The 70790-nt window shown below is 36.2% G+C and overlaps 6 protein-coding genes across 11 annotated transcripts; 4 read left to right on the plus strand and 2 right to left on the minus strand.

Annotated features, from left to right (window-relative positions):
* The first annotated feature begins 5434 nt into the window (after positions 1–5434).
* LOC111990545 (uncharacterized) lies at positions 5435–14601 on the plus strand. 3 transcript variants are annotated; one of them, XM_065763700.1, is made up of 12 exons: positions 5435–5809; positions 6349–6579; positions 6720–6847; positions 7190–7298; positions 7439–7478; positions 8464–8553; positions 8667–8766; positions 8901–9040; positions 9425–9527; positions 10106–10833; positions 11618–11947; positions 14505–14601. In XM_065763700.1, the coding sequence occupies exons 2-11, from the start codon at positions 6441–6443 to the stop codon at positions 11904–11906; spliced, it is 1866 nt and encodes a 621-aa protein (XP_065619772.1). In that variant the 5' UTR covers positions 5435–5809; positions 6349–6440; the 3' UTR covers positions 11907–11947; positions 14505–14601. The 3 variants fall into 3 exon arrangements, with proteins under 3 accessions (XP_065619772.1, XP_023878101.1, XP_065619773.1); XM_024022333.2 differs by lacking the exon at positions 14505–14601 and having other exon boundaries at positions 5436–5809; positions 11618–12231; XM_065763701.1 differs by lacking the exon at positions 14505–14601 and having other exon boundaries at positions 5436–5703; positions 11618–12231.
* Positions 13673–19803, plus strand: LOC111990555 (iron-sulfur cluster co-chaperone protein HscB homolog). 4 transcript variants are annotated; one of them, XR_002880663.2, is made up of 8 exons: positions 13674–14120; positions 14505–14601; positions 14715–14804; positions 15822–15887; positions 17784–17852; positions 18201–18343; positions 18763–18849; positions 19118–19803. XR_002880663.2 is itself a non-coding variant. In XM_065763703.1 (7 exons), exons 1-6 carry the CDS (start codon positions 13783–13785, stop codon positions 18336–18338), a joined length of 798 nt encoding a protein of 265 aa, XP_065619775.1. In that variant the 5' UTR covers positions 13673–13782; the 3' UTR covers positions 18339–18343; positions 19118–19803. The 4 variants fall into 4 exon arrangements, 3 of the variants coding, with proteins under 3 accessions (XP_065619775.1, XP_065619774.1, XP_023878110.1); XM_065763703.1 differs by lacking the exon at positions 18763–18849 and having other exon boundaries at positions 13673–14120; XM_024022342.2 differs by lacking the exon at positions 19118–19803 and having other exon boundaries at positions 18763–19089.
* Positions 19804–22679: 2876 nt separating this feature from the next.
* Positions 22680–25304, minus strand: LOC111990552 (putative pentatricopeptide repeat-containing protein At5g06400, mitochondrial). Its single transcript, XM_024022339.2, has one exon. It carries the CDS (start codon positions 25273–25275, stop codon positions 22753–22755), a length of 2523 nt encoding a protein of 840 aa, XP_023878107.2. The 5' UTR covers positions 25276–25304; the 3' UTR covers positions 22680–22752.
* A 10630-nt stretch (positions 25305–35934) lies between these two features.
* On the minus strand, positions 35935–39308 carry LOC112012541 (putative pentatricopeptide repeat-containing protein At5g06400, mitochondrial). Its single transcript, XM_065763706.1, has one exon. The coding sequence runs from the start codon at positions 39161–39163 to the stop codon at positions 36008–36010; it is 3156 nt and encodes a 1051-aa protein (XP_065619778.1). The 5' UTR covers positions 39164–39308; the 3' UTR covers positions 35935–36007.
* Positions 39309–39335: 27 nt separating this feature from the next.
* On the plus strand, positions 39336–46434 carry LOC112012539 (fra a 1-associated protein). Its single transcript, XM_024044914.2, has 2 exons — positions 39336–39608; positions 45706–46434. Exons 1-2 carry the CDS (start codon positions 39403–39405, stop codon positions 46094–46096), a joined length of 597 nt encoding a protein of 198 aa, XP_023900682.2. The 5' UTR covers positions 39336–39402; the 3' UTR covers positions 46097–46434.
* A 2679-nt stretch (positions 46435–49113) lies between these two features.
* LOC111990544 (calcium-dependent protein kinase 26) lies at positions 49114–55602 on the plus strand. Its single transcript, XM_024022332.2, is given in 8 exon segments — positions 49114–50664; positions 51390–51428; positions 51431–51532; positions 51666–51818; positions 52490–52605; positions 52723–52890; positions 54111–54335; positions 55223–55602. Coding segments are annotated over 8 exon segments (1920 nt in total). The 5' UTR covers positions 49114–49670; the 3' UTR covers positions 55346–55602.
* Positions 55603–70790: the final 15188 nt, after the last annotated feature.

Genomic DNA, 70790 nt, shown 5'->3' on the forward strand with positions numbered 1-70790 from the left:
GTTGCTCTTCTTTGTTGATTAATGAAGATATTATATATATATATATATATATATATATAAAAGATTAAGCAATGAATTGAATGAGACAATAGTAATTATTTTAAAAATTAACAAATGCAATTAAGTCAATTTTAGGTTATTAGTTAAAGCCTAAATTTTAATCCAATCTTCAATCCTATTGGATCTAAAATTATCCCTTATTATTATTATTATTATTATTATTATTATTATTATTATTATCTCAAATCCATCATATTCAAAAGAAATGGTTAATAAATTGGCTAAGCCTCCGTTGGCCAAAAAAAAACTTATATCTTTTTTTCTTTTCTTTTCTTTTTTTAATTTTATAAAAATACAAAAGAGAGAATAAAGTTCTAACTTCTAACTCAAAAACTCTACGTTTTGTCTTATATATTCAATAAAAAGCAAAAATCTTTTTGATTTGTTGACAAAGGACCTTAAATGTGTTTCGTTGCTTTTCGATGAGATCAGTATTGAAGTAAATGCAACATTGGCTGGTGCTATGTGGTCCAATTCCCTTCTATTTGTATTGGACGTCGGCTGCATTATTTAATATCGTAGATGACTCATACTCTACACGCCAACCGTCGTATTCATGGCACGGAAAATGTCGATCGAATGTAATAAATGTCTCTGGCGCAAAAGGGACTGCTGAATAGAGAGATCCGAAAAAACAAAATAAAAAAATAAAGAAAACTGGACTGTTAGGATCCGTTTAGTATATATGTTTAAAAATTAAAAATTATTGTTTGAAAATTTTTGTAAAAATATATGTGGATGAAAAAATGTATAAAAATTCGTGTAATATTGTTTAAAAACTAAAAATTATTGTTTGAAAACACAAACTAAATATCTCCTTAACTCCTAATATCTAATTGGGAGCTGGGAAATTCAAGGTGAATATATAAAGATATATCTTGTTGGGAGTTAGGAAGTTCAAGGTGAATATATAAAGATAAAGGTGTGGTACTTTCCCAAGACACGAGCCCTTCCTTAAAAGATAATATCTCGTTGAAATTTTGAAAATAAATTTATTTTTAGTTAAAGTAGGATTTAAATTTTTAAAATTTAGATAAATGTGGCATGTTTTGTTAAAATATTTATTATTACTTTATCTAAAAAAATTGATAAAAATAAATAAGTTGTTGTCTCTATTAACCAAAACTTATTTGCATATTACATGTTTTGTTAAAGTTATTATTATTACTTTATCTAAAGAAATTAATAAGAAAAAATAAGTTGTTATTTCTATCAACTGAAACATAGATGTATATTGCATGTTTTTATCTAAAAGATTATTGTAATTTGGTGAAGTCATTCGGCACCACCACAACTTAGAAAAAAATGCTGCAATTTAGTGAAGTCACCTAGTGCAACCACGGCTTCTAATCCCAATATATATATATATATATATATTGCTATATGTAGGGTTGGTATTTGTAGCCCAAGCCCAAGAACAATTAATTTGTAGAGTATGGGTGAAAGAGTTAGGTTAAGTATGAGATTGATAACAATGGATCACAGCTTTCAAACACAAGCCAATATTAATTTTCACGTAGAATTTGATAATCCGAAGAGCTACAATATTTGTTTTTCTGATGAACAAAAATCTTAGGGTTACAATCAAGTTCCCTTCTCCCCTATTGTTAGGAGCTTCCTTCCTTTATATAGTCACTCTTCTCCTCATCTCCATCATCCACGTGTTCCTCATCCATGAGTTTGTTGAAGTACATGTCACGTCAGACATCTTCTTTTAGCTCTGTGTGAGTGGCGGTAGGTTAGGATGCACTGTTTAGGGGTCTTCTCCACATAAATACGACCCTAAAAGTTGCTGCAGTGCATTAAATACGGTGGCAGCAGCTTTCCCCTTAGATATTTCTCCATTCTTATCGTTCCATAGCATACTCAGAGCTTATCTTGATCAGGTGGAGTCCTCGGAAGGTCATTCTGGCCTTTCACACATTCAATTGATCTTTTCCTCATCCATGAGTTTGTTGAAGTACATGTCACGTCAGACATCTTCTTTTAGCTCTGTGTGAGTGGCGGTAGGTTAGGATGCACTGTTTAGGGGTCTTCTCCACATAAATACGACCCTAAAAGTTGCTGCAGTGCATTAAATACGGTGGCAGCAGCTTTCCCCTTAGATATTTCTCCATTCTTATCGTTCCATAGCATACTCAGAGCTTATCTTGATCAGGTGGAGTCCTCGGAAGGTCATTCTGGCCTTTCACACATTCAATTGATCTGTGATATCACGTCCGAGGATTACAACCTCCTCGGACAGGAGATATCCTCTTCGGATTGTGATAACTCTTCCTTTTGAGGGTTCCATTTCCAGCCGGGCCTTGCCTTTTTCATCTTCTTCTTCTTGGTCGCAAAATAACTCTCCTATGAGCCTTCGACCCATAATGTTGGGCTAGGCCCTTTTCCCCCCACACTATATGTTTTGAAAATCTAATCGTTGAACTGTATGTTTTTTACATTCTCAAAATATATGTCAAATTTCGTGCTAATCGGATTTTATTTAATATTCGATCAATAAATTTATTTTTATGCATAATTTTAGGCTACAAATACTTAGAATTTATACATTTTTTATAGGAAAATTTAAAAATTTGATTGATTATAACTATTGATTTATGATCTTCTGAAAATTTTGCAAGTATGGGAGATACAACCAAAAAATATAATCCAATTATAGATTTGTCAAAATTCACATTCAATAAAAATATATTAACAAAATTTAGTTACAAAATTAGTTGTAACCAGTCTAAGATTACAATCTTACTCAATATCTTTTTATTGGAGATGAATTTTGACAAATCCACTATTGGATTACATTTTCTTCTTATATCATCCATGTTAACAAAATTTCTAACAAATTAAAGATCAATAATTATGTCATCAATAAATTGTTTAAATTACAAGTTATTATAGTTAAAAATTATGCATAAAATATAAGATTATAGATTATATAGTAAATAATATCCAATTGAGATAAAATTTGACATGTGTATTAAGAACATAAAGAACTGTAAATCAACGGGTTGATTTTCAAAATATGTAATAATGTTAATTTTCTAAAGGAATTTGTAGCCTTAGGCTACCACTAATTTTGTAGTTAAATTTTGTCCAAAAGAAACTAACAAAATCAATAGTTATAAAAATGTTATAAAATAATTTGTGACTATAACATTACTCCTAATTTATTTTTAAAAAATAAATATAGATTCTACAGTTGTGTTGTGACAAGTAGGATAAAGATCAAATAATATGAATATATATATACATAAAATCTTTTTTCCCGTAAAAATAGTATCGTTCTATTTATGTTGCCCAAGAACCCATTGGTTAAAGGCCTTTTTGGTTTTGGCTAAGATCGGGCGTAGTTTATGTTCTTATCCGTTTGATATATGTTATGTGGATCATCGGCCACATTTTTTTTTTTTTTTTTCTTTAGGCTTTAGCCATTCTTGCCACTGCAGTGAGGAATCCTGAGGATATATATATATATATATATATATATATATATAAAGAACTAGAAGCAGAGCACTGAGAGATTATATATCCAAGCAACAAGAGAGACCTCTTGTATGTTGTTTTTGTACTTTGATAAATAAGATAGAATTTTAATTACGGTGATCATTCTATAATGATAGCTCCTTATTATTAGAACAAAACACCAATTGATTAATGGTGTAAAAGAGTTTGAATATCAAATTTCTTATTCAACAATTGGAACATTTACCAGTTAAAGTTAATTCGAATCTATATATATTGGTATATGTGAATTACTTTTGAGTTTTGACCATTAGATTTCACGTGCATTCTTAAGCTTGTGCTAGTAAAAGGTTCGAAGGATAAATGTAATTAAAGATGAATATCAACACATACGGAGAGAATTACCTTAGAAATTTTTTTTCTTCAAACCAATCTAAATGAATCTCTTTTGATTTATTACTTGGTAATTTATAAGACTATCCATCCATGTGTATTATTTAAACAATTTCATAACTCATTAAAAAGGATATATGATGAAAAGTTGGGCTCAGTTAATATATGCTTTTAGGCATACATTAATTACCTAGTTTAGGACATTTTTATATTGGAAATTGAAAAAGTTGTAAAAAATTTTGACAATTTTTTTATAAAAAATTTCATAAAATGAATTACTATTAAAACATCTCTAAAGTTTACTAGTCCCTAACCATGCACACTTATGTGGCGTTTGGTACAGGGTAATATTTTAGGATTCTTGGGAATGTTTAAAAATTTCAAAGTTTGGTTGCAAATCATGCTAAGGAATCAGATGTTAGGGGAATCTGGATTCTCCCCTTAAACCCCTCTCAGTAGGAATGTGGATTCCCTTTAAAACAGGTGGGAATCTTGATTCCCAAGCTTAAAGGAAATTGTATTTTTTATAAATTGACAATTTTAACATTTTTTTTTTAAATGACTTGGTAGTTCATATTTAAATCTAAGGATAGAATGAGAAAAATAAATAATTCATTTAAGATTCCTAGAAATAAACCAAATATAGGAATAGCTACATTCTTAGGAATGTGATTTCTAGGAATCTAGATGCCAGGAGTAATGTGGATTCCCCTTTACCAAACGCCAAATTACTTCTTTTTTAAAAAGATATAAGTATATTGGTTATTACTAATTAACTTGCTTCCGTGTATATATATTTTTTCTTCTCCAAAAAAAAAAAACTTGCTTCCTTTTACATGGAATGAATGCCACCTCTTTCTCCCCTCATGCTACTAATGTATCTTAAAACAGAAAACAAAAAAAAAAAACGTGTCCATTTCAAATTTTTTGTTAATAATTTACACAGACCTCATCGCTTATCTCTTTCATCCCTCATTTTCTTTTTCTTTTTTTCAATTATTTAGCAAAAACTACTCAAATCGTGCTCTTCATAAACATAGCATAAAAGATAAACCCGTGCCAAATCCTTCACATTTTATTTTTGGTAACAAAGGAAATATTTTTAATTTTAATTAAAGAAAAACTAGATCCTTTTATTTTAAGGAAAATCCAGAAGCTTTTATATATATATATATATATATTAAGACATAAGTTAATAAATTATTTTAGACAAATATTTATTAGAAATTAATAAAATTGGGAAACTTTTTGACAGATTTATTAATTTTCGATAAAAATTTTCTTAAAATAATTTGTTATTAACATTATATATATATATATATATATAGAAAAAAACGATGAGAGAGAGAGAGTTTACGAGGCGCGTTCCCTAAAATCTAGTGGCTGGGATTATTAGCTACAGTGACAAAGCTGCGTCACCGACGACTTACCCTGACAAACGAGTGAAACGACCATAACAACCACACGTCTTATGGAAAGAAACTTCATGAGCTTTTTACAAGGTGGTCCCCACCATACACACTGTCCCAAACCCCAGTACAATCCCAATACCTATGTTCCTCACAAATCTGAACTTTCCTTTTTTATATTTTTTGAGAAGATTAATACTATTTTTTAATACTAAATAATTTTTGGGAAAAAAAAAGAAAGAAAAAAAGAAAGAAAAGAAAGTGATTCTGCGTTGTGTCTGGAATTCGTTAATACCCAAGAGGGAATAATAACTTGCATAGGAATTAGGATTTTTGGAATAGCCCCTGTTGTATGTCCGTCTAGGCGGTCGAACATCAGGTGAAGCTGTCTCCTTTCTTTCTCACTGAAATCAAAGTTTGGGATCTCCATTTGGGTGTTCAGGATTTCAGTTTTTAGCTCATAAAGCCCACTTGGGTGTTCCTATGTGAGTTCAATTTCCACAAGAATTTTCATCTGGGTGCATTCATTTTTTTTCATGTTCTGGTTTTGTTTTTGATGAATTCAAATTGTTTGTGTATGTGCGGGGGGGGCTTTGTATGTTTTGGTTTTGCATTCATTTGGTCTGAGGTGAAAATGGATTTTGGGAATTTTATTGGTATGGTATGCTAAGAAAGGTAAAAGTCTAGTCTTTGAGAGCTCTAAATAGTTGTTTTCTAATGGCTTTTTAATGAAACTTAAGGATTTTCTACTTTCATGTGCTTTATAAGATGAAAATATTAGTAAAGAACTTTTGCAGTCACCATTCAAGGCTCTTATGTTAATGCATAGATGCTTTTCTTTCATTACACGCATATAATATAAGTAATTTTGGTTAATCGTGCTTATTGAGATGTAAATTTCAGCTGTGTACACATGTTGCAAGGATGGTATCAGTTTTTTGAGGTCCTGTTAATTATTATCGCCTCTTATTCTTATTCATAAAACAACATTTAACACTTCCTAGTATAATCTTAAATTCATCAGATGGTGCTGAAATCCATTAATAGTACGTGGCATAGATTCTCCACTTGACTGTTTGAGAGAGATAGTTTTATGATTTGCTTGGAGATGCAAAGATGGAGGAAAAAATGAAGATTACTCAATACAGGGAGAGGATGGACAAGACACTTGCGTCTCCTGATCTGAAAAATGGGGAGAGACTTAAAACTCTAGTCAAGGATCAACTCCTACATTCTACGAAAGATGAAGCCAAAGGTTATATATTCCCTAGACTTTTCCTTTTGACTTCCTTAAAAAAGCTATGTTGTATGTTACCTTATCTTAATATGAATTACAAACACGAAAATTTCATAAGGTTGTAAAACACTTTTTAAATTAGATTTTTGGTTTTGCAGGATTAAATGAGAAAGTCATTGAAAAAAGGACTGCAGAAGTGTCAAATTTTCTTGACATGTTGAGGAGTGCTTCTGTAAATGATAATGAGGGACTGAAAGCCAGTGAGAAATCACATGCTGAATGGAAGGTAGAGCATATAATTTACATGATCCCTTCCCCTTTCCTTTTTTCCGTAGTTAACCCTTTTGTAATTTGAATTATCTTCTTCGTTTCCACACTCTCTCCACCCTGGAACCTTTATTGTTTCTTCTATCAAGACACTTCCTTTCTATGGAAAATTGAAGGAATTAAGTCTGATGAGTGACTTCATCTGCTGATTAGTAGAGAATTTAACAAAAGCTAATGTGGCTTGAAAAAAAAAAAAAAAGCTTGTCCAGCTGCTTATGATGTTTATATTTGGATGGGCCTGCAGATTACATTTCATTACAGGTGTTAGGATACTTTATTGACAATCTGCTACTTTTGACAGTTAAAACAGGATAATGAAGAGTACCGTGTAATGTATCGTGAAGGTCCCCATGGCACTCCCTTTCATTCATTACTGGTTGAAGGCTATGTAGATGGGCCTGTTGATGTTTGTAAGTTATAGCAGAATATCCTGACATCTTTAGCCTCATCCTATAATGATGAAAAATAAAGCATTCTAATTATTTAGGCTGTTGGTTATCATTGAATATCAAAATGAAAACTTTAAGATAAATTTCTTCCTTCATTGCAGGTTTATGCATCTCATGGGAGTCATCCCTCTACAGGAAATGGTGAGAATTTTTCCTTCATTCTACGTGCTTGTTTTCTACATTTTATGGCCTGATGTATGCTTCATGATTCTGCTGAATATGAGTAATATAGTAGAAACATAAATCACCTTGTCTAAGATATGGTTTTCTTTTCCTTTATTTTTTATTTTTGGGGGGCGGGGGGAGGGGGGATTATTTTAGAAATGCAGAAAGCATAAATTTCCAGCATTAAGTAGCTGCTACAGTAATATAACTTTTATCAGTTGACACTATTTCGTTTGGTTTTCGAGTTGTTGGCATTATATGAGGCCCTATAAGTTCATGTATTGGTTTAAATGTTCTTTAAATTTGAGGATGTGCAACTGTCAAAATTTTCAGATTTTTTTTTTCTCTTTTACATCCCTTCCTATGTTCATGGTACTGATTATTAAAATTTGAGTTTGTGCAACTGTCAAAATTTTAGGATTTTTTTTGTTTCTTTTACATCCCTTCCTATGTTCCTACCCTACTGACAGCATGGTACATTCACATTGAAAAAAAAGGAAAAAAAGGATGGATTCCTGAGATGTCTGATGTAGCACCTATTGTTAATGAGAAGATGAGAGAATATTAGTTGGGATATTTTTCCTGTCTATCCTGCAATTTATTTCTTATTAACATTTACTCTTGTCTCTTATCTGAAAAAAAAAAAGTTGGCTGAAGGGGATTGGTGAGGGCTTGTGCAATAGTTACCACTGAGTGCATCAACAGGAAGTGTTGAGATTGAGAAATTAACAATGTGCGTAGGCAACCCTCCCAGTTTAAGTGTGTGTATGTTTGCACATGTTGTGCTTATGCTTGCCTTGGGGTGGTAAGCACACAAAAGGTGTTGGTTGAGAGAGAGATAGAGAGAGAATGCAATATGAGTTTATGACATTTGGCAACCCATCTTTCAATCTAGACTTTAGTGATACTGTAATTTTGACAATAATTCCATTCTCTCTTTATATATTTTATATTTTGTCAGGTGGCCTCAGTTCACTATTCCAACTTTCAAAATTATCACTTGCAAATGTTTACAAAGGGTCCGGATTGGTGAACAGATATCTTTAGTGAGGTTTGTCTAGCATAAACCAATGCATTTCTTAGAATTTTTTGTTTTTTACTTTTACTTCCTCAAATATATTGCAGTTTGAAAATCTGATTTTTCTTTAAATTCTTGGAAGAAAGGATGAAGCTTTCTTGGCCACTGTCATCAAGAGAGGCTGTTGTGCACTATTTTTTGTTTGAGTACTTTCAAGATGATCTCATTGTTGTTCTTCTAAACACGGTAGCACTTGCAATCTTTCACGGATTTGATTTTTGACTCAGATGCAATGTGTTTTTTGTGCATATGCCTGAAATTCAAGCTATTTCTAGATTCAAATCTGAAGTAAAAGTATTTTGTTACAATTTTGCTTCCAGATCTCTGATTCAGAAGGCATTGACACGGCCACTCATGGTTTTACCAATGAGGCAATCCCTGAAGTAGAGGATGTTATTAGGATTGATTTGGTAGGAGGCTATGCTTTGCAAAAGGTGACCCCAGAAAGAAGTTACTTTCGGTGAGTGTTGATTGGCTAATGTATATATAAGCAGTCCTGTAACTAAATCCAATTTATTTGGGATGCAGATTATACTCGACTAGGCTTATGGACATTTAAATCTGTAAACAACCCGTTATATTTTGGTCTAAAAATGATGAGAGCCTTGATGATTTAGGCTTTTCTATATGTATTCATTTTTGTTCACATAATTTTAAATGGGTCTAATGGCTTTCCCATTGATAGAAAAGCTTACAGTACCAACTTATTAAAAAAAAAAAATCCTGACATTACCATTGGCAATAATATATGCATTAAACTGCTAATTAAGTAATGGAACATGATTGATTGCCTTGGTTAGTGCTCCATCAATTATAAAAATTTACGAACTTTTAATTTTTGTAGGACAATAGCAAATTTTGATATCAAGCTGGATTTTGTCCCTCCATCCCTAATAAACTTTATCTCAAGGCAGCTCATTGGCAATGGTTTCAGACTGTATAAAAAGGTTATACATTATATTCTCTTAAAGACTTTTGTTTTGCCTTACATATCTGGTTCAATATATCACTTTTATTGTCCACTAGGTCAGCAATAATGCCAATTCATTGAGGAATATTACTATTTTAGTTAGTTGTGAATGAAATTGAGTCTAACCAAATCATCCAACTCATTCTAGAATGAACTGGATATAGAAGACTTTTGCTTTTGGATTTTTTTTTTCTCAGAGAACTGGATATAGCCTACTTATTCATTGGATTTCAGGTTTTAATGAACAGACATTTTTTTGGGTAATTGATAAACAGAGACACTTAACATGACATATAAACTCAAAATGTATTTGCCAATGAGCTCTAGCTCAAATGGCACTTCCTCCTCCTTTAATAATGGGATAAAGGTTAAAGTTGTGGGTTCAGCACCCATGAGGTATGTGTCTCTGAATTGGGGGGGACCTCAAAATGTACTTGGTTGGACTCATAAATGGATGGCATTAGTTAACATCATATATGTTATAGTTCTCTCATCCTCATCTACATCAATCCTGTTCTATCATTTTCTCATATTTTTCAATCCTCAACATCACAGGCAGTGTCATCTATGTTTAAGTGTGATGAAGATTTTAGCAAGGCATTGGGGGACCCACTGTATACTAAAGTGCGTGAAGCTCTTTGTTCAACTTATGTATCAAATAGGGCTGTGGAAGGGAAAGAGCAGAAGACTGACGCATGCGTTCTTCCCGAAGAACATCTTATTGGAAGTAGTAGGGATGATATGAGTGATACGATTCTGGAGGTTAATGGCACTTACCATGTAGATGAATCTGAGCCAAAGAATGCGAGAGTTACAGATAGGAAAGCCTTTGGGGAGATTGAAGAGGAAGAGAGTGAAGAAAGCAAACATTTTGAGGAGGATAGCAAGGATATAGAAAAAGTTTCAACCAAGGAATTCATAGAAAGTTGTAATGAGGACATGGAAAAAGTTTTATCCAAGGAATTCATAGAAAGTTGTAGTAATGTAAATGACAATAGAAATATTTTAATCAGGCCTGAGGTGGAACAAGCTCTGGGAACATTAGAGAAGGTCATCTCAATGGTTCGGGTTTATGGTTTTAATGCCCAACCTAGGTTCTCTTCCGGGGTCATCAGTGAAGAACCTCCAATTATGGACAAGAGTCTGCTAAAGGACACAAATTCTTTGGAAGATGACAGAGTATCTTCAAATGGTGAGGCTAGTCTTGAAGTATCCAAAAAGGAAACCATAGAGAGGACATCACAAGAACAACCTAGGAATAGCTCTAGCAATCACAGCTTCAGGTAATTATGTTAATAAACCAAGTCATAATAATTATTTTTTCACAATATACCTCTGCATGTCCTTAGGCAATTGGAGTCTAGTTTTGAATTTGTATCCTCCATTTTTGCTCATGTATTCTGAATCTTTCATTCATTTTGGTTTTTTTTTTTTGGGTGAAAATGTGATTTCTTTTTTAACTTAAAAAAATGTCATTTCACCCAACTTAAATTGAAAGAGGAAAAGTATTTCTTCTCTTAGTTTTTGCTTTATTGCTACTTTCCGTTACTTCTTTTTTGATACAATATAAGCCTCTTCACATGTGCTCTCAAGTGAGTTCAAAGGCTCTTACTTCTTTTATTTCTTAAAAATGTTTATTTTGCCTAGTTATTATAACCCTTAAATGGAGGACAAGAATCAGATTGCCTAGTTTTTCTTAAATCTTTTTGTTTTAACAATTTTATCATCATCGTATTCTGTATAATAAATTCTTTCATTTTGCTTTTAACTATATAATGACCTTTTTGACGAATCAAACATTTTATTTTGTTACAATAAGTGGTGGAGGGGGGATTTGAACTCCAGCTCAGTTCACTTCTATGGAAGAATCGGGCAATGTCCCCAAGCTACAAAATCCTATTCTTTTTATAATAGTATGGATGACAAACCAGAGTCCACAGTTATGGCTATCCTGACACTCTCTTTTTTTTCCCCCCCTTCTTGAATAACTTATTACTCACCTAAGCAGAATTTGTCTCACTTGTAAATACAAGAAGTAAATGGTACCGTCTTGATCATGTTTTGCAGGCGTGCTGGATCAAATTCTCACTCAAGGGAAGTAAACCATAACAAAATAGCACCAGCATCACCAGAGCAGTATGTTTCAGCTCCTAGTGAGGCTAACCAAGTTGCTTTGTGTTCCGCTGGGAATGGGACAACTGAATTACTGAATTTGGACCAAAGTGTGAATGATATTAATCAAATTAGCACCGATGCAAATGGCATCCATGAAAGTAGTCTAGATGGAGACAAGTCAAGCAAAGAGAAAAGGCATAGGATGTGTTGTTTCAGCATTGGCACATCACTAAGACGTTGAATTAGTTGAAATGGCAACAGAGGGAAATTCAAGAAACACAGGTTTGATACAGTCATACCTACAATTCAATCCTTAACAGATCACCTAAGAGATTTTTTAACATCTTGTTCGAAAACTTGTATCATGATGATATCTATTACAAGTTTTATTTTAGATCTTTCACTTTGGGCATATATGTTTTCAATAATTTTTGTTTTTACCATTTCCTTTTTGTCCTTTTCGGTTAAAGATGTACCAGCAGATGAAAAAATTGAGCTGTTTGGATGCCAATGCAATGATAATGGAAAAATATTCGGTCAATGCAAAATAGACTTTGTTATTGTTACTTGGTGTAATAGTTTCTTACATGATATTCTTGGATAATCAAACTGTCTTTAAATGTTACCTTGAATTTGATTTAGCAATTTGTGAAAGTTGTTTATGTTTATAAATGAACTACGCTATTTATAAATAGTTCAAGTTCGGCTCGGGAAAAACTTTGTTCATGTTCTTTTGTTTAGCAAGTAAACTAAGCTCAAGTACAAGTTTAGACTCGACCATTAAATAAGTCAAGTTCAAAGATAATAATGTGTTTATGAACAAGCTTGTGAATATGCAAGTTCGGTTTAACAATATATAATTTTATATTTTTATATGTATATTTATTCAAAAATATATTTATATAGATTTGAAAATGGATTGTGCACGATTGTTAGTAGGTTCATTTAATATCAAATTTGTATTTGTATCTAATTGATAATATAAATAGGTTATTCATCGTATAATTCATCAATTTGTAATTATTGTGAAGGATAAAAATTTTTAGTCATGACTTTACTATATATAGGAAAAGAGGAAGAAAATGGTAACATTGAATTTTTTTAAAAAAAACTAGTGGGATTAAATTGACATTTTTTTTAAAAAAAAATTATTTTTATGATCAACATGAAATTAAGCCTAAAACTTCATTGAGCTATGCCTACAAGCTAAGAGCCCTGTAGCTCGCTCATTTGGTTAATATATTCTGTATGTTCATGACATCTATGATATAAATCTTAGTCTCCCTTTGTAAATATCGAATTATCGAAAAAAAAAATTAGGATAAAGAGATTTTTTTAGAGAGAGAAAAAAATAGTTAAAATTCAATTTAGTTCCTTGATTTTTTACTTTAGTTGTCAAATTAGTTTTTAAGTTTAATTTTTGTCAATTTAGTCCATCCCTAAAAATAGCCAATTTGGTCATTTTATCCAAATTTGATAGCAAATCATTCATGATATATATATATATATATCTATCTATATATATCTTTTAAAAAACGTATTTGGTCATTTTATCCAAATTTGATAGCAAATCATTCATGATATATATATATATATATATATCTATATATATCTTTTAAAAAACGGCTTCATTTGTCAATAGATTCGAAGAGAAATATCAAATTGATTCATCACGATATAGTGTGGATAAGATTAGCAAAAATCAAACTAATTTTTTTTTTTTAATTTTCTTAGGTAATACGAAAAATCAAACATTAAAATGAACTAAAATTGAAATTTGACAACTTTTTTGTTGTTGTTAAATTTAAACCCTCAATCTCTCTTTCTTTTTCTTTTTTTTTTTTCTTTTTTTCTTTTAAAAAAATTTAAGAATAAACCCTCAAACTCAAAAAGTAAAGTCTTATGTAGTAGAATAAAAGACATTAGGTTGGATCGGTACCGAAAATTCAATTAATGATTTTGAGAAAATAATTATCAAGACCGCAGAAATCAAAGTATTAAAAAACCACTTAAACCCTCCTAACCAGAAGCAACCGCAACACAAAAACAAAACAGAAATACTAAAACCTCCAAAGGCCAAGGTCGGTCGAAGTGTTTCCATAGAAAAGTACAGAAAAATGTGGAAAAGTAAGGTTTGGAATTTGACACTTGTCTCCACCATTCTCAGACGAAGAACAACCCTCCTTTCCATATCTCATTTCCAAAGCAATTCCACTTCACACTTTCTATCTCCATCCTTTTCAACAATTTCCAGAACTTCTAATTTTGATTTTCTCGGGAATCCCAACTTTCCCGGAAAAACCTTCTGCTCGGAATCGGCAGAGAAATCCCATGTCCATGTCAGATGCTGGAGTTGTGGTAACGTGGCCAATGGGTCGCTGTTTCTCTTCTGTGACTCGTGTCGGAGCATTCAGCCCCTTGATCAATCCGTGGACTACTTCCAAATATTCGGCTTGTAAGTAATTTTTTTTTTTCCTTTTCATCTTGAAAAAAAATAAAAAATAAAAACCCATTTTACTCTGTTTCTTTGTCGAGAAAATTTGCTCATCAATAATTTTGGATTTTTAGAATTCATTATTTACTTTCTAGTACTCTGTATTTGTGGTTCATGTGTATTCATATTATAATAGATTTTGTATTTATTTGTTTAGAATTCAAAATTTACTTTTTGCTACATAAATTATAATACCCAATTCAAAATTTCAAGTTTAAAAGCTGATTGGAGATTCTAGAATAGATAAATGAGGAAAATAATGTTTTTTTTTCCTTCCAAGTTCTAGTATTATAGGCCAAGATTTATTTGTTTGAGTATTATATTATATGGTTTTAACTTTGGCAGGGAGAGGAAGTATGATATTGGGGTTGAGAATTTGGAGGGAAAGTACAAAGACTGGCAAAAAAAATTGCACCCTGATCTAGTTCACTCTAAATCTGAGGTCAGTCTATCAAGTTCTTCATTTTTGGAATTGGAAATACAAAATTTTGATTCGCTTCTTTTTTGGTTGGATAATCTTGTCTTGTGTTAAGTTTTTTTGAGGTCTTTTTGTAGAAAGAAAGAGGGTTTGCTGCTGAACAGTCTGCTCGGGTAATTGATGCGTACCGCACACTTAGCAAGCCATTGTTGAGGGCAATATACATTGTAAGTTTACTTTGAATAGATGCACTTTATGTTTATAGAGGTATTATTTCAGAAATGTATCCTGGACTGGGTTATCAGATTTTACATGGTTTCATTTTTCCGAACTTTACTCGTTGATAACATTTTCTTTAATCATGATTATTTTTTTATTGTCAGGTTTTAATCATGGTTATATTTTGTATAGAAATATATATTCTTACTCAAGTTGGGTTGAAAGGCCAGGAATGACTTATGTGGCTACCCATTGTTTTAAATTTCAGTTGCTAGAATAATTAGTTTAGGCCTGCTTCTGCAATTTATTGAGAACATGGGGCATTTTGAGCTTAATAAATCTAAACATCTTGATTTCTTTCAGTGCCCTTAATATATATATATATATATATAAGTTATAGTACAATTGTTTCTTGGGATGGGTGAAAATTCTAGACAAAAACAACATGATTTTAAAAAATATAGTAGTAGTAAAGCCAAGAGCCTTGTACCTCAACCGGCACTGCCTGGTGTCTCTAAATGAGACATCTAGGGTTCAAATCCCTCCTCCCCCATTGTAATAATAAAAAAGAAAAAAGAAAGAAAGAAAGAAAGAGTATTGTAGCAGTAAATCTGGATCATCTTAGTTGAAGATATTGATCCTATGGCATACTTATTTTGTTATAATAGATTGATATGGGTGTACTTAGTATGACCTAAAAGGCTGGCAGGAATAGTTGCAACAGAGGCATGTGATGAACCTGCTCATTTATTCACTAGACTTTCTATTAAATTTATGTATTTGTAACATTCTGTTGGTGGTTATGTATAAATGCATTTGGTATGTGGGACTGCATCTCAGAAGATAAATACGATACCACTGAGAAAAGGATCCTATCTTGATGACATTTGTAGATTATGAAGTCTGTCTACACCTGATTTCATTATAAATATCCTTGTATTAATTTTGTATTTCTTGAAGTTTGTGAAATTAAGAATTATCCAAGAAAAAGTTTGTGAAATTAAGATTTGTCAGTTCTTTTACAGATGAGGCTTGAAGGTGTAGATGTTGATGAAGAAGAAACACTTTCAGATCCAGAGTTGCTATCTGAGGTAATTTATGTCTAATTGGTCTACTTCAAGATATTTGATCATTTATAGTTTGTGTATACATGACAGTTCTATCTGCATTTTAATGTCATTTCTCCCTTTTCAACGTATACTTTGCCTTGCATAATTAGAAGGCCTATCAAAAGAGTGATAAACAGAATGGAAGATGGTCTGAGTATCCTGCTCATTGCTTTTGTTACAAAAATTATGAACAATTTTGAAGTTCCTGAGCCAGAAGTAACATAATATTTGCAAGGATCCATGTAAAACATGTTTGATTGAGGGATGAAAACTAACACAGGCAATGAGATGCCAACTGCATTTTAGTTTAGTTTAGTTTAGTGTCAGGGGCAATTCTCTAGTTCTGGTTTCTAAACATGGGTAATATTATTCTATTGGGTCTTATTTTGGGGTTTGATTTTTTGATTGGTTTTATTTGCTAGTTTAGTTACTTAATTTGTTCTTAGTTATCAAAGGCCAAGTATTCCAAATCCTATTAGGGTTAGGGTATTAGTCATCTAGTTATATGGATGCAATGCTTTCTCTTTGAAGGGAAGATGTTTTGTAAATTTTCAGATGCTATGAAACTTTTTGTGATACAACATTCTCCGAGGTGTGACGCTGAGGAAATTTTAGGTGTGATGCCTAGAAGCCCATCTTTTGTTCTCCTTCGTCCTTGAATTTCCAGAAATTTGAAACCAAACAACCACACATTGATTTGTCATAGTTAAAACCGTAAAATACAAAAGTTCAACCCTAAATCAAATAGCCACAAATAACCCACAAACAGCCAAACTACCGTATTTGGGTTACTAGTTACTGCTGTTCCCAGCCCTGGAACAGTAACCCAAACCTTAGATTTTCCCTATGTTTCATCCCTAAATCCTACTATTCCTTTACACCATTAGAAACACTATGTTTCTCACTATTTTCAGCCTTTTTTTCCTGCCAAACCCTAACCCTAATTCTTCAAAATCTTAGCTGTCCAGCACTTTGAAGTCTAATTTGATTTCATTCCCCTTCACCCTTCATAAAAAAACATTGCATGTAATTATTATCTAGATTCTAGGGAGGTCGTGTGCTTTTTTGTAATCCTCTGTATTTCTAGATGTGAAACCTTTGATTACAAATTATGGTTTATCATTATTATAGGCCTTTTTGACTTGTATTGTTGTGAGTGTATATATATATTTTCCAATGATAGTTAACTTGTTATAGTAGTCTCATTAATTTATTTAACAAATATAAAGAACTTACTGCAATCTTAAATTACAACCTTTGAAGTACTACAAGTACAATTGCATTTGTATTTTGTTTTTTAGTTCCTCCTTAATTATATATGGGAATGAGCAACTGACTTGGTAAATGTTCGTGATACGACTCAATCCAAGGGGTAGCACAATTGGTTGAGGACCATGCCTTGTGAAATAGAGGTCACTAGTTTGAATCTTCTCTTCTCCCTCCCCCTAGGGCCAAACCCACTTGTAAATAATATATATAGTCAAATTTAACTAGGCAAACTTTGTTTCATGAAATTATTGGCACTGCTGTAGCGGATGGTTAAGGCCTGCTATGACAGATGGAGATAATTTTATGGACTTTAAATAGCCAAAATATATTTCATGAAGCTGTTCACAGTAGTGTCAGAAGCAGTGGTTTGTTAGCGGACGTGGATAATTTTGTAGAAAAAAAAGCTTCTTTTTTTATTTCAAGAAGTGACTGTTTTTCCATAATCAAAAACAGAATTCACCTCCAAAATTTGGTTTTGAGTGAGTTTTCATTTATTTTGGTCTAATTGCTAATAGGAAAGCTTTTTGACTCTGTGAACCTTTATGTTTTTTAATTATAATATTTCAGTTCTTAAATCAAAGAGTAAGAATTTAAAAATCTAAATTGCAGATTTTGGAAATCAGGGAAGCTGTTGAAGAGGCAGCTGACTCTCAGGAGTTGCATCAAATTCAGTCTCAGGTATGACGGAGCACTCCATCACTGGACATATTTTGTGAGAATGTGGTAGTCAGTCAGAATGCCAGGGTTGCCTGTACCTTAGTTTGAATCTTTTAAAATCATCATATGTTTTCAGTTTGCAAGAAGATTTGAAAAATGATGGCTGATTCAGGGACCTGAATGGATAATTTAAGTCATCTAGCTACATGATTATAGGGCTATGTAGGTCTCTTACACAAATGTCGAGATTGGTGGGAGCGAACCCTGTCACAACTCAGCTGCGCTTACTCTATTTTCTAGTAGGAAAGTTTTCATGATTGCTGTCCTGGTTCAAGTTTTAATCAGAAATATGCATATTTGTTTGTCCAGATGCAAGAGAAGCTGGATCATTGGTCAAAATCTTTTTCAAATGCATTTCAATGCCGGAAGTTTGAAGAAGCTCTAAATTCTATCCGACGAATGACTTACTACCAGCGTGTAAATGAAGAAATTGTGAAGAAGCTTTAATATAGGTATGCAATGCAAGTTTTTTTTTTTTGTCCCGCTCTTTTTTATTGGAAATGTGAGTTTCGGAATCATCTTTTGGGGAAAAGATTTCTTTTTAGGAGTGATTTCTTCACCTCAAGGTCACAAACTCTGACTTGTTTAATGATTTTGGGTGGTGAATTAATTAGCTTTCTTGCTAATAGCCTAATGATCTGTTAACGACAAAACATGTTCTCATTGTAAGTCAGTTCCAATATTTTTTGTATTTGAGGAATAATTTGGAAAAAATCGAATATAATTTAAGATGATTTGTATGTCTGCAAATTATTTAATATGAATTTCAAGTTGGGATCCATTACCTCTTTGTTTGTAAATTGTTTTAGACTAAGTTCTACATGCTCGTAATTATAAATAAGTTTCTGAGCCATTGCCCACCCATTGTCAGGATCTTGGTGGTCTAGCGCCCACTTTTGCAGTTGTAGAGTCAACAATTTAATGCCAAAATTCACAAGCCAATGTCTTCTGGATATTTGTGAGTATTGAATGATATGGCTGCGTAAGCATTCACTTTAAGGTTGAGAAATTCAATACTATGAATACAGTTGTAGCCATTTGTCTGCTCTCCCATGTAGGGCAGGGTGGAGGGCAAGGCTGCGTTCAAGATACACAGGGTGCTTGTGTAACTTGTCAATAAAAATAAATCTGTATTATTTTTCCCTTTTATCTTGTTAGCTTCATAGAAGCAAAATCTTGAATTCTTGAATTCTTGATCCTTGTTTGCTTGTTCCTTTTTATGGTAGGATCTGTTCAAAATTCAAATGCCTGGTCAAGACTGCATACTATCACGTAAGACAAACATGAATAGAACCTCAAAAATACAAAGGTCGTGGTTGAGGATTTATGGACAAAGCCATAGATGTTTGCCATGCCATGAGACTATTTATTTTTTCTTATTCTAATCTGTGGTTTCCAGTTATTCATCTGTTTTTTGCTTAAATCGACACTGTTTTCTTTCCAGTGTTGCCAGTTGGTTTTTTAATGATTTGGACAGGCATATGGCAGAATGCATGTATTTCTAATCTTACTAAAGAATGTTTGATGTTTTTCTCAAAAAGAAGAAAAAAAATAGGAAAAAATGTTTGATGTTAGAATAACAGATGACATCATGGATCGAAACTGCTTGCACTTGGAAGAGCTAGAGATAGTCCGTTAGTACTTGAATAACAGCTTCATCCTTTACCTGTCATCTTTCAATAATATCAGAAATAATGAAAATTTGTCTATTATCTTGGTTAATGCGAAGTGGCAGTTGCTAACTTTGAATGCATTTTCTTTAAAGGTTTTTATACCTATAATTTGTAATGAGGTCAGATGTAATTTTGTTTCATTTTGGGCTCTCCATTAGAAGGGGCAATAACAAGAAATAGCCAAGTGTAAGAGCTGGTAGAATCAGTTATAATCGTCGGAGAATCACGATTCTATTTGATCCCACTCTGATTCTTCTTTACAATTGTTCTTTGTATGATCCAGATTGATTCCATGGTCTAGGATTGATAGGGACGAGGGTAGGGAGCCATCTGACTTTGAGTTTTATTTTGTGCTTGTTGTGAAAGATAAATTACCTAATAAGACTGTCTTATGAAAAGTCACTCTCACAACATATAGGTACCACAGGTTAGCATCTATACGCAATTGTTACCTAAATTTTTACCTATGGATACCCAAACCCAACCCAAGCCTGATTTTTGGGTTTTTTTTTTTTGGTAGAGTTTTTATTTTATTTTTTTTTTTAATTTAAGCAAATCATCTATATAGGTAAAGTTAGCCTGAAAACTAGAGAACTCTTAAAAAACTAGTCTGACCTCCATTAAACTACACCTTCGTCTTTGTTTTCCATAACTCAGCTTTTCACTTTACATCATTGTTAGAAATCAAAAGCACAAATAAATACATTGAAAAGGCGAAGTATAATTGTTACATTTATATTACCATAAAAACAATAAACACAAAGCATAATTGAATTCAATCCCTCAAAATTCAATTTCTCACATAATGTTTTTCCCCTTTTATGGTTTCACTTTCACCCTTAATTCATACAGGACTAATTCTAAAACATAGGTGGTGCTAATAGGATGATTAGCATCATATAAAATAAACGCCACAGCTGGTTCAACTAATTCCACAGGACATGCTTATGTTATGTGTACAATGGATAGATAGCACATAAGTTTATTAAAAGTTAAAACTCTATTTCGAGGCAAACCTAGTTCAAGAAATAGTTGTAATCTATTCTACATTTAAGTACAAAAGAGGTTATGTAAGGATTTACACTTTTACATAGAAAATTTTGAAGGAAAGATATATGACAGTTATTGCAGAGAAACCAAATCCTAAAGTGAATGTGCAGTACAAAAAATTGAACCCATCCAGCAACAATTTCAAAGCAATCAAATGCACAAGTGGGTTTGCAAAAACTCTAACGTTTGGATTAAACTAAAGCACCAGATAGTTCTTTCACACAATCAATTCCAAAAGGTATGCATAGCCAGTTGTTCCAGACAATTAGGGGCCGTTTGGTACGTGATTTTAAGCAACACTTTTCAGTTTTTAAACAACATTATACATATTTTTACATACTTTTTCATCCAAACGTATTTCTAAAAAATATAAACAACGTTACCAAACAGTCTCTCAATTTCAAAAGGGTAGGTAATCTATGTATCTATATATATATATATATATAATAGGCGAAGTTGAGAAAAACTCAAATTAGAATTTCAAATTAGAGTTCCAATTTTGTGTCATTTGTCCTAAATTATTTATTTTTAAGAGTTTTATTTTTTAATTTTAGAATCAAATGTGGGATCACATCATAAATATTCATTTAAGTGAGTTATTAAGTACAAAAACCAAAGAGTCTAGAATAAATGAATCGTAAAAAAAAAAAAAAAAGTGCTTCACAATAATTAAAAATAAAAAAATGGATAATTTACATTTTATGCCTAATAAGAGCATCACCATCAGGTGTGTAAAATGCCAAATATTTGGCATTTGGCACACCAAACACCAAAAATCCTCCCTCATGAGGCGTGTCAAATGCCAAAACATTTGGCACATATGAACAGTGACGTTTCAAAGATGGCATGGTATAGACAGAAATGGTATATGAAAATATTAATTTTTTAAATAATTTTCTCTCTCCTCTCTGTCATTTTATCTCCTTTTTTTTTTGGTATGCCTCACTTTCTCTCAGCCCTTCTCTCTCCCCTCTCTCTCTGTATCTCAGCCTCTCTCACAATCCACCACAGTGATCTCTCCACTCGCCGCCTTGCCTCTGCCGCTCACCAGCAGCTCACCTCCTCCACTCGCCAAGCAACTTGCCTCTCCTCCAACGCCAACGCCACTCACCTCCACCGATGCCGCTCGCCAAGCAACTTGCTTTGCCTACGCCGATGCTGCTCCAAGCAACCTACCTTCACCAAAATCTACCCGATCTCACTAAAATCTGCCGAAATCCTTACAATTTTTTTAAAAAAGTTAATAAAATAGAAAAATGATTATTAATAGTACTTAAATTATATATGTAAGAATTATATTATATATTTTATTGTATATTTTTAAGTGTATTCATGCATATTCATGAGATTACAAGTTAGTTATGCATAAAAAGACAACAGAACCCGCCAAGCAAAATGCCAAAAGAATCAAAGCCATGGAGAAACTGACTCACTGGCCGTGAAGTTGCTGAAGGGGGCTGAAAGTCAAAAAGTGAAACACTTTTTTTTTTTTTTAAATAAATTGAAAAAAAAAAAATTTATGGGCCTAGCTTGGGTAATATCCAAACCCAACCCGATTATCATTTATAAACTAGGTATTACCCTAAACTTTTGGATTGGGTACCCATTACTTAATGGATTTGGCCATCCCTAACTGCATGAGTGTGAAGCCCACCAAACGTGAGAGAGGCATAACATAAAAGTGTAAAACCCTCTCATGGTTGAAGTAAGAGAAGGTATATAGTGTTTTCGCTCCATATAGCATCACACTCACAATGTATGGAGGCCCCCACACACCGTGAGTGTGATGCTGTATGTATCAAAAACATAATATACTTTCACGCTTACACACTGTGAATGCGATGCTGTATTTTTGTAATTTGTTTGGTAAAGTCATACACGCCAGCCCAACCCCCAACATGAAATCAGGTTCATGAGGAAGGTGTTTCATAATAACCGTGTCACATGCTGTGAGTCTGTGACCTTACAGACAATCTTAACTAGCGCACAAAGCTTTAGTAAATTTAGAGTTGTATCCTGAAGGACCCGAATAAAAGTTGAATTAAATTAAAGCCCCAAAAAAAAGAAAAAATAAAAAGAAAAGAATAGTTGTTAAAACAAAATTAAAACAAATACTTACAAAAAATACTTAAAATAGATTATGTTAAGAACTTGCGTTTTGATCTTAGAGCTAATTTTTGTTGTAACACTGAACGAGCTAAATCTTGCTTCCCTTCCCTGTTTAGCCCGTAAAAAACTTCTCGAAAATTAACAGTACTAGGAGTGATCCCATTACTTGCCATTTCAGATATAAGCTGCATGGCCTCTTCAGAACTATTTGCCTTACAGAGAGAGGTAATAAACATTGAATAAGTTTTAAAATCAGGCAAAGGCCCTTTTAATTTCATACGATGGAAGATATTCCAAGCATCAGAAACCTTCCCCATGTTCATGTAACCACGTATCAATTCTGAATAAGTAACAATAGTTGGTTGGCAACCTTCTTGTTGCATTTTCTGAAAAACTTCCAGAGCTCTTTCTATCTGCTTCGCCTTCAGGAAATGAGCCATTAAAGATGTATAAACGTGGACAGTCGGATTAATCCCCGCCTGCCTCATAGAATCCACCTTAGTCATTGCCTCTTCCATGCGTCCCTTTTGTAGTAGTCCATGAACAAGACTTCCATAAGTGTACTGATCCAATGTAGATCCTTCTGCCCCAACCTCATCCACCAATGCTTGAGCTTCTTCCAGCTTCCCAGCTCGACAAAGAGCCCTAATGTACATGGAATGACTAAGTGGAATTGTAAAACCAACCCTAAGGAGAGAATCTGTGCATTTTTTAGCATCCAACAGCCTACCCACTTTACATAAGCAACCAACATAAGCTTCAACCAGTTCTTTGTCAGGGATATGTCCCGCATGAATCATCTCATCAAATATTTTAACGGCTTCATCCACCTTCCTACCTTTCCTACTACAAAGATTTATAATCAAATACTTGTATGTACTGCCAGTTGGGTTACAACCATTAGCTTTCATCTCCCCAAATATATTCAAAGCAATCTCGGTCAGACCAGCACGACCATATTGCATAATCATGATTGTCCATGTATCTGATGTTATTGAGTAACCTCTTCTTCGCATTTCATAGAAGAGGTTTCTCATGTGCTTGAAATCTTTTCCACGTCCAGCAATTTTAATGGCCATATTGTAGGTCTCTGTAGTGTGGCTAAAACCAGCTTGTTTTCCTACCCATGAGAAAAAGTGTAATGCTGCAGAACCATGCATATTGCAGTTATGCAAAATCTCCACAACAAGATCTGGTGTGAACTGAATATTGCATTTCTCCAAAGCTTCTTGAATTAAGCACCAATCTGTCGAGGATGACAAAATCCTACAAATTTCTTGCAAATCATGCTCATCATAATTCCTTGGAAGTGGCTCTACCAAGTGACAATCCATTCTTACTGCCTCTGATTGGTTAGAGTTTAACTCCATATTGAGCTCTTGCTCTTTGGATGCATCAGTACGAGGTGACTCACCTTCTTGAGGGTAAAGCTCATGGATTCTCTGCATTTGCTTTATTTTTTCAATACTACCTACATCTCCCTTTTTCTCCATGTAAGATATAACCCAATCAAATATTTCATCTTGAACATCTATCTTGGATGCCCGCATTTCATTCAAAACATTGAAAATCTCATCTGTCTTAGAAATCTTACAGAGCTCCTTAATGAATACTGAAAAAGATTTCCAAGTGGGCCTGATGCCCATGTCTTCCATGCTCTTAAAAACTTTCCATGCTTCAGATATACGGTTTTGGCTGATGTGACCAGCAACCATGGCTGTGATTGCCACAGTATCTGGCTCCACTCCTCTTTCCAGCATCTCATCATATAGCATGCAGCCTTTTTCATACTCACCCAGCCTGAAGAGACGCTGCATCAGCTCTGTATAGGTAGAGGTCATAGGCAAATGCTCTGACTCTTTCATGCTTTGAAACATCTCAAGTGCCTTAGAAACATCATTTCTCCTTAAATACCCATTGATGATAATCCCATAAACCTTCCCATCAATAAGTTGTTTTTTCTTCATAATATCAATAATTTCCAAAGCATCCGCAATCCTACCAGCCCTACACAGTCCTTTCACCAAGGTCTCAAAGTATTCAGCATCAATTGTTACATCTTTATTTTTGAGGTCACGAATCCATTCTAAAGCTTCTCTTATTCTCCCAGAAATGCACAAACTTTTCAGCACATATCCATAAACAATGTGTTCTGGAGTCTGACAAACTCTCATCATGTCTTCTGCAACTGAGTGAATAGCACCCATATCTCCTAATCTTGCTAAGCAATTCATTATCATCTTATACAAATTCATATCAATCACCATCTCCTTCTTTACCATCTCCTTGTAGAATTCTATCACAATGTCATCTTTTCCAGCTGCACAAAGAGCACGCATCATCTTTTTGTAAACCTGCACGTCTGGTTCACAACCACACTTCCTCATATTATTAAAGACCAGCAAGGCTTTGCTAATTAACTTTGCATTCCCATATATGGAGATAAGAATGGTCCAAGTCTTAATATCCTTCTCACAAAAGTGCTTCTCCATTTCCTCCACTAACTTCTCCACCAACTGAAATTCTCCAGCTTCCCCAGCTATGAACAACATGGTATTGTAAATCCTAGTTGTATGACGAAATCCATCTCCAACTACCATTTTGGGAAATCGAAGAGTTATCACTGTTCACGGAACAGAGAGAAAAAAAAATATATAATATATATATATGATATATATCTCTGCAGGAAGGAGTTTGTGGTTTCAAAAAGCCCCGAAGGAAAGAAAAAGTGGAAAAGCAAAAGGGTCCTTCATTCACATATGAACCACAAGAACGCTCCATATGTTCAGGGGGCTAAATGTTGAGGGTCATTTCTGTAAAGCAAGCCCAACCCACAAAACAGGCAATAAAGGTGGCAAGCATGAAATAAGACTGTTAGGCCCAAGCAGCAGGAAAGGTAGGACACAGGCCCATAATCATGAATAAATGGGTCTTGAGGAAGCAAGTGGGCCCAATGGGCCCGGAAAGTAAGAAAGGACACCCATGGGCAACGTATGTTATGAAAAAGTAAGAATGGGCCGCAGCAGGCCCAAAGCAATGTAAACAAAGAAAGTCAGGGGATAATGGCAAGCCCATGAACCCCAAGGATGAGAAGAGGAAATTGGGCCGAGGAAGTCCCAATTGAGTTAGTAAATGCCCATGGGATACAAAATTAGTAAATGGACCAAGGGAGTCCTAAAAGAAGTAAAAGGGCCAGATAAGCCCAAGTGAAAAGAGAGGGACGCTGAGAGCCCACGAGCAATGGACACCAGTGGCCATATTAAGCCACTGAGGGAAAGAAAGGAACGGCAGGCCTGAAAAGAGGCCTAGAGGAACAAATTGCCACGCAGAAAGGCCAAACAACACGATGGGAAAAGAATTGGTTGAAAAGGAACACAAGGCCCAGTACACGGCAAAGCCCAGGCCTTATGGGGATAGGAAATCAGAGCAGCAACTCGCGGGAAGCCAGAAGCGGACAGCAGGCAAATGCAAGCAATGTCTTCAGCCCATCGGCAGATGCATGAAGAGCAGGCAGCCTTCAGACGTTAAACCACGCGCAAGGCCCAGACACCACCAGCCTGTACCCAGCCAATAAAGGCATGGTAGGGTCATGGGTCAGAGGTAAGAGGGCATGGTTTGGAGGTGGGGAGAGGGGAAGACCTGTTTTGAGGTCCCTACTCAGACTCTTTTGGGAGTACGTCCTGCTGGATGGCATATCACCCAAAAGAGGCAAGGCTGAGTGGGGACCAATAGGTGCATGCCATGAGAGATAGGAGAGAGAAACATCACCGCAGCAGGACAAGGTGCCGCGGCGACACTAACAGACAAATCGTTGTCTGTGTCTGTGGCAGAGGGGCTCGCAGACAGCAGTAAGGGTCTGCGAGTGCGCCCAGACCAGATACGAAAACGGTTAGAGGGTAGAATAGTAAAGAATCGACCTCGGCAGGCTCTATAAAAGGCGCCTCTCCATGTAAGAAAAAAAAAAAGGTCAGGAGTCACGAGAGCAATACTATGCAACTTAAAAAAAGGAATACTCTGTAACTTGTTTAGAAAAACAGGAGGAAGATAACTAAAAACGATAAAAGTGGAAAATCACTAAGAAAGGACTAGAAAGAAAGAGCGAAAGAGAGAAAAACGGAAGTGAGAGTGGCATGCACCGATAGGCCCCTTCCCTTCTCTCCATCTCGAATCACTACTCTCTTCTACAGTTATTTTGAGAAGTCCCCATTCAGGCCCGCCTCTCTCAAACCTATTAACTTCCACGGCAGGAATCCCGTTTTCCTTTCCTCGGAGGTTAATCGCGTTGAGAAGGGCGTTCTTTCTCTTTGGCCTACTCCTGCGGGCCAAAACTGAATTTATTACATAAACTGTGGATTAAATCTTCATTACTATTTGCCCTTACTGTTCATTTGTCAAAGTTGTTGAATGTTATTGTAGTTTGGTCATTTCTTGTTAAAAGAACTATCTGGTCATTCCAGACATATGATTTTGTTTTGTCAATTGTATCTGCCTGCTCCGCAAGCTCTTCTCTGGAACAGCTCAGTCTGCGGTAAGTACTCTCCTGGCAGACGAGGCATAGTTCGCGCACAAACCAGCCAAGTTGAGTTCTAGTTGGCCCGGTCTCGACTCCTGCAACCCAGAACACTTGGGCCTACATTCACAAAGGACCAGCCCGGCCCAACATAGCAAAAAAGGCCCCTACATAAGTACAAAAACCAAAGAGTCTAGAATAAATTAATCGTAAAAAAAAAAAAAAAGTGCTTCACAATAATTAAAAATAAAAAAATGGATAATTTACATTTTATGCCTAATAAGAGCATCACCATTAGGTGTGTAAAATGCCAAATATTTGGCATTTGGCACACCAAACACCAAAAATCCTCCCTCATGAGGCGTGTCAAATGCCAAAACATTTGGCACATATGAACAGTGACGTTTCAAAGATGGCATGGTATAGACAGAAATGGTATATGAAAATATTAATTTTTTAAATAATTTTCTCTCTCCTCTCTTCATTTTATCTCCTTTTTTTTTTGGTATGCCTCACTTTCTCTCAGCCCTTCTCTCTCCCCTCTCTCTCTGTATCTCAGCCTCTCTCACAATCCACCAAGTGATCTCTCCACTCGCCGCCTTGCCTCTGCGCTCACCAGCAGCTCACCTACTCCACTCGCCAAGCTCACCTCCCCACTCGCCAAGCAACTGCCTCTCCTCCACGCCAACGCCACTCACCTCCACCGATGCCGCCGCCAAGCAACTTGCTTTGCCTACGCCGATGCTGCTCCAAGCAACCTACCTTCACCAAAATCTACCCGATCTCACTAAAATCCGCCGAAATCCTTACAATTTTTTTAAAAAGTTAATAAAATAGAAAAATGATTATTAATAGTACTTAAATTATATATGTAAGAATTATATTATATATTTATTGTATATTTTTAAGTGTATTCATGCATATTCATGAGATTACAAGTTAGTTATGCATAAAAAGACAACGAACCCGCCAAGCAAATGCCAAAAGAATCAAAGCCATGGAGAAACTGACTCACTGGCCGTGAAGTTGCTGAAGGGGGCTGAAAGTCAAAAAGTGAAACACTTTTTTTTTTTTTTAAATAAATTGAAAAAAAAAAATTTATGGGCCAGCTTGGGTAATATCCAAACCCAACCCGATTATCATTTATAAACTAGGTATTACCCTAAACTTTTGGATTGGTACCCATTACTTAATGGATTTGGCCATCCCTAACTGCATGAGTGTGAAGCCCACCAAACGTGAGAGAGGCATAACATAAAAGTGTAAAACCCTCTCATGTTGAAGTAAGAGAAGGTATATAGTGTTTTCGCTCCATATAGCATCACACTCACAATGTATAGGCCCCCACACACCGTGAGTGTGATGCTGTATGTAACAAAAACATAATATACTTTCACGCTTACACACTGTGAATGCGATGCTGTAATTTGTTTGGTAAAGTCATACACGCCAGCCCAACCCCCAACATGAAATCAGGTTCATGAGGAAGGTGTTTCATAATAACCGTGTCACATGCTGTGAGTCTGTGACCTTACAGACAATCTTAACTAGCGCACAAAGCTTTAGTAAATTTAGAGTTGTATCCTGAAGGACCCGAATAAAAGTTGAATTAAATTAAAGCCCCAAAAAAAAGAAAAAATAAAAAGAAAAGAATAGTTGTTAAAACAAAATTAAAACAAATACTTACAAAAATACTTAAAATAGATTATGTTAAGAACTTGCGTTTTGATCTTAGAGCTAATTTTTGTTGTAACACTGAACGAGCTAAAAAAAAAACTGTGGCAGACTGGACACATGCAGGAGCAAAAAGAGATGTACCTCCAATTCGGGTTCCTCAAGCATAAGGGGATGGGCGGCTGACGTGTCCTCCTTCTGCTTAGACTGCAAAAGCGAAAGGGATGAGAAAAGGAGTCAAGGAAAAGTCAGGCAGATTCAGAGTAGGTCAGAAAAGAAGAAGAAAGTGTATATCTATACATGTACTTAGAAGACAAAGCAAGAAAAGGTGTTTAGGAACTTACTCTTCGCTGAGCAGCAGATATAGGACGGGGAGTTGTCTTCCTTTTGCTGCCTCGTGTTCTGCTGGCAGGAGTAGCACTCACAGGAGGCTGAAGAGCGGCAGACTTGGACTTGCTGACAGATTTAAGCTTGGCAGGAGTTTTCTTGGCCGGCGCAGGAATGTTGACCACTTTAACCTTCTTTTTCCAACCTGAAGGGTAATCACCGGTGTGCCAATACCATCCACTCTTCTCTTCGTCCCACTCGAAGATAGCAGATCGGTTCTGTTTCCTAGCATAGGCCAACACGGACTTAGAAGGAAGGAGTAACCTAGGATTGGGGGAGATAACCATACTGAGTCCCTCAGGAGGTATAAGAGAGAAACCACGACTACCAGCCAACTCTGCATCTAACGAGTTCATAACAAGCTGCCAATAGAGGTGCATAGCAGCGGTGCAAAGACCTTCTCTCGAAGAACCAGCAACTGTGACCGCACTAAAACGCTCTCTCCAAAAATCGAAAGCAGTGTGTCGCAGAAAGGGCCTAGTCGAAGTAGGAGACTCTGCGAGGAAGGAGAGGTCATCAGGGATATCTTGGTCCAGGCCAAACTGTCTCCTCACTCGGTTGGCAGGGTAATGAACGAACCTGACACCCTCATCTGCCAGATAGGGCAGCCATCCAGGATTAGTGGCAGCCAAATATGTGATGCCTGTCTCATCGAAGCCAGTCAGCGGGGTAGTAGTACCAATGGTATCAACAAACAGACCCATTACCGAATCAGCACAAGTATAACCAGGACGCAACTGTCTATAAGCTCTCCAGGAAAAACCAACACCCTCATCAAAGGACTCAACGACAGGATAATCGATGGGCTTCAAACCAGACCAACGAAAAGCTAAAGGAAAATCGAGCTCAACCTGCCACAAAAGTCAGTAATGGCCCGCGGACAAGATTGGTACTTCTCTTTAGCAAATCTGACAGGCCTACACTTCGCCAAATATTGTGCACAACGCTCAAACAACAACTGCTGCAGAATAGTGCTGTGTACAGAGGAAGCAACTATGTGGCAGGAACCGGCCTGACTCTCATCACTCCGCAGGATATCTAGTTGCACATATAAATGCCCCAGGAACATGGGGGCTAGCGGCAGACTCACCCCAGCAGATATTTTAATGGCCAAACGAAAATACAACGGCTTTATGGCGTAATGGGGATGGGACCCAAAGACAAACTTACAAAGCCAAAAAGCAATAAAGGCAGCACGACGAGCAACAGCAGAAAACTTGGAAGAAGAACTAACCCAATAAGACAGCTTAGCGTTTCCGGTCATCCTCTTCTTCAACTCCGCTTCAATATCATCTTCTTCTGGGGAAAGCTCAATAGCGGTAGGATTAGCATCCCCGAGAATAGGCAAAAGAAGCTGATTGGCCACGTCCTCGAGAGTGACTATAACTTCGCCGTAAGAGAAGAAAAATGCATGAGTGGTGGAACACCATCGGCGAACTAAATGGCGAAGATTGTAGAGGTCTCAGAAGTTGGAAAGGCTTCTGGAAAGAACGACGGCCTTTAGAACACCGGCCCGCTGAAGCAAACCCATGAACTGCATATCCGATAACTCACTGTCAACCCACTATTTCCAACCCAAGGCGGTGCCAGACCCAAACTCAAAATGAATAGGCACAGGAAGGGCGACGCCTTGACGGATGACCAAATCAGAGATGGAGGAAGACACCGGAGCCCAAGAAACGTCAGGGTTTTGCCGGCAAAGAACGAGCCACACACGGCCTGGTGGCGGTAGTACATAATCACCAGGAGCCCGAGGAAAGTGAGGGCTAGGATGGTACCAAGGGTCAATAAGAGGGGCACACTCGCTGTTTGGGTCGCGCCGCTCTTCCTCCTCTTCGGAATGGTCCGAATCGGAGCGCACATCCTCCTCTTCTACTTCTGATTCCACCGGAGGATCTGCGGCTACACTTTTCCCTTTACGGCGGGAAGAAGCTGGAGTTTTCACCGGCGCCATGGTGTAAGGATTTGAACGGAGCAAGGGAGAGAGGGGTGTTCGAGAAGAAGATGATGATGAGGAAAGGAAAGTATTTTGAAATAAAAGGAGTTTGTGTCTGCGTTGGGAAGGGATTCTTCTCTTAAATACCTAAGTTATTAAGGCTGGCGCGAAGAGAGGTGACGGGTTGGCCATTGAGAAAAGAACGAAATTAATGAGGCAGCAGTTATGTTTTAAAGCAACTACCATTTTGGGAAATCCGAAGAGTTATCACTGTTCACGGTAAGAGAGAAAAAAAAAAAAAATATATATATATATATATGTATATATATATCTCTGCAGGAAGGAGTTTGTGGTTTCAAAAAGCCCGCGAAGGAAAAGAAAAAGTGGGAAAAGACAAAAGGGTCCTTCATTCACATATGAACCACAAGAACGCTCCATATGTTCAGGGGGCTAAATGTTGAGGGTCATTTCTGTAAAGCCAAGCCCAACCCAACAAAACAGGCAATAAAGGTGGCAAGCATGAAATAAAACTGTTAGGCCCAAGCGGCAGGAAAGGTAGGACACAGGCCCATAATATGAATAAATGGGTCTTGAGGAAGCAAGTGGGCCCAATGGGCCCGGAAAGTAAGAAAAGGCACCCATGGGCAACGTATGTTATGAAAAAGTAAGAATGGGCCGCAGCAGGCCCAAAGCAATGTAAACAAAGAAAGTAGGGGATAATGGCAAGCCCATGAACCCCAAGGATGAGAAGGAGGAAATTGGGCCGAGGAAGTCCAATTGAGTTAGTAAATGCCCATGGGATACAAAATTAGTAAATGGACCAAGGGAGTCCAAAAGAAGTAAAAGGGCCAGATAAGCCCAAGTGAAAAGAGAGGGACGCTGAAGCCCACGAGCAATGACACCAGTGGCCATATTAAGCCACTGAGGGAAAGAAAGGAACGGCAGGCCTGAAAAGAGGCCTAGTAGGAACAAATTACCACAGCAAGAAAGGCCAAACAACACGATGGGAAAAGAATTAGGTTGAAAAGGAACACAAGGCCCAGTACACGGCAAAGCCCAGGCCTTATGGGGATAGGAAATCAGAGCAGCAACTCGTGGGAAGCCAGAAGCGGACATCAGGCAAATGCAAGCAATGTCTTCAGCCCATGGCAGATGCATGAAGAGCAAGCAGCCTTCAGACGTAAACCACGCGCAAGGCCCAGACACCACCAGCCTGTACCCAGCCAATATAAGGCATGGTAGGGTCATGGGTCAGAGGTAAGAGGGCATGGTTTGGAGGTGGGGAGAGGGGAAGACCTGTTTTGAGGTCCCTACTCAGACTCTTTTGGGGAGTACGTCCTGCTGGGATGGCATATCACCCAAAAGAGGCAAGGCTGAGTGGGGACCAATAGGTGTATGCCATGAGAGATAGGAGAGAGAAACATCACCGCAGCAGGACAAGGTGCCGCGGCGCACTAACAGACAAATCGTTGTCTGTGTCTGTGGCAGAGGGGCTCGCAGACAGCAGTAAGGGTCTGCGAGTGCGCCCAGACCAGATAAAAAACGGTTAGAGGGTAGAATAGTAAAGAATCGACCTCGGCAGGCTCTATAAAAGGGCGCCTCTACCATGTGTAAAAAAAAAAAAAAGGTCAGGAGGTACGGGAGCAATACTATGCAACTTAAAAAAAGGAATACTCTATAACTTGCTTAGAAAAACAGAGAAAGATAATACTAAAAACGATAAAAGTGGAAAATCACTAAGAAAGGACTAGGAAAGAAAGAGCAAAAGAGAGAAAAAACGGAGCAAGTGAGAGTGGCATGCACCGATAGGCCCCTTCCCTTCTCTCCATCTCGAATCACTACTCTCTTCTACAGTTATTTTGAGAAGTCCCCATTCAAGCCCGCCTCTCTCAAACCTATTAACTTCCACGGCAGGAATCCCGTTTTCCTTTCCTCGGAGGTTAATCGCGTTAAGAAGGGGCGTTCTTTCTCTTTGGCCTTACTCCTGCGGGCCAAAACTGAATTTATTTACATAAACTGTGGATTAAATTTTCATTACTATTTGCCCTTACTGTTCATTTGTCAAAGATTGTTGAATGTTATTGTAGTTTGGTCATTTCTTGTTAAAAGAACTATCTGGTCATTCCAGAACATATGATTTTGTTTTGTCAATTGTATCTGCCTGCCGCAAGCTCTTCTCTGGAACAGCTCAGTCTGCGGTAAGTACTCTCCTGGCAGACGAGGCATAGTTCGCGCACAAACCAGCCAAGTTGAGTTCTAGTTGGCCCGGTCTCGACTCCTGCAACCCAGAACACTTGGGCCTACATTCACAAAGGGCCAGCCCGGCCCAACATAGCAAAAAAGGCCCCTACATTAAGTACAAAAACCAAAGAGTCTAGAATAAATTAATCGTAAAAAAAAAAAAAAAAAAGTGCTTCACAATAATTAAAAATAAAAAAATGGATAATTTACATTTTATGCCTAATAAGAGCATCACCATTAGGTGTGTAAAATGCCAAATATTTGGCATTTGGCACACCAAACACCAAAAATCCTCCCTCATGAGGCGTGTCAAATGCCAAAACATTTGGCACATATGAACAGTGACGTTTCAAAGATGGCATGGTATAGACAGAAATGGTATATGAAAATATTAATTTTTTAAATAATTTTCTCTCTCCTCTCTATCATTTTATCTCCTTTTTTTTTTTGGTATGCCTCACTTTCTCTCAGCCCTTCTCTCTCCCCTCTCTCTTTGTATCTCAGCCTCTCTCACAATCCACCATAGTGATCTCTCCACTCGCCGCCTTGCCTCTGCCGCTCACCAGCAGCTCACCTACTCCACTCGCCAAGCAACTCACCTCCTCCACTCGCCAAGCAACTCGCCTCTCCTCCGACGCCAACGCCACTCACCTCCACCGATGCCGCGCGCCAAGCAACTTGCTTTGCCTACGCCGATGCTGCTCCAAGCAACCTACCTTCACCAAAATCTACCCGATCTCACTAAAATCCGCCGAAATCCTTACAATTTTTTTTAAAAAGTTAATAAAATATAAAAATGATTATTAATAGTACTTAAATTATATATGTAAGAATTATATTATATATTTTATTGTATATTTTTAAGTGTATTCATGCATATTCATGAGATTACAAGTTAGTTATGCATAAAAAGACAACGGAACCCGCCAAGCAAATTGCCAAAAGAATCAAAGCCATGGAAAAGCTGACTCACTGGCCGTGAAGTTGCTGAAGGGGGCTGAAAGTCAAAAAGTGAAACACTTTTTTTTTTTTTTTTTAAATAAATTGAAAAAAAAAAATTTATGGGCCAAGCTTGGGTAATATCCAAACCCAACCCGATTATCATTTATAAACTAGGTATTACCCTAAACTTTTGGATTGGTTATCCATTACTTAATGGATTTGGCCATCCCTAACTGCATGAGTGTGAAGCCCACCAAACGTGAGAGAGGCATAACATAAAACTGATAAAAGTGTAAAACCCTCTCATGATTGAAGTAAGAGAAGGTATATAGTGTTTTCGCTCCATATAGCATCACACTCACAATGTATAAAGGCCCCCACACACCGTGAGTGTGATGCTGTATGTAACAAAAACATAATATACTTTCACGCTTACACGCCAGCCCAACCCCCAACATGAAATCAGGTTCATGAGGAAGGTGTTTCATAATAACCGTCACATGCTGTGAGTCTGTGACCTTACAGACAATCTTAACTAGCGCACAAAGCTTTAGTAAATTTAGAGTTGTATCCTGAAGGACCCGAATAAAAGTTGAATTAAATTAAAGCCCCAAAAAAAAGAAAAAATAAAAAGGAAAGAATAGTTGTTAAAACAAAATTAAAACAAATACTTACAAAAAGTACTTAAAATAGATTATGTTAAGAACTTGCGTTTTGATCTTAGAGCTAATTTTTGTTGTAACACTGAACGAGCTAAATCTTGCTTCCCTTCCCTGTTTAGCCCGTAAAAAACTTCTCGAAAATTAACAGTACTAGGAGTGATCCCATTACTTGCCATTTCAGATATAAGCTGCATGGCCTCTTCAGAACTATTTGCCTTACAGAGAGAGGTAATAAACATTGAATAAGTTTTAAAATCAGGCAAAGGCCCTTTTAATTTCATACGATGGAAGATATTCCAAGCATCAGAAACCTTCCCCATGTTTTTTTTTTTTAAATAAATTGAAAAAAAAAAATTTATGGGCCAAGCTTGGGTAATATCCAAACCCAACCCGATTATCATTTATAAACTAGGTATTACCCTAAACTTTTGGATTGGTTATCCATTACTTAATGGATTTGGCCATCCCTAACTGCATGAGTGTGAAGCCCACCAAACGTGAGAGAGGCATAACATAAAACTGATAAAAGTGTAAAACCCTCTCATGATTGAAGTAAGAGAAGGTATATAGTGTTTTCGCTCCATATAGCATCACACTCACAATGTATAAAGGCCCCCACACACCGTGAGTGTGATGCTGTATGTAACAAAAACATAATATACTTTCACGCTTACACGCCAGCCCAACCCCCAACATGAAATCAGGTTCATGAGGAAGGTGTTTCATAATAACCGTCACATGCTGTGAGTCTGTGACCTTACAGACAATCTTAACTAGCGCACAAAGCTTTAGTAAATTTAGAGTTGTATCCTGAAGGACCCGAATAAAAGTTGAATTAAATTAAAGCCCCAAAAAAAAGAAAAAATAAAAAGAAAAGAATAGTTGTTAAAACAAAATTAAAACAAATACTTACAAAAAATACTTAAAATAGATTATGTTAAGAACTTGCGTTTTGATCTTAGAGCTAATTTTTGTTGTAACACTGAACGAGCTAAATCTTGCTTCCCTTCCCTGTTTAGCCCGTAAAAAACTTCTCGAAAATTAACAGTACTAGGAGTGATCCCATTACTTGCCATTTCAGATATAAGCTGCATGGCCTCTTCAGAACTATTTGCCTTACAGAGAGAGGTAATAAACATTGAATAAGTTTTAAAATCAGGCAAAGGCCCTTTTAATTTCATACGATGGAAGATATTCCAAGCATCAGAAACCTTCCCCATGTTCATGTAACCACGTATCAATTCTGAATAAGTAACAATAGTTGGTTGGCAACCTTCTTGTTGCATTTTCTGAAAAACTTCCAGAGCTCTTTCTATCTGCTTCGCCTTCAGGAAATGAGCCATTAAAGATGTATAAACGTGGACAGTCGGATTAATCCCCGCCTGCCTCATAGAATCCACCTTAGTCATTGCCTCTTCCATGCGTCCCTTTTGTAGTAGTCCATGAACAAGACTTCCATAAGTGTACTGATCCAATGTAGATCCTTCTGCCCCAACCTCATCCACCAATGCTTGAGCTTCTTCCAGCTTCCCAGCTCGACAAAGAGCCCTAATGTACATGGAATGACTAAGTGGAATTGTAAAACCAACCTTAAGGAGAGAATCTGTGCATTTTTTAGCATCCAACAGCCTACCCACTTTACATAAGCAACCAACATAAGCTTCAACCAGTTCTTTGTCAGGGATATGTCCTGCACGAATCATCTCATCAAATATTTTAACGGCTTCATCCACCTTCCTACCTTTCCTACTACAAAGATTTATAATCAAATACTTGTATGTACTGCCAGTTGGGTTACAACCATTAGCTTTCATCTCCCCAAATATATTCAAAGCAATCTCGGTCAGACCAGCACGACCATATTGCATAATCATGATTGTCCATGTATCTGATGTTATTGAGTAACCTCTTCTTCGCATTTCATAGAAGAGGTTTCTCATGTGCTTGAAATCTTTTCCACGTCCAGCAATTTTAATGGCCATGTTGTAGGTCTCTGTAGTGTGGCTAAAACCAGCTTGTTTTCCTACCCATGAGAAAAAGTGTAATGCTGCAGAACCATGCATATTGCAGTTATGCAAAATCTCCACAACAAGATCTGGTGTGAACTGAATATTGCATTTCTCCAAAGCTTCTTGAATTAAGCACCAATCTGTCGAGGATGACAAAATCCTACAAATTTCTTGCAAATCATGCTCATCATAATTCCTTGGAAGTGGCTCTACCAAGTGACAATCCATTCTTACTGCCTCTGATTGGTTAGAGTTTAACTCCATATTGAGCTCTTGCTCTTTGGATGCATCAGTACGAGGTGACTCACCTTCTTGAGGGTAAAGCTCATGGATTCTCTGCATTTGCTTTATTTTTTCAATACTACCTACATCTCCCTTTTTCTCCATGTAAGATATAACCCAATCAAATATTTCATCTTGAACATCTATCTTGGATGCCCGCATTTCATTCAAAACATTGAAAATCTCATCTGTCTTAGAAATCTTACAGAGCTCCTTAATGAATACTGAAAAAGATTTCCAAGTGGGCCTGATGCCCATGTCTTCCATGCTCTTAAAAACTTTCCATGCTTCAGATATACGGTTTTGGCTGATGTGACCAGCAACCATGGCTGTGATTGCCACAGTATCTGGCTCCACTCCTCTTTCCAGCATCTCATCATATAGCATGCAGCCTTTTTCATACTCACCCAGCCTGAAGAGACGCTGCATCAGCTCTGTATAGGTAGAGGTCATAGGCAAATGCTCTGACTCTTTCATGCTTTGAAACATCTCAAGTGCCTTAGAAACATCATTTCTCCTTAAATACCCATTGATGATAATCCCATAAACCTTCCCATCAATAAGTTGTTTTTTCTTCATAATATCAATAATTTCCAAAGCATCCGCAATCCTACCAGCCCTACACAGTCCTTTCACCAAGGTCTCAAAGTATTCAGCATCAATTGTTACATCTTTATTTTTGAGGTCACGAATCCATTCTAAAGCTTCTCTTATTCTCCCAGAAATGCACAAACTTTTCAGCACATATCCATAAACAATGTGTTCTGGAGTCTGACAAACTCTCATCATGTCTTCTGCAACTGAGTGAATAGCACCCATATCTCCTAATCTTGCTAAGCAATTCATTATCATCTTATACAAATTCATATCAATCACCATCTCCTTCTTTACCATCTCCTTGTAGAATTCTATCACAATGTCATCTTTTCCAGCTGCACAAAGAGCACGCATCATCTTTTTGTAAACCTGCACGTCTGGTTCACAACCACACTTCCTCATATTATTAAAGACCAGCAAGGCTTTGCTAATTAACTTTGCATTCCCATATATGGAGATAAGAATGGTCCAAGTCTTAATATCCTTCTCACAAAAGTGCTTCTCCATTTCCTCCACTAACTTCTCCACCAACTGAAATTCTCCAGCTTCCCCAGCTATGAACAACATGGTATTGTAAATCCTAGTTGTATGACGAAATCCATCTCGGAGCTTCACCCAATTGAAGAACCTTAATGCCAAACCTGGCACTTTAAAGCACCTTTTCAACACTTTCTCAACAACCTCTGAATCAAACCCAACACCCAGATTTTCTAACCGCTCCTCCATCGAAACCACACCATTTTCTGCCCGAACAATCTCGGTAATCTTATGAACGTCGATGCTAACATCATTACCACCCAAAATTCCCATCTGGGTATCCTCCAAACTCAATACATTGTCCTTCTCTTGCAATACACTCTCCTCGGCATTTCTACAAACACCTTGTGTGCAATCTGGGAATTCTTCCTTTACCCCCTTAACTTCTCCGGATATCAAGTTCCCAGATTGGTTTTTCCCAGTGGTGAAATTATCACCACCTAAAATCTCAGTAATCTCATTGAAAAGTAAGCCATATGTACTACTAGTACTAGTTTCTGCTTGATTCTTCAAGTGGGTGTCTTGGGTTTTCTTCAACCGTTTAGAAGACCTGGAAAAGCTTGAATAAGAACAAAACTGAAATTCTGAAAGCTGAGAATGAGAAAGCTTGTTGCTTGATCTTAAACACAAGGAGTGGAGCTTCATCAAATTCCTCAAACTCATGGCGTGCTTTGTAGAAAAAAGTCAACTTTTTGCTGTTCAAGCTGAAGCTTACGCTAAAAGCTTGTTTAATTGTCATGGGTCTTAAAATTGGGCCATGTTTCTCTTCTGGGCCATGAACTTGGGCCCAAAGAAAATATTCCCACCTACTATCTCTATATATGTAGAAACAAAAACCGACAAGAATTGTGTGGAAGATTTTACGTGGAAGCGAAGCGAAGTTGATCGAAGAATTTGGAAGAATGGGATGGGTGTGGAAGGACGACGAACCAGACGAGAGCAATTCATCGGCCGGAGACGTCAGTGATAGCTGGAACCCTAGGTCCGGCGACCGGTGTTCCACCAGGAAGGTGGTGAAGTCGCAGTGCAGAACGGAGGAGGTGGAGCCCGGAAAGTTCATCAGAAAGTGCGAGAAAACTGAGGAGCTTCTCAGGGAATGCGTTGGCAAGTACGTTTCTATCTTTATATATGTGTATTTGGGCTTTGTTTGGTTTCTAAGAAAATTTTAGTGACTAGCTAAGGGCTTTGTTTGGATTTTTTTTATTGTTTGGGATTGTGGTGAACCAATACTAGTGCATTTGGCTATGGTTTATATTTATTTATTTATTTATATATATCTATTTTTTTTAATTATGTGATTTTAGTGATAAGTTTTGGTATGTGAGGTGTTTGATTGAGTGCTTGTTTTGTTGTTTCTTTCTCAATTTCTTCATTTGACTGAATACTTTTGAACAGTTAATTTCTATTTAAACATTATTTTTCTGTTAGATATTAGGTTAATTGCCATTTTTGTTTCTAAAGTTTTACTTTTGTTATTTTCATCCCTAAAGGCTAAAAGTTCACATTTGATTCCAAATTTGTTAATCAAGAAAAAAAAAAGGTTTTATAAGTACAAAGAAGCTATTAAAATTTCTTTTAGATAAAAAATAATAATAATTTTTATTCGAAAAAAATATAACAATAAATTAAAGCTCCATGAATGATAAGTTAGCTAGAAAAAGAAATAGATATTGTATGAAACAAACATTAAAAGTTAAAACCTCCAAAATTTTTTTTGGGAAAATAATGTTTGATCTAATTGGGGGAAAAAGTATAAATAAAACCCAAACAAATCATACCTTGATCACCCATGAAATGTAATTTTTCTTGGGATAAGTAGTTGGAAATGTAGATTTTTATTTTTATTTTTTTGGAATACTGCACGTGTATCTTATAGGTTTTGAACCCACAACTTCATCCTCTAACCTTTTATTATGGGAGAAGGAAGTGCTAACTGAGTTATAGTTCATTTCCATTTAATTGGAAATGGCAGATTTTAGATAGTTGGACTGCCAAAAGAAATCTAAGAGAGTAATTTTCAAAATGGGAATTATGAGGAAATCTGAAAATTATGTAATTTGTGGAAAAGAGAAATGGAGTTAGTTTTTTTAGTAGGAAGCCACCGTTCCATATTTATTTATATGTTTATTAATTTGTACACATTGGACCCAAGACCTCACCCTTCACCTAGGTCGCGTCAGTTGAGCTAAGGCTCATTGGCAGGAAATCACCATTCCTTATGCTTGGTGTGCTTTTGGATGTAACAGCTTTTTGTTGATTGCTATTGGCTGAAAGTTGGTTGAAGTATAGTTGTATACTTGTATCTAAAAAATAAAGTGAGGCTTTAAAAGGTTGCATATAAGTAAATAAGTTAAAATGCTGAAAAAAAAATTAATCATAAATTTGTTTTTGGTAGTTTTCTTGATATTTACCGTTGGTGAGGCTTTTGGTTGAACTATAGATTAATCATAACTTCCTGATTTGTTATCCATCATACAAGTTATATATTACAAAGTGGTCAGCTCTATTCCTTTATTTTGCTTCAAAACTGAATAATATTATATTGAACTACTTCAGCATTAAACCTGTGTCTTTAATTTGCTGTCAATCTGCCATTATCTTATTTCTAGAACCATTATAAATCCCGTATATGTACTCTTCCATGGTTGCTCCAAATTTTGTTGAATGTTACTTCTCTTTCTTCCTAAAGTTACTTGAAATCTTTTTGCAAGAATATGTCACTCTTTCAACCTATTTTCACGGTATATGCCCCACCCCCCCCCCCCCCCCCAAAAAAAAAAAAAAAAAAATCATGGTATAACTTATACTGTTTAATCATGCTTCCCTTTCATCTAATAGGATAGATTGCTTATGCTAATATTTTGTTGTTCTGTTTCAAACTTATACTGTTTCTTAAATATGATCAGAAAATAAAAGAAATAAACATGTACCATTGTAATATTTCTAGAAAAAAATCCTCTAAGCACGTGCGTTGGCGCGTATAATGAGGCTAATTGATAATGATGACGATGATGTTTTATTCATCATCATCAAATTTTTTTTTTTTTTGGTAGGAAAGAAGCAAGTATATTCAATAAACTGCTAAATGCAAATAAGCACTAGCAAAACAAATGAACAAGAAAAGGAACAACATAAGAGAAGAAAAACATTAAGAACAAAGAAGAAGAGAGCTAAGGGAGAGCGGGAGAGAATCACTAGATGTGAGTCTCCAAGCCCTAGCATCAAAAAGGGAACCAAAAAAGAGAGTGAGCATTTGGTCATCAAATCTATCCAAATCCTCAAAAGTTCGCCGATTGCGTTCCCTCCAAATACACCACAACAGACACAATGGAATTAAATTCCAAATGTGAGATGAACGCTTCTCCAACCAATTCCACCAGCTAAATAGGAGATTTGACACCGTACTAGAGGGGACCCATGAAATCCCAAAGTTCTATAGACAAAGCACCACAGCCAATAAGCCTTTCCACGATGTAACAAGTAATCCACTGTCTCCCCGCAGTACCGACACATAATACACCAATCAACAAAGTCGTAGCCTTTAAGCCTCAAATTATCTCCTGTGAGAATCTTATCCCATGCCGCTGTCCAAACAAAGAAAGAGACACACTAGGGTGCCTAAACCTTCCAAATACCTTTCTATGGAAAGACAATGGAGGAAGAACCATGAAGCTTGTGATAAAAGGAGCGGATAGTAAAATCCCCATTCTTTGTCAATTTCCATCTCATACGATCACCCTCAATTACAAGGGGTTGATTGGATGCCAGGAATCGAAAGAAATCAACCACCACATCTGCCTCCCAATCATTAGGACCACGGATGAAGTGAGCATCCCAAGTTCTCCTAATCCCCTCTCCTTGGCACAACAAAGATGATTCTATAGAATCTTCTTTGTTTGCAGCAAAAGTGTACAAGATTGGAAAAGCCAACTGGAGAGGAAGGTCTCCACACCATCTGTTCGTCTAGAATTTCACTCTATTCCCTGCCCAAACCTTAAAGTGGACATTTTTGCGAAACATTTCCCAACCCATCCGAATACTTCTCCACAGACCACACCTATGAGCACCCCTTCCCAACTTAGAGATCCATCCCCCCCATTCTTTCCCAAATTTCGAAGATACCACCCTCCTCCACAACCTATTTTCCTCAATCCCAAAATGCCAAAGCCACTTTCCACGTAAGGCTTTATTGAACGTGGTTAACTTCCTAATACCAAACCACCATTAGCCATAGGCATGCACACCTTATCCCAACCCAACAAATGTGTCTTAGAGTCACCCCACAAGAAGTCCATTTACAACATTTTTACAACAAATCATAAATGGTTAATTGTTATTGGTTTAAATTTGAAACTAACACTAAGATTATTTTTTTGCTCCAACAATAACAACCAGTAACAACTTGCCACTTAGGATTTGTTGTAAAAATGTTATAAAATTGTTGTAGACATATCATTTCTCTTTGACAAATACAACTTCTTCCAAGCTGCTAACTTTCTTTCAATTTTTTCTAATGTAGGGTTCCAACGGCATACTAAGATAAGTCATTGGCAGGGTCCTAACCCTACAACTCAATATCTCTGCCAAAGCATGCACATTATTTACCTCTCCTATAGAAACTATTTCGCTCTTAGCTATGTTAACCTTCAAACCGGTCACAGCCTGAAAACAAAGTAGCAACAATCGAATATGTAGGATTTACTCCACCGCTACCTCACAAAACAAAATGGTATCATCTACAAATAGCAAATGCGAAACACATTCCCCTTTGCCCCTCCTGCCATTTGCCATAAAACCACTAAGTAATCCTGCCTCCTCTATTCTCTTCACCATCCTACTAAACACTTCCATCATAATTAAAAATAACAAGGGAGACAGTGGATCCCCTTGTCTCAAACCTCTAGAGCTGCCAAAGAAATTAGCTGGAGACCCGTTAACTAACACCGAAAACTGCACTGTCGAGATACAAGTTCGAATCCAGCAACACCATTTCTCCCCCAAAGCCCATTTTCTTCATCAACTTCAGAAGTGCCTTCCAATTCACATTGTCATATGCTTTCTCAATATCTAACTTATATATCACCCCAGGAATCTTACGCTTTGTCTGGCTGTCCACACACTCATTGGCAATGAGAACTGAATCAAAGATTTGTCTACCTCCCACAAAACTATTTTGAGATTCAGATATCAGTTGATCTAACACCACTTTCAATTGATTTGCCAAAACCTTGGCCAAGATCTTTTACAAACTCCCCACTAAACTAATAGGTCTGAAATCTCAAATGTTAGAGGCATCATTTTTCTTAGGGATTAAAACTAAAAAGGTAGCATTTAGAGATTTCTCAAACTTACAGTACTGATAGAACTCTTCAAAAATTACTAAAACATCACTTTCTACCATTCTCTAGCGGTGATGGAAAAAGGCCATAGAAAAGCCATTTGGACCTGGAGCTTTATCCCCTTCCATATCTCTAACCACTTGAATTATCTCGTCCTTCTCAAATCTCCTCTCCATTCAGCCCCTCTCTACCTCCTCAATTTGATCAAACTTTAGACCTCCCAAAAAAGGTCTCCAATCTTCGGACTCTTGATATAGTGTTTTATAAAATTGAATTACTTGAGCAGCCACTTCTACACCTTCCTCATCATCATCATCATGATTATTATTATTATCATTATCATTATTATAAAATGCATCAAAATGAATGCAAAGCCAGAAACCTTTACATAATAATTTGTCCTTTCTAGTTTTGATTCTCAAACAGCACTTTTAAATTAGTGGTAGCCAAATGCTTAGATTATAGAATTATAGCCCATAATAGCTACCAAAAGAAAAACAAATTACATTAATGTTTTTCCAATGATATCCATTTGTCATGCTTGTACATTTAATCTCAAGTATAGTAACGGTTTTTGTTTGAAGTCTAGTTATTTAAAATTCTTTTTTACTTTGAAAAAAAATCTAGTTATTTTCCTATTTTGGAAAATTTCGATTTGCAAAGGGGGGGTAACTTGTAATATCAAAAAGCTTAATTTTTTAATTTCCAGGTATATTCAGAGTTCTCATTTTGGAAAACTTCTGTTTGTGAAGGGTAGCTTGTAATTTAAACCATTAGTGTTGGTGGAAATTTTTGCAGACACTATTGTTTTCTTTTAAAGCTCATAACTCAATTTGAAAACAATTATTGATTTATGAATTCAGTATTTAAGTAAAAGAACCTAATGTTCCATCTTAAATTGAGGTTTTCTACATCTTGTAATCTAGAAGGTTATGCTTGAGCTCTTGTCTCTATTCTTATGAGTTATTAATCAGCCAAGCATTCTTCTTATGGCCTGATTCAATCTCCTGGTCCTGTGGAAAGGCATATAATTAAATTGAGGCCTGTTTGATGGATTCCACTAAGTTCAACTTTCCTTTGAGCTCAGCTTTTTCTCTAATATGATTATATGTTTGTTTTGTATGGGTACATTTTATCTAATTTTTTATGAGGTTTTTCTGTTTATCTTCTACCTGATAGATGCATGAGAGTTTGATCAATTACTTTGTTTTACCCTTCTATAATTTTGTGTGTATGTTTTCCCCCAAAGTTTTAATTATCGTTTGTTTGTTTCACTTATCCAAAAAAATATTTGGTAAAGTACATTGCTTTATTCTTCTTCCTAAAAAAAAATTATAGTTATGATTAGAGTTAACAGACTTTAAGCTATGGTACTTTTTATATGTTATTGGTTCATATTTGTTTCCAAGTGAACAGTCTGCTTTTTATAAATTGTTGTTTTCTGTGCTTTTGAGATTTGTCACTCATTTGGGCATAGTTATTAGGTAGAATAGTAATCAGGTATATCATCTGATAGCGGATATATATACTCATTGGTTTTGGTTGCATTGGGGTCTTACATTAGTTTGGCATTGGTATGGGATTTTGGGCATGTTCTGTTTTTGTTTTGGTTTAAAAAAAATGTGGTTTTTGTATGATATTGCATGGCGGATGTGATTCTGTCCAAACTTCAGGTTGGTTTTATTCACTCTATGGGTTGGTTCTATTCTTTAAGGTTTGTAAACTTAATATAGCTCCATAAGAATATTGGAATTCCAATTAATGTGGTGGGGTACCAATGCAGCTGTGACAATTCAAGCAGTGGTCATAAGAGAATATATTCTGACTGGGAGGTTAGTCTCACACTTGCCTTAATTTTTTTATCAGGCCTGTTGAAGTGATGCAGTCCAACAAAGAATACACTGAAGATGATGTCACAGATGAGGTGCTTAAAGGGTCTCTCTCTTTTGGGTCATCAGAGCAGGGGGCATTGGACTTCCCTGGGTTACGGAGTGATATTGAAGCCATAGAACGTAGCTTCCTTGGTGGCCTCAACAGTTTCTTTGAAGCAGCCGAAGAGATGAAGAACGGTTTCTTTGGTGCGTTTGGGGGTTCAAGTCTGTTTGATGGGGAGCCTTCATCTTCACCGCCTATGAGGCGAGGGAAGCCTTCATCTTCACCGTCTATGAGACGAGGGATACCTATTGAGGATAAAGCCTTTCCAACTGAGACCGAATCAGGAAATGTTGATATTTCAGGATTGGCAAAAGATGTTTGAAGTACACCAACTGTGGATCATCAAGTTGCTGGTTGATGGTTTGTTAAAGAAAATAACCATAATAACTTAGCTTTTTATGTCCCTTTTTTTTTTTTTTTTCCTTATCATATAGCGTGTGTTTGCCTAACGCGTTTTGCAGCGTTAGGCACTGTTCACACATTTTAAGTTTTCAAATGCAGACCCATGGCACAGCGTTTTAAAGAAGTTAATCAAACGCAAACTTACAGCACAGTGTTTTCAGTTTTCAGCAAAATAAGCAGTATCCAAACGGACCTATATAGTACAGAAATTCATGTTACTATTGTGGAGCAGTGGTTGGTTTTTAAGCCTGTTTTAAAGTGATTATGGTCCTGGCATGCTGTTAGTTATAGTTTGACATCATTTTTCGTGTTAAAGTTGTGAATATGGGTGTGGTCTTTTTGCTGGATTCTTGGGTTTTGATCTATGAGTGGATAGCATCCAACCTTTCTCTTGTGCACGAATCAATTTGAATGGGGCAGATCTAACCCTTTGCCCACTATGATGTAGTTGTGTATGTATGGCTACGTATTTACACTTTTAGTTATGTTTGCATCAAATGATTTGATACCATTTGCTTCGTGGTGTCTTTGTTCTAGTTTGACATCATGTTCTTGCCTTTATTTGAAATTGGGTATGACTTGTGTTCAGTGGCCACTAGACGTGTTAGGATACGAACATGTGTTCAATTTTGTCCAAGATCGCATCGGGTCCAGTTGCACTGGCCACTGGACACAAGCTCCATACTTTGAAATTGGCTATTAACATTGTGCTGGATTATGGGGGGTACATAGGGCTGCAACAACCTTTAACTATACATGCACAGGGCTGCTAGGATATTTTGCTGAGTTATCTTGTCATTGCAGAGGTACGACTACAAATGAAGCAAGAAAAAAAAATGTCTAAACTTGTATGGATTATAAATTTGACTATAATTAGTTGGATTGAGTTTTGATTGGATTTTAGGCCCCAAGGCGGGCTAGTTTCTGTCAATAATTATCCTGCTGAATAGAGGATAGTACTCGAGGTTTGACCGGAATTTCACTTATACATATGGCCCACTGCGCTTAAAAAATTGTTTTTATTTTATTTTATATCACTGTGATATATCAGATTTCTCTCACAAAGGTGAGACTTCTAGTAAATTTCGCTTACAATAGTGCAAATTTCACAATCTTGTAAAAGAAATTTGATATATTGCCGTGATACCAATTACCTTATCATTTGAAAGGGATTTCTACCCTTAATGCTAGAATGAATTACAGAGAAACCTCATCCCAACAAAAGGTTAAAAAGAAAATTGATACTTGGTGCGTCTTGAAGTACTTAGTGGCATGCCTTAAAGTCTTGATAAATATTATTAATGTACCAGTAATGTACACGTTTGGAAATTGAATTTTCAACAAATTCACATACAACTACACCACTTATGACTTATCCAATGTTGACCAAACCAAAGGATGTCAAAAGCCAATCCCATGGAGGCACCAAATTGCCTCTGGACTCGGTAATACTCTTTGCTCTGGTGGAGAATCTATTCGAAGCATTCAAACTAGTAATAAAAATCCATTCCACTTTGATAGGTACAGCCTAACTTAGAAGACCAGTTTTAATTCCCCTATGCACGTTTCTCATGATTTTCAATTACCTAGTCATAGTAATAGATAAATACAAGTAAAAGGCTTCTAATCTCCAATTTTTCATTGTCAAATTCCATTTGAATTTCTGTAAAGTTTCATATGGTTTAATCATACTAAACTGGACATTAGGCTGTAGTGTGATGCACGCTTCTCATGACTTCCAATTGCCTAATCATAGTAATAGATAAATATAAGTAACCAATCTCCAATTTCTCATTGTAAAATTGGGCCATAGTGTAATGCACACTTTTCATGACTTACAATTGCTTAATCATAGTAATAGATAAATATAAGTGAAATACTTCTAATCTCCAATTTCTCATTGTCAAATTCTACTTGAATTTTTGTAAAGTTTCATATGGTTTAATCATTCCAAACCAGACATTGAGACTTAGGAGAAAATTTGTTTCAAATTATTATAAAAGTGAAACTTAAAGGTGGGTTCACTTGAGAGTTGAGACCCTCACTTCATGTCATCATGGTTTATATTATATACAATGAAATTTGAGAACATTAGGATCAATTATATTAAGGATACCTTAAATTGGGTAGGGACTAGGTACAATTTTAAAGAGATTATTTTTCTTATTAAAAAAAGAAAAAGAAAAAGAAAAAGGAAGAAGTAAAAATTAAGCATATTTAGGAGAAAATCCTGCCAAAAAAATCAATCAAAGTTGTTGAATTTAGGATTAATGTTATCTTATTCATTCCTTCTCTTTATTATCTAACTAAAGCAAACGAAACTCCTAATCTCTTTATCCAAAAATGAAAAATAAAGCAAACAAAAAGACCAAAATACCCTCACCCTAAGACCCCTAAAATACAAAACAAAAAAAATAAAGAATACACCGGCATAGGCCGGTCACCGGTAGTGGAGAGTCTGGCCCCTCAAGCCGCCATCTTAATCCAACTTCCACCTGCTGACTCCTGTGAATTCATGCCATGCTGTTAATGCTAATATTTTTTTATATATTTTATTTTACTATTAAACTTTTTTTTTGGAACCATATTTTACTATTAAGTTAATTCTTAAAAAAAGATAAAAAAAATTTATATATAAAAAAAAGGTTCCGGGTCCAAATCACAGTCTTTATTTTACTATTAAACTTTTTTTTTTGGAACCATATTTTACTATTAAGTTAATTCTTAAAAAAAAGATAAAAAAAATTTATATATAAAAAAAAGGTTCCGGGTCCAAATCACAGTCCAATTGGCACCATTAACGGAGAGCTAAACAAAAAAGACTCCAAAAAGATTATTTATTATTATTTATTATTTTATAATATCGAAGAAAGAAAAACCCACAAAATTAAATTACTATTAAGACTTTTTATTAACGCGTCCGACTCCGACCCTAGAAATTTGAAACATTCCAAACACAAACAACCTGCGACTCTCTCTCTCTCTCTCTTTCTCTGTTCCTTGTTTCTCTTCTCCTTTCGTGTCCTACATTAATAATCCGCGAAACAAAATTATAAAATTCAATGCCCTTCTGTCACAAATTTCTCAACTACTCAAACATTTTGTTATACCTCTCTATCTCTGTCTTTCCATGGCGCCCATTTTTTATTCATTCCATTCTCTGAATCTTTCTTTTTTGTAATTCTTCGGCGTTGATTGCGTCAACTCCACGTAATTTTCCATTGTTTTCCTCGAACTTTTATATTCTCATTACGATAATCTTGTTTCGTTTTACAAGTCTTCTTTAAAAAAAGGGGAGGTTTTATTCAGGTTTCTCAGCGACTCTGTTGAATGGTTTTGTTTCGTACGCCAATGGCTAATGCTATTCGCTTCAGATTCCAATACCCATTTGCGAAATACGAAATGGAGCTGTAGCGTTTCTCTCATATCTCACATATATGGTTCGTACAAGAAGAAGAATAATACAGGGTCAAAAATAGTAATAGTAGGATTCGATGGGAAATAACTGCGTGGGAAACAGAGATCCTTCCAAGTATGGACTTCTGGAATCGATTTCCAAATCGGTTTGGTGGACTAGATCCCAGGACTGCCTCGTTTCTCATAAAGGAATTGCCAATGAATCATCAACTTCTGTGAAAAAAGAAGTAGATTCTCCTTTACCTGTACAAAACAAGCCTCCCGAAATGGTTAAGATTTTCTTTGAAGATATTAAGCCAGTGCAGCCCATTAGAAATGTAGAGGATGATAAATTAGCACAACCACCCGAGAAGCCGGACAAAGAGGAAGAGACTAAAAAACCTGCAGAACAACCATTGAAGCACAAGGAAGAGATTACTATTACTATTAAACCGGTACAGCTGCCAATTCCAATTCCAATTCCAAAGGAGCAAGAGGAGGAGGTTACTAAGCCAATAGAGCTATTAAAGCCGAGGAAGCTTCCTTATAATGTGAAGAGATCAGCGAGTGCCGGGCTTCGGGCTGATTCTGTTTTGCAAACCAAGACTGGTCATTTGAAGGAGTACTATAACTTGGGGGAGAAGCTTGGGCACGGGCAATTTGGGACGACATTTCTTTGCGTGGAGAAGGGGACTGGGAAACAGTACGCGTGCAAATCTATTGCGAAGAGGAAGCTGTTGACGAATGAGGATGTGGAGGATGTGAGGAGGGAAATTCAGATAATGCATCACTTAGCAGGGCAGCCTAACATAATATCAATCAAAGGGGCTTATGAGGATGCTGTTGCTGTTCATGTTGTGATGGAGTTGTGTGCAGGGGGTGAACTTTTCGATAGGATCATTCAGCTGGGCCATTTTTCAGAAAGGAAGGCAGCTCAGCTAATTAGGACAGTAGTTGGTGTTATAGAAGCCTGCCACTCTTTAGGGGTCATGCATCGTGATCTTAAGCCAGAGAATTTTCTTTTTGTCAATGACCAGGAGGATTCGCCTCTCATGGCAATAGATTTCGGATTATCAGTGTTCTATAAGCCAGGTTTGTTCGAGCATTCTCCTTCCCTTTGACTTGTATTTCTTTGGCTTCATCTCAATTTGTCTTGTTCTATCATCTATATTTACTGCCAGTAGACCGTACTTGATATTTTGAAATTACATAAACTTCTTACATATTGAATTGGGAACTCTCTTATGGACATATTCAGCCTCAACCTGTCCTATTGTAACTACTTTGCTAGAACAAGCTTACAAGCAAAATCATTTTTTTACTTGTATAAAAAATTTGTAACTAATTTGCTAGAGGTGGTAATGTAGATCCAATACAGTTCAAATAATGCACTTTGTTATGGTAAATGTGGCTATTAGATTTTCTGCTTATGATACATTTATTGTTGCCTCAAGTTCTGGGGTAGTCTTTCTTGCTTTTTATTTAGAGGAATAATATGTTTGGATTGGTAATTTTATAGCTTTAGGCTTCCTATATATGTTAATGTAGAGTCTCTAGATCATTGTTGCAGGGGAGAGAAATCATTTGGGAGTTTTGAGATCAGCCTATACCTGTCAAATAAGTAGAAGAATTTCTATTAGACAACCATAATGCAAATTATGTTGCTTTTGATTATACTGTTCACCAGATGATACCCGATTATTTAGTAGAGTATGAACTCTTGATATGAATTTTTTTTTTTTTTTTTATAAATTTTTGCAGTTATCTAAATACAATTATGCTATGTGTATTTTATTACTGATAGTCCTAGATTACAGGGGAAATTTTCAGTGATGTGGTAGGAAGCCCATATTATGTTGCCCCGAAGTTTTGCGTAAGATTTATGGTCCAGAATCAGATGTTTGGAGTGCTGGTGTGATCCTTTACATTCTTTTAAGTGGGGTGCCTCCTTTTTGGGCTGGTAAGAATCCTAAAATGCTTTAGAATATGGATTTTTTTTTCTTATTGGTGCTTTCATAGATTGTTTTACTATAGTTCTAGTGATTTAAATTTACTTTTTTCTTCTCTTCTTTTCCTTTTACGTTTTGAAATAGAAACGGAGCACGAGATATTTGAAGAAGTTTTGCATGGTGACCTGGACTTCTCATCAGATCCCTGGCCTAATATCTCCGAGAGTGCAAAAGATTTAGTTAGGAAGATGCTTGTCAGAAACCCAAGAAAGCGGATAACTGCACATGAAGTATTGTGTAAGTTGTTTTTTTTTTTTTTCTTCTGTTTCCTCCCCTACGGATATATCTGAGAATAATCATGATAGTGATAGTATGGCAAGCCCCCTCTCTACAGATGGCATGACATACATGTAATTTCATTGACAATTTCCTATATTGGCCACTCAAATTTTAGCTTTTGGGCTTTTATTATATAGTTGTTGATAGATAGCCAGATGTGAATAACCTGACTGAGACCACTTAAACTCACCTGGTCTGTTATGTACCTTGTTTGTCGGAGCAAATTTAATAAGTAGCTTTCTGTTGTAATACTGATAAAATGGCTTGTAAAAATTTTCGTGCCTGTTTTCTGCTAGTTGGCTGTTTGAAGAAAAGCCTTTTTTAGAAAGTTTATTTCAGAGTCAGAAGATTTTTTTTTTTTCCTTATTTCGAAGGAATGTAGAATGACATGCATCATCATAGTCATTGCTGCTTGAAGAGAAAATAAGAAAAATGATTTATCAAACAGAAAAAGAAAATATAGCATAAGGAAAGCATAATTTCAAAAGCATTTGGATAAGGCAGATGACTTTGCATTGTTATTCTATATATGTGAGCTATTTGTTTATTTGATGGACATGGAACTCATGTTTATGTCAATATAAGGAAGTAATTCTTTTCCATTGATAATTTTTTTGTGATTTTTGCAGGCCATCCTTGGATTCAGGTTGATGGAGTGGCTCCAGACAAGGCTCTTGATTCTGCAGTATTGAGTCGCTTAAAACAGTTTTCTGCAATGGACAGGCTTAAGAAAATGGCTCTTAGAGTAAGTTGTTATTTTATTTTCACATAAGTCAATCCCACAAGTATTTGTGACTAATTCTTTATAGATTTAATTATGTTAAGAAATTGCTTTCTTAATTTTTACATTTATTATCTGTAGGTTATTGCAGAGCACCTCTCTGAAGAAGAAATTGCAGGGTTAAAAGAAATGTTCAATGTGATAGACGCTGACAATAGTGGTCAAATTACTTTTGAAGAGCTCAAAGATGGACTAAAAAGATTTGGTGCCAATCTAAACGAGTCTGAAATACATGATCTTATGCAGGCTGTAAGTATTGTAACAGAAATGTTTTTTACTCATATGCTACACTTGAAACCCATGAATAGCATTTTAAATTAAATGAGTAATGCATCATTTCTTTCCTCAAATTGTAAAATTTCTTTCTACTTGAATGAAAATAGAGGGTGAGAGATATCATCTTTGGTTATAAGGTTCAAATTGATGAGTTTTTGCACGGTGAATTTTCCGGCAGACCCCAGGAAGTATTTCTTCCTCTTCACCTGCCAAGGAGACACAGAAATTCAGATATTTGAATCACTGAACTGGATTTTGACCATGGGACTTTTGCTTTAGGATATATGGTTCTAATGTACAGCCATCCTATCTAATGAGTTTTATTGGAGGCTCCAAAATGTAGGTCTTCATGTAAATTCCTATATCCCCATCAGCCAACATGACCACTCAGGCTCAATAATGAATCTCTTTGTAATCTAATGATGTCACTATTGGCATTCTAATTCTTTTGTTTTGTTGCTTTCTAGTGCTGTTATTTTTATGATTGAGATTCAAGGATTTAACTTATTAGCCCAAGTTCAGAACAGATATATAATCCCATTCAAGTGGTTTAGGGAAAAGGCCAATGGTTCAGATTTCCTTGCACAAAAAGTCTATCATGGTGCCTTCTATTCATAACACAAAGAAAACTCTCTCATTTGGTTATCTACTTTCTGTCTTTCTCCTTCAAGGTTGCATTACCTGCACTTTGATGCATTATTCTTTCTTTTTAAGGTTTTTTGTTCAATCCTTTCCTAGTAACTTATCCAATTACAGCATAATAGCTGCTAATGGAGCTTTTTAAAAATAAAATCTTGTGGACATAGTCTGTCTAATCATGGGGGTAGTATTCTATCATGGCGTTGGATTGCAAGTTTTTCTGGAATCCTTCTTTGTTACTAGGGTTGACCCATGTCTCAAAAGAAAAAATTCTGCCGCTGTAACACCATTTCTCCTGAAGTTGATGCATTGCTCCATGTTCTCCTGTTCTGTCACTGCTTGCACAGCATCATGAAAGCAAAACCTCTCCAATGTATTCTTTTCCTATATTCAAGGATGGCTATTCCTTAAGTATACATTTTACTGAGTGTGGTCGTGTTTGCTCCTGTATTCAAATTGAAATATATCTTGAACTTTGTTTAAATCCTACACTGTGCACAATATTCATCATACCTATTTTAGACAATGGCCTAATGCTTGTTTTTAAATTTCAGGCAGATGTTGATAATAGTGGCACAATTGATTATGGGGAGTTCATTGCTGCAACGTTGCATCTAAACAAAGTCGAGAGGGAAGATCATCTATTTGCAGCTTTTTCATATTTTGATAAAGACGGAAGTGGCTATATCACGCAAGATGAGCTCCAACAGGCTTGTGAGGAGTTTGGCATTGAGGATGCCCACTTGGAAGAAATTATCCAAGAAGTAGATCAGGATAATGTAAGTATATTCCTTACGATCACATAATCTTATTTTTACTTAAAATTGAATAAGCCATCCTTACATCAATACCACATGTGGCGCATAGTGAAACTTAATACTTTGACAATTCTACGATGGGAATCTCTGATATGGGAACTAATAGAAAAATAAAAAAATATGGCTAGTTATCAACAACCTTCTAATTCCTTCAGAGGCCATGTTGACAAAAAATGGACAGCTGCATGCAAACACACACAGAGATACACTAGACAAAGCGCAAAAATGATGCCTGTAAAAAGAAAGAAAGAAAGAAAGAAAATCTAAAAAAGAATTAAAAATAAGGGAAGAAGAGGGAGAGCTTGAGAATATGACAGTGGAAAAAAGGTTTAGTGCTAAATTGCTTTATATTTTGTTTAGATGATCTTTCACTTAAAAAGCAATTATTGGTCTCAAGATCCTTTACAAAAAATTTAGCCCCGAAAAAACAGATATTTTATGAATAAATTGATGGGAATTTTTATTATTGATATAAGAATTTATTAACCCTACAAGCACCTTTCTGTCATGGACTGAACTCAAACTTTTGAGTTAAATAATTAAGGGAGAGAGAGAGACCCTTGGCTACAAAACTCAATGGTTAAGCTATACTTTTGTTATGTTGAAGCACAACCTTTTGGTGATGAGAAATGGAAATTATTACAATACTGGCTGGAGAGTTATTGCTTCAGTTGGGTAACCTCTTAATTCTGAACTTGTACTACCGATTGAGAATGACATAGACAAGTTGGCCAAATAGATTACACTGAGTTCCAACTTATACAATCTTTTTTGTCAATGCATCTTTAATACTGTAATTCAATTCTATCTTCTTTTGATTTAAGATTTGCCTTGTACTTGTCTTTCAGGATGGACGAATAGATTACAACGAGTTTGTGGCCATGATGCAGAAAGGCAATGCTAGTTTGGGTAAGAAGGGTCACCAGAGTAGTTTTAGCATTGGATTTAGGGAGGCACTTTCAGTTTGCTAACATAGTGAGGCCTTTTTCTTTTTCTTTTTTCCCGAATACTTGGTAACTCTTTCTTCCCCACGGTCTGTGAATGTATACAACTTTCAAGGTGCAACGATCGTCAGGTGCTAGTATATAGTAGATGCCTTATTACTTTAGCGTTCAAATATTGAATTTTACTTAATAGTTGCAGTTGTATGATTGTGACTCACTGATCACAAAACAGGCTGAACTTTCCTATGTATTATATGAAGGAAAAGAAACTTTTGATGTAAAAATTTGTCGTTTCCTCTCTCTCCCTCCCTCCCTCACACGCACAACATGCACGTGTTAACTCACTTATCTTCTTCATAAAGTCAAATTCTGAATTTATATATTTTGTTCCATAATTTAAGAGTACATTTTACATCACAATAATTTCAATTACTTATGCATAGCATTTGCAATGAGCCTCTCTTGTTTGAACTTATATCAGGGTCTTTTGGATACCCCAAGACTGTATTTGAATTTGAACTTGCCACAATCTTTCTATTCTCTATTGCTTTTGTTCTTCTTTCTTTTATCTTTTTGGATGAGTTACTTCTTCCTCTTTTTGGGTTCTTAATTAAGTTTTTGATAGATTAGAAAGAAATGCAACAGATGATGGTTTTGAAACTTAAAACTGTTTGAATCATCAACTAAAATTGCAAATGAAAACTGTTCGAAAATATATAAGCTATGCTCTGGATAAGATTACCCAAACTTTGGTAAACCCCTATTGTTATATGTCCTGAATTTGAATTTTAGTTTGTTAATAAACACATATTTATAGATTTTTTCTTTGAATGAGAGGCCGAGCAAAGCTTTTAACTATTAAGGAACGGGAATGAGTTGTCTTTAAAGTAAGACTGGGGACATTGACTATTATTGAAGTTTCAAAGTCTATTTTAAAACTATCTATTTATATATCTTTGAAAACTGTTCGAAAATATATAAGCTATGCTCTGGATAAGATTACCCAAACTTTGGTAAACCCCTATTGTTATATGTCCTGAATTTGAATTTTAGTTTGTTAATAAACACATATTTATAGATTTTTTCTTTGAATGAGAGGCCGAGCAAAGCTTTTAACTATTAAGGAACGGGAATGAGTTGTCTTTAAAGTAAGACTGGGGACATTGACTATTATTGAAGTTTCAAAGTCTATTTTAAAACTATCTATTTATATATCTCTCTCTATATATATATATAGAAAAGAAAAAAAATCCTTCTTTATCACCCCTAGTAAATCAATGAAATCTTTACATTGATTTGTGATTTTTACTACGATGGACCAATACCGGGTAACTTCCAAGAAAACCATTCACATGACGGACGTGATGACGTTCATGTATTAGGGGCAACAACATACCACTATAGTCTAGGATTGCATTTTCTAGCTTCTTTTTTGCATTTTAGACGATCTTTTTTGTGTGTAATTTTTTAGATTATTTTTCTAAAAATATTTTATGCATGTTGTAATGTTTATAAATATAATTGCTTGCTTGTAGGGATGAAAATACTATAATTGACCATTAATTCTAAGGAAATCGATATTTGAATTGAACGAGATAAAAGATTGATGCTGGGCTTTCAAATGCCTAACACATCTCATCACTTAGCCTCTGACTTTAGATTAAAGGATTATAGGTTATAACTTATTCAATTTTTTTTCCCCTTTTTTCAGTATGTAAATAGGAATTAAAGTATTGTAATTTTCTATCTTCAATTTGAAATAGAGAAAGGAGCAATATAATTTGCTATTTTCTTTATTATTGAGAAAATGTAATCATAAGTTTTATTCTTATAAAAATCTATTTTTTGAGGTTTCTTAATTTATGTCCCATAATAATCAAGTGGTGATTTTATTGTAAATTTCTCGATCTAGTAGGAAAAACATTGTTAGTAGAACTAGAACCTCATTTTGAGACTCATAATTGAGGAAGTACCTAAGAATTTCGGTCCTATCAGATCGTAACTCCCACAAATATTTACAATTAAATTTGTAACGCTAAAAAGCTATGTTTTGGTTGTATAGTTATTATGTTTCACATATCGTTCATTACGAACAATTATACAGTATTCTACACAATATTTATAACTCACTTCCACTCTAGTCAAATAGTAACATCTTTTACAACAAAAACGCGTAGATGGTACTAAATATTCACCAAATATATATGTAACAGAACAATTTTGCAAACGAATTTTTGTTTAGTTTTGCAACAAAATTGTGCTATAATAATCAAATCGACAAGTCAAGGGTCAAACCCATATCAGTTTGTTTCAGATTAATCTAGTTTTCTCCAGGTCAAAAATTCCCCTCCATCCATATCCTCTTTTTTCTCCTTTGCATTTGGATGGGCTAACAAGTTCAAGTCCAATTATACCAACTCCTAACCCCACCGACAAGCCCAAATATTCAAATTAAGCTTCATGAAGAAAACAGAGAAAAATATTTGAAAATTCTAAATGGTTTTAAAAATATTGGAGGAGCGTAGAGATTGGTCTTTGAACGAAGTGTTAGTCGAACTACAAAACTTTTGATATATATTTGTTAATTACCTTAAAATAAATTGTAATTAATAATTAACATTTTAACATTAGTCATTCTAATATCAGTTAAGTATTATTTATATTTATCACTGCGCACCTTAGGCGCGATGGTCATTCCATAAGTATTAAATACTTGTGGGGTGTAGAGAGTAAGGGGCAATGTTCAAGTCTTCAAGAGAAAATTTCACACGTATATACATTTAGATTAGAGTAAAGTAGAATTTCTATCTTATTTTTTTTTTAAAAAAAAGGTAGTATTTTTTACATTTCAACATTTTTGCCCATGGAGCTTCTTGCTCATTCGCCAATCTCCAACTCAACCTGGTCAAGAAAGCCTCATTCCTAGACTTCATTTTCCATAATATCAAGACCTCCAAGGTGTTTTGGAAGAGCGACTGTTCTCCACTTTACAAGATGCAGCTTTCTTTTCTTTTGAGTTCTTCACAAAAAATCTTTATTCTAATGGTACCAAGTACCAACATTGGCTGAAAAAAAAAATCCTAGATTTGGTTATAAATCAAAATCCAATTTGAAACCCAAAGCTTCTTATCATATTCAAAAAGTAATGCTACATCAAAGCAGACTATAAGATATATACATCAGCACAGAATAATAGCTGGTCCTACGCATACCATCAGAGAATGATGGTAACAATAAACTAACATGCCTACTAGTCCAACAGTAAGCATTTTTGCTTTACTTCGCCGAAAGGTAACTTAGTCCTACACCAAGACTTTTGGCAAAGAAGTGAAGAAGCAAAAGCACCTACCAATTGATCATAGGACTCCTGATTCGTGAAGTAGATTTAGGGGTCTGTTTTTCAGCACAGAATAATAGCTGGTCCTACGCATACCATCAGAGAATGATGGTAACAATAAACTAACATGCCTACTAGTCCAACAGTAAGCATTTTTGCTTTACTTCGCCGAAAGGTAACTTAGTCCTACACCAAGACTTTTGGCAAAGAAGTGAAGAAGCAAAAGCACCTACCAATTGATCATAGGACTCCTGATTCGTGAAGTAGATTTAGGGGTCTGTTTGGTTTTGCAATTCTGTGGAGCAAAAATAGCGATTTTAAATGAAAACCCAAAAACAAATTGGCACTTACCTTTTCATTTTTAAAATTGGGAGGGGGAGGCATGTTTTCAAATTGCAACTCGTGGAGTGCTTTTAAAAAGAAAAAGGTTAAAAAAACTATTTTGGTCCCTAAATTTTACCAAAAATTTATTTCTCATCTTTAAACTTTAAAAAGTTATTTTTTTCATTCTTAAACTTCGTAAATAGTTTTTTTTTTAGTAGTTTAGAGAAAAAAAATTAGAGTCAAAAAATAAAATTTTTTTTAATAGTTTAAGGATAAAAAACAAACTTTTAGAGGCCAGAAACAAACTTTTTAAAGTTTAAAGATGAAAAATAAACTTTTAGTAAAGTTTAGGAACAAAATAGTATATTACTCTTTAAAAAAAAAATTTCCACATAACTTGCATCCGTTCAATTTTTCACAAAAACAACATTTTTCAATGATTTTTTTCAAAGGTTGATTGCATTTTTTTATATAAAAATATACATTTTTTAAATGCATTTTTTCAAAACACAAGTTTTCAAATGGCTAACCAAACAAACACTTAGTAGATATATCCTCAAATTTTTTTTTTTTTTAAATAATAAAGACCATCTGCTAGATGTTAAACGCCAAAAAAATAAAAATAAAAATAAAGAAGAAGAAGAAGAAGAAGAAGAGAAAAGATGAGGATATATCTATGAAATCTAATTAAGGAATTCTAACTAGGAAGCATGGACACAAACATTAGTTTGGGTAAGGGTATGAAACTATAACACAAGCAATTTTTTTAAAGATTATAACATGACATAGTGGTACGGCATCCCAAATAAAGTGTTGGAATCCTAATGTCATTAGATGATGACCGGTCTCAAAATTGAAGTGACTCAATTCACTCAGTTTTGTTTGCTGCGGCAATCATCTCATCGATATCAAATTCCGATTTTTTTCTCTCTCTTCTCCTTCTTAGCAGCCGGGGTTTCCTTAATTGTCTGCAATTGCTCCATCATAGCTTTCTCGACAGTATCAATTGACTTCAAAAGTTTCTGCGGTGGTGTGAGAAACTCTAATTCTCCAGCATTGTTGATTATGTACTCAATGATCGAGTGCAACATATCACCAACATCAGTTGCGCAATGCAGTAGTGGAGGCTTGACACGAATAGCTACCGAAATCAGAGTGATCATAGAGATATCGTGCTTATTGAGTCGAGCATTAACAGGAGTAAAAGGACTCGCTTCAAATGCCAGAATATAAAAAGTTAATTAAGCATTGTTCAAACTCTATATTCTTTTCTTTCTTTCTTTCTTTCTTTCTCAACAGCCAAACAAAACGTTAAAACCAAAAGAATAAAACCCTAATTTTTAAAAGAATAAATTTAAATCCAAAAACCTAAGAGGAACTTATATAATTTCTTGTATCAAAAACTTCTTGAAAGAAGGCCATGGAGAAATCTGAGAAGAAGAAAAAAATAGCAAATTAGGAATGAATACAAAAAGAGAGAAGAGAGAGAGAGAATGAATTTTCGATAAGATGGTTGATGATTGGTTTGCACGCAGAGTAGAGATTAGAGAATAAAAGTGAGTGAGTCTGAGTGTAAGAATTTGAAATCGACCGTTGGGTTTCGCCAATTTATATGTCCAACCACCAACATTAACGTTGTAAACAAGCTTAAAAAAATCGAGTTTTATTAACGCAACGTGAGAGCACTAGTCACGCATAATAAGAAAAAAAGTGGTAAATTTGGTATATTGAATTCCAAAAAACAAACACATTAACTAAAAGGAAAATGTTAACGAATGACTTAAGGACATTGGTTTATGAACTATTTTTAAAAATATTTTACGGAAAAATAATAAAGCAATTAATTTTCTAACAGCATTTTATATTTCCCATGAAAGTAGTGTTAAAAATTTTCTAATATGGTTTATTAATCATTGCCCTAAGGACACCCATTAACATGACCTTAACAAAAATTTTATACTTTCTCCACAAAAAAAAAAAAAAAAAGAAGTATAAATTTACATTATTGTAGTAGTTGTTCACATGTAAATCTATTTTTCAATATATTTTTTACTCATACATAATGAAATGTAGTGTAAAAAATAGATAATTTGATTGTGATGTTTTAAAAGTTGTTAGATAAAATAGGAAGAAGTAGGTTCTTATGTTAAAATATATAAAAAAATTTGCAAGAGCTGATGTGAATGCTCTAATTTTAATAAGCTTTTTTTTTTTTTTTCAAAAAATACTTTTAAAAATTTTATGAATTTTTTAATTAAAGAAAATTTTAAAAATATAAAAAATTTTAAATTCATTAAATCAATAAAAAAAAAAAAGCTTTTTTAAATGACTAAATGAGCACTTAATATATGAATATAAAATTGATGTCACATTATAATAAACAATTAGCCTCTGAGCACGAGCGTGAAACTAGCCTCTGAGCACGCGCTCACGCTTGTGCTCAGAGGCTCTTCTATTTTTTGTATAAAGGTTAATAGTGTTCATTCATCATAATTTGAAGACATTTTCAAATCATAAAATATCAAGGGGGTGTGATGATATTTATACCAAAAAATTATTTCACCTGCAGCAAAACTTCCAAATGTTTAAACCCAAATTCAATATATTATACAATTCAATAGATTATAGTTAGAGTAAACAAAAGTCATGAAAAAAATAGGAATAATGAAAATGAATAACAAAATATTAACCAAACTACAATATGTCTTCAATCAGTGCTAGCAAAAAAAAAAAATACCCTACTAAAAACCATGTTGACGAAACACTTTGTTCCATGAATTCCCACTCATTCAAAAAAAAAAAAAAAAAGTAAAATACCAAATCCAATGAATATAATGGATAAAGAAATCTAAACAACATATTAGGGGGAAAAAAGTACTCATCCAATGTACATATAACTTCCAGGCCTCCTTAATTACAAATAGCAAGTAGTAATATAAGGAGCCAATAATAACATGAAATTAAAAACAAATAAGAAATGTACATATCTGTTCACAAAATGTCCCAATGAAAACCCATTACTATAATTAAAAAAAAAAAAATCATACTCAGAGTGAGAGAGATACACTTATTGCAAACCACTTTCTTAATCTCCACGGATGGTGACTCGGTGCCCCAAAATAGAATCTCCATTGTTGGAGAGTGAGGATGACCGTGAAGTATACAATTTAGGAAAAGAGAAGAAAAAGAAAAAGAAAAAGGAAGGTGTACTATTGTTCTTGTGGGTCAATTAATATCACAAAATTACAAAATGAATTTCAAAAACAACCCAATTGAATTTTATTAAAAAACTAAGAAAAGCACAAATTTTTACAACCCCATATGATATTAAAACACAAACATATTTTTTGATGTATAACACACAGTTTCTTACAATTGAAAAAAAAAAAGAAAAGGCAAACCTTCAAATGGGCAGCAACCTTTTCCTTTTGGAAAAAATAGTAGTAGACTCAACCACAAAGTCGACTCCAGCCTGACCCATGGGATCTCTTCTAAGTTCCTGGAAAATTTTCATCTTTTAAGCAACAACACTTAAATTGTAAAACCCATTTTCAATCTTCAAACTACAATATGAAAGAGAAAAGAAATGTCGTGATGGGTTTCTCACCGAAGAGAAGGGTCTGTGCTTTTTTTTTTTTTTTTTTTTTAAATCTAATTGATAAGTGGATAAAAGTAATTTAAAAACTAAAAGGAGAGATCCTAATTTATAGGCAACTTTTTAGTAGGAGTTAGATAAATATTTTTACAAGATTATCCTTTAATTTTTTCTCCACTTAAACTTAGGACATCGGTGTATTTTGGAACAAAAAAAAAATCCGGTCCAAACAGGAGAAGCCCTTTAAATAGTAGTGTAGATAATAAATTGCATCTAAAAAACATGAATGTAATAAATTTATGGGGGAATGGACCTAAGTCTTCCTCTGAAATTCTAACCAAGGAAAAGAGGACCCTGAGGAACAGAAACCCTATTCGCAAGGTAGGCTTGATCAAGAGTTAAGGAGGGGTGGATGGATCCCTTGTGAGAGAAGGGATCATTTTAGGCTCATTACTGAGGGAATCCATGGAGTCCTCTTACCGAGAAGCACGCGGCTCAAGCCGAGGATCCGCCGCTTGTTTAGCTAAGAGATCCCTTATTATCTGCTTTCTCGAAAAGCACGTCAAGGAAAACGCAAAGCCCAATTTAACAGTTACCTCCGCATTTAAGACTTCTCTTACCTAATATTAGTTGCATTAAATGATGATTGACTGGCCTGAACAGTTAGGACACCCCCAAAGTCTACTCTCATGATAAAAAATGGCAGGAGAATGTGCTGATGGGATAAATATCTCCCTAAAATCCAGCTAAAGGGCAGGACAGCTGGAGGAGGAGGTGGGCTATAAAAGGAGGAGAAGAGTAAGAAGGAAGGGGGGTTCAGAAAAATTGAGAGAAAAACAAGAGAGAAAAAGTGAGAAGAGTTTTCATAAGTGTTCGTCCCTCTAAATCCTTGAACCCACCTCATGAAAACCCTTTCTATATATATAAAGCTATGATTTAGTCATTTCTATCTTTGATTACCTATTTAGTTCTCCCATTGTGGATTTTCACTACCCACATTTCATAAATTAGTTGTGTAGATCAAGAACATTCAAACAACTCCTTTTTTTTTTGTGTTTTTAATCCCCACAAAATTATTTTTAAAATCATTAATTTTGTTTTATATTTAAAAGTAATACATAATTTTTTAATACAATTTTTTATGCTTTATGAAAATTTATTAGGTACTTTTGAAGTACAATAACATAGTATTCCTCACTTTCATGGTAAAACCCACAAAAAATAACTACGCACAAACGTCCCTACAGTATAGTGTCAACAAATTTATGGGACTCTAAAAGCTGCATTAAAGTCGTTAAGCTCCATTCTTCAACGAAAGACTCACTACCTTACAGATTTCTAAATGTCATCTATGAGTAGGGGTGACAAAATCAATCCAAACCTATTTGTCCACCCAAACCTACCCACTTAAATGAGACTCAAACCCATCCAATTATTAATTGGGTTAAATGAGTATTAACCCAAGGACAAAACTTAAAGTACAGTACTTTAGGTGTTGTTCCTTTGGTTCCCCTTTTAAGATTTAGCCATGTGACTACTTAACTAAAAAATACACTTTCATTTCATGAAAAAAAAATTCACATGGCAGAATCTTAAAAGGGGAACTTAAGAAACAACACCTAAGTACTGTACCTAAATCTTACTCTTAACCTAATTAAACCCTATTAATGTTTATTGGGTTTTAACTAGGTACCCAATTAGACTCAATTATGATCCAAGTATCATTTCTACAAATCATTCAACTCTAAAATACCTTAAAACCACTGCAAATTACCAAAATACCCCTAAACCTAAAAAATGACCAAAATACCCCCGAAAAAAAAAAATTGTCCAAAATACCCCTAAACCTAGAAAATGACCAAAATACCCCCCGAAGCCTAAAAATTACCAAAATACCCCTGAAACCTAACAAATTATTGAATACCCCCTAAACCTGAAAATTACCAAAATACCCCCCGAAACCTAAAAAATGACTGAAATACCCCTAAAACCTAAAATCCCCCCAAAAAAACCTAAAAATTACCAAAATATCTTTGAAAGCTAAAAGATGATTGAAATACCTCCAAAACCAAAAAATTGATCAAAATACCCCAAAACCTAAAAAATGACTAAAATGCCCCTCGAAACCTAAAAATTGACCAAAATACCCCCAAAAACCCTAAAAAAAAAAAGACCAAAATACCAACTAAACCTAAAAAATACAAAAATACCCCTAAACCTTAAAAATGACCAAAATACCCCCAAAACCTAAAAATTAACTGTAGGGCCTAAAAGAATCTGGTAACCCTGGCCCACTTCGTACTAAGCCCAAGGCCCATGCCGAGGAGGAAGAAACGCCCAAGGATGAAGTGAGAAAGTGCAAATTGCCCAAGGACGTTGCCGAGGACAATCCTATCCTCGACCAATCAAGACCATGGAAGGAGGAAGCAGCGGGCCATAAAAGGTAGCCTCCTAGAGCATCCCAAGAGAAAGGGCAAGTACAAAGTGTCAGCCAGGGAATCGTGGTGGAGGAACAGTTCAAAGAAAAGCTGTCACCTCTACGTTAAATGCTCACACCTAACTCTCTGGCTGCATTAATAAAGAAATTACCTCTGAATAGTACTGCCTTGGTTGTTGCAACTCGCAGGAGGGTTGGTAAAGTGGCTGATGAGACAGACAGTCAGAGAGAGGCATGGATAATCAACAAGTGGAAGAAAGAGATCGATTGAGGAGGACTATATAATAGGGAAAAACAAATCAAGGGAAGGGGGGAAAGGAGGATAACCAAAAAGCTCCTCGGACTATGCCGAGGACAAACTTCCTTAGATAATTTTAGTTTGTCTATGTATGATGGTGGTGACCACTATATTGACCATTGTCCGTACACTAAAGTCTAGTTCTTTGTCTCACTCTCTACAAATTCATTGTATTGGGCTAGTTGGATCTTGAGTCCACTCATCCAACAGAAAGAGCGCTCAGATCCAGTCCCTATAATTAGTGCCGTCTATGGGAAGAACTTGTGCATTAGTGAGCGCAATAGTCAATATGGTGATAGGATCGATGCGCTGGCAACATTCTTTGATGATTGCACAACTAGCGGTACAGAACATGTGGTTATGATCCTGATTGTTCCTACGTTGTTAGCCTATTTAGAGTTAGCGGCTGAGTGCCACCGTTGATTTCATTAAAGTCGAGAAGACAATTTTTCATCACCGTCAACAACACCAATTCCAAGTCCCATTGGAGGGAAAAACAACACACTCACTCGTGAAATAATCATTGCAGAGAATTGAAAGAATCAGAAAGTAAAGCAAGTAAAAAAAAAAAAATGCAGTTTTTTATTAAATAAAGGTAAGGTACATCATACACCGAGTGGTTTAGGTAGGCTTGTTCTAAAGCTAACTGTAGAGACAGAGGCTTAGGCAGGCTTGTCCTGAAGCTAAAAAAAATGGGGGGGCTAAGGCAGGCTTATTTTAAGGCTACCAACAACCAGCAGCATCCGAGCCCGTACGGATGGTGCCAGCGATGAGAAAGGAGAAGAAGCAGAAGCGCCTGATGTTCCTTTGGTCCTCTCCCAGTTTCATGATAATTAAGCATTGGATGCGGCAACACCTAGGCAACAACCATTCTGTGATCTTGCAAACCTCCATCGGCGGGTAGGCTGGACATGAATTGCTATCGGCTTGAAGGGCAGGCAAAGATGCATACTCTAAAGCGAGCGTAAGTTACATTAGACTTTTGGTGTGACAAAGTTTGGGTCCCACCTTGAAGGTAGGACATTTTGCGATTGTGAGAAAGGTTCTTGGGAGCACATTTAGTCTCCGCTTCCTTCACCTTAACTGTGTCGTCTGGGATCTGGGCGGCATTCTTGGCCCATGAGGAGGGCTTGGCTTCCTCACCCTCGCCCTTGCGCAGGGCCACCCCATTTCCCTAGGCCTCTACCACAATCTTGGTAAAGTTTCTAGAGGTGCCTAAGGGGTCAAAAGCTTAGGGTTCCTATAGAACTCAATGATTTGTGAAATGTGAGATGACGATTCCCCCCGGAGCGCCTTATTGATGTAGAACAGACAGCACATGCCTTCTTGGAGCAGCAAGGGCACAGGAAGTCACAACGCAAAATCAAAGGGGGGGTGCTAGTAGAGGCCATCAGAGGTAACAATGTCGGAATTGCATGAAATTTGGTAGGTTGAAGGGAAACAGCGTTTTGATTCGGATTCATGACTGCCATGAATGTCACCAAATTTTAGGCAAATTCCTTCGTTAAGGCCCCGAAAACAATGTTTTTGCTATTTATAGTAATATTTGTTTTTCCTTAATAACTTTTAGTTTAAAAGTCAGAATAAGGTCCCGTCTGTTTTGGGATGACCCTTAAGGTCAGTAGTTTATGATTCTGCATTTAACTCAATTTTTCCATTTTTGGTAAAATTCGGTAATTTTGTCACCTAATCGCTTAATTAGTGCGAATTAGGGTTTTAAACGTTTTTGCTCAGTATTTATATGTTTTGTAGCCGTCAGAGGCAAAATAGACTATTATCAATAAACACAGACATTTTTGTCAATTTTCTCTTCTGGTGGATTCCAGTTTTATTTTCTTGTGGATTTAGGGAAACCCCTCGTGGATTCGAGGTTTACTACTCAGAAACTAACAGTTTAGTTTCTGTTTCATCAAGAGAGCATCGTGTGTGCTCTTCTTCAGGCTTCCGCGACATCACTTATATAGAAAGCGAAGGCTGATGAAAATTAATCTGCATGAAATTCAAAGAAAGAATTACAAGCGGTATTAGTCCCGACCGATTTCCAAGGAAGCCACCAACTGTGGGATCTACGTTAATCCATAAAGATATTAATGAGGGCGCGCCTTGCGCATCGAAATGTCAGGTACACAACTCGAACAGCCGAAAGACGCCTCGTAATCAGAAGTGGCAAAAAATTGGCGCAATGAGGCTACTGTCACGCGTGATGATGGAAGGCCAAAACCGCCTTTTTCCAAGAATACGTTGAGCTAAGGGCAAGGTCTGAGGAAATATCCCTCCTTGGCAAAGCAAGGCCGGGACTATTATCACCTCAGAAGTAAACTTTCCAACGCCGAGGACAAGTTGCTTCACTCCAAGCAGTAGTAATTAAGTACTAGACAGAACCAAGATCTTGCATGGTCCTCAGACTCAAGCCTATGGGGAAACTAGTTACTTCACAAGATTAAGTACTAGATAGAACCAAGGTCTTGCATGGTCCTCTGACTCAATCCTATGGGAAACTAGTTAATTCACAAGGTTAAGTACTAGCCAAAACCAAGGTCTTGCATGGTCCTCGGACTCAAGCTCATGGGAAAACTAGTTGCTTCACAAGGTTAAGTATTAGACAGAAACAAGGTCTTGCATGGTCCTTAAACTTAAGCCGTGGGGAAACTAGTTGCTTCACAAGGTTAAGTACTAGACAGAACCAAGGTCTTGCATGGTCCTCAAATTCAAGCATATGGGGAAACTAGTTACTTCACAAGATTAAGTACTAGACAGAATCAAGGTCTTGCATGGTCCTCGAACTCAAGCCTATAGGGAAACTAGTTGCTTCACAAGATTAAGTATTAGACAGAACCAAGGTCTTGCATGGTCAAGCCTGTGGGGAAACCAGTTGCTTCACAAGATTAAGTACTAGACAAAACCAAAGTCTTGCATGGTCCTCAGACTCAAACCTGTGGAGAAACTAGTTACTTCACAAGATTAAGTACTAGACAGAACCAAGGTCTTGCATAGTCCTCGGATTCAAGCCTATGGGGAAACTAGTTGCTTCACAAGATTAAGTACTAGACAGAACCAAGGTCTTACATGGTCCTCGGACTCAAACCTATGGGGAAACTAGTTACCTCACAAGATTAAGTACTAGACAGAACCAAGATCTTGCATGGTCCTCAAATTCAACCCTATGGGGAAACTAGTTACCTCGCAAGACTAAATGCTAAACTAGCCACTTTCAACAAAATGGAGCGCAAGCATTCACCCAAGTTGCGAACATGGCCAAAGGGGAGTCTAGTGCCTCGGATCACTTGCCTTAGCCTACTTCGATAAAGATGCAAAACGAAAGCAAGCCTATGAGCATCACTTAAAGCACTTCAAGTGCTGAAACGCTTTCTTAGGCTTGGCAGGTTTATGATGGACATATAATTGTATAGCATATGTATTGTGGACCAAAATCCTTTGTGTCTCATCCAAAGGGGAAACAAGTGGTGTTATTGAGACTGCTTAGTTTTCGACTAAAACTTGAGGCAAAATTTACATCGTGGGTCCATCATTTTCAATTATCCAAGCACTACTGGCACACCACTAGGATTAACTGATTATTAAGCAAAGTATTAAATCATGATAAATAAAGGGACGCGTCATTTGAAGAAACAAACACAGACGATTGGATATATTACACAAAAAATAGTTTCATTACAATATCACCAAGACAAAAAAAATGGAACGAAAAGAAAAAGAGACCATAATGGACCCAGTCGACAAAATAAGATAGCCCGTCAAGAGGGCCTATTTCTTCAGCTTAATAGGCAGCTTGTCCTTGGGGTTTGCCGAGAAGCTTCATCTGATGCCTCGGGATCCTGGCTCGAAGAAGCAACTTCGGAGGACTCTTTCTCGACAAGAGGAGCCTGAGAGTCAGCAGGTATGGCTTGGGAGTCAGCAGGAGGCTTCATCACATCCTGGGGCGCTTCTGGGTTACTGATTTCTTCGTTCTCCAATGTCACTTGATGCTTGGTCTCCTCGACAGACTTATCAGTTGAAGTTGGATCGTTGGCAGCACTGGACTGGCCTTCGTCTGTCGCTTTAGAGGCAGTGCCAGCTTCGGAGTTAGTGGAGGTAGCCTCACAAATGGCGGGGGGTAGTACACCCTCTCGACCCTTCTAAGCTCAGACGAGGCCTCAACCCCAGCTTGGTTGAAGGCCTCATTCCAAGTCTGGAAGCAGTAGCATCTGTATACCTCGGGTACTTAAGCCTTAAGACTAGCCTCGGTCTTAGCCACTCCTTAGCAAAAGCCTCCTTCTCCGCTTACTCCTTAGAGCTTTCATCAGCCTTGTCCTCGCAAACTCAGTCTCTACTTTGGCCCTCAAGGCTTTATCCCTGGCAAACTTGGCGACGGCTCTGGCTTTCTCTGCCTTAGCCATTTCCTCTTCAGGTCGACGATATGCTCGTTGGCAATCTACAGCTGACCCTCAACTTCCAGCAGACGCCCTGTCTGGTCCTTGGCCTATTTTTAGCACTAGCTAGGCTAGATACTACACTGTCTCTGATCCTTGTCATCTCCTTCAACTCTCCCTCACCTTATTAAGATCAGCTTCAGAGTTCTTGAGGGTATTTGCGGCCTCCAGGTGCTTGTTACTTTCCTGATCTAAGGTCTTACTCTGCTTATTGGCCTCCTCCTCTAGCCTAAAAGTGGCCTGTACAGCCTGCCAATCAAAACAAACACATAGTAAGTTTGGAACTAAGGAACAAAATTCAATAAAGGCACAAGTATTAGGGGTCTTACCATACCCAGGTACCTCTTGAGGTTAAGGACCACCTCCTGCCTCCTCAAGCCCCCAGCTCGACTATGTCAGTGGAGAGCAGCAGGGACCTCTCCAGGGCACCGGCCACGTAAGCGCCCTCAGCCTCTCGAAAGTCCTAAAGGAGGCGTCATCCATCAAGGCCCCCTATGAAGTATGGTGGCAGGTAACTAGGCTTGAGGCTCGGACTGCCGGACGACTTCCTTTCCTTGCCTTAATGCCCGATCCTCAGCTGTTTGAAGGTCGGCGGGCTTCATCTTCCTATTGGGAGAGACGAGATCTCCCTCCATCCACTGGGTCTTTGCCTTTGGAGGGCCTCTTCTTCTTCAGATCGTGGACCCGAGCCGAGGATCCGGGGTCAGCTAACAGAGGATGACCTAGTTTGCGCAGGTAAAGACTTAGGTGGGGAAGGAGGAAGCTTAGATTGTTGCTTCCCCAGCGTATCCTTCCCCAGCTGGCTCTCAATCAGATCAAATAAACTGGTTAAAGGTGTCTTCTTGAAACCTATCTCGGCCTGAGAGGAGATCCTTCTGGCAAGATATCTGCTTCGGTCAAGTTGGGATCACCTAGGTCACCGGAAGGATCCTTGGGCAGATTAACTGCTTCGAAAATGCCAATTGTCCTCGGACGAACCCAAATTGATGACTTCTTCTTCCTTCTCTGGACTTCTTTACTCAGCCTCTATAGCTTGACGGAGAGAAGAACG

The sequence above is a fragment of the Quercus suber genome, unplaced genomic scaffold (assembly GCF_002906115.3).
Source record: "Quercus suber isolate HL8 unplaced genomic scaffold, Cork oak 2.0 scaffold_520, whole genome shotgun sequence".
NCBI lineage: Eukaryota > Viridiplantae > Streptophyta > Magnoliopsida > Fagales > Fagaceae > Quercus > Quercus suber.

Excerpts from the sequence above, each read along its gene's own strand:
- LOC112012539 (XM_024044914.2), top strand. The coding sequence starts at position 39,403 with ATGGGATGGGTGTGGAAGGACGACGAACCAGACGAGAGCAATTCATCG. Across the intron at positions 39,609-45,705 it reads CTCAGGGAATGCGTTGGCAA|GCCTGTTGAAGTGATGCAGT; the intron begins GTACGTTTCTAT and ends TTTTTTTATCAG.
- LOC112012541 (XM_065763706.1), bottom strand. The coding sequence starts at position 39,163 with ATGAGTTTGAGGAATTTGATGAAGCTCCACTCCTTGTGTTTAAGATCA.
- LOC111990545 (XM_065763700.1), top strand. The coding sequence starts at position 6,441 with ATGGAGGAAAAAATGAAGATTACTCAATACAGGGAGAGGATGGACAAG. Across the intron at positions 6,848-7,189 it reads AATCACATGCTGAATGGAAG|TTAAAACAGGATAATGAAGA; the intron begins GTAGAGCATATA and ends TACTTTTGACAG. Across the intron at positions 8,767-8,900 it reads TTGTTGTTCTTCTAAACACG|ATCTCTGATTCAGAAGGCAT; the intron begins GTAGCACTTGCA and ends TTTTGCTTCCAG.
- LOC111990555 (XM_065763703.1), top strand. The coding sequence starts at position 13,783 with ATGTGGAAAAGTAAGGTTTGGAATTTGACACTTGTCTCCACCATTCTC. Across the intron at positions 14,121-14,504 it reads TACTTCCAAATATTCGGCTT|GGAGAGGAAGTATGATATTG; the intron begins GTAAGTAATTTT and ends TAACTTTGGCAG. Across the intron at positions 17,853-18,200 it reads TGCATCAAATTCAGTCTCAG|ATGCAAGAGAAGCTGGATCA; the intron begins GTATGACGGAGC and ends TTGTTTGTCCAG.
- LOC111990552 (XM_024022339.2), bottom strand. The coding sequence starts at position 25,275 with ATGTTGTTCATAGCTGGGGAAGCTGGAGAATTTCAGTTGGTGGAGAAG.